Below are 72,089 nucleotides of genomic sequence, written 5' to 3'. Positions count from 1 at the left end.
TACTGATGCTGTTTGTTTCTACGGAAACTAGACTCAAAAAGCAATCTGTACATATATGGAATGACTTCTAATTATCTCTGGTAAATTTATAATGAATTTCTAAAATCGGAACAGGGACTCCAGAAACCGTTCTGGCCCTGTCTCACGAAAACTTAAATATCTCTTAACATACTGATCATATGATCGTTTCGTTACTTTCCTATGAAAATAGACTCGTCAAGGTTCGTTTAAATAATTTATTCACTATTTAATTAGATTCCTACTATTTTTAGTGATTTTTCACATCCACATCACTGCAGCTGTCAGCATCTGTCTTTAAGGTAGGCTTTACCTATTTCATAGTTTCCATGATTCAACTAGCCCTTTAACATAAATAGCACAAAATATGATCATGATTAACCATCCCAATGGCTAATCGTTTCCAAACATTTCCATACCTCTTAATGAACAACATACAATGATTATAATACCATGCCCAAAGCATACTTAAGCCATTTTCGCATGGCTATCCAAATTTACACAAAACCGAAAGGTACATGACCTACAACAAAAGGGTAGTCCTATACATGCCATTTCAAAGTTCAACCAAAAGTATACCAAAGGAGCTTTGATAGTGTGGGAGACTTCGACTTCAAAATCCCGAGTCCGATAGCTGAAGAACCAAAATCTATAAAGCAGAAAATCAAAGAAGCGGAGTAAGCATTTAATGCTTAGTAAGTTTGAGCCATGAATTTAAACACAACCAAAGTATAGCATTCATGTGGCTAAACAGATAATTTCATATGCACAAATTCTCAATATCATACTTACTTCACATTACCAACCCTATATTCATACACAAAGATCAACTTAGCTAAAGGCGGTAGCTCATTTATCAACCGAGCGAATACTTATTTGTAAGGGCTCAACTAATTCAAAGCACATCTGAAACATACCTCATTGTTGGGATTTCACAAGCTTATTAACTGAAATTTTACAGCAAGTTCAATCATTCCCGAATCACGTACCTTGGAGTTTAACCGGATATAGCTACTCGTTCAAATGTCTTGGGACATAGCCCGGTTATAGTAACTTCGCACAAATGCCTTGGGACTTAACCCGGATTTAGTAACTCGCACAAATGCCTTGGATCTTAGTCCGGATATAGTCACTTAGAACGAAGCCTTGGGACTTAGCCGGACATCATTGAATAACCAAGCACAATTATCAATAAATCATGACACATTCAGATTTCATTTTCATTAGCAAAACTCAAACACAAGACACTTATCACACTTGCAATTTCGGCTCAATAGCCACACACAAAGAGCATGATTTTGATTTGCTTAAAACATGATCTAATCAAATCATAATCCAAGTTCCATTACTCAAAACTTACCTCGGATGTTGTCGAACGGCTTCAACGGCTATTCGATCACTTTTTCTTTTCCCTTATCCAAGCTGCGGTCCCTAAGCTCTTGAGCTAATTCAAACAAATTTAACTTATTAAAGTCTCATTTTGCTAGCTTATGGCGAATATGACAAGGAGTTTGATAGGTCATATGGCCACCTTTTAGCTCAAATACACAATGATCATACACATTTTAATCACATCAAGCAATTTAATACAATTCATTCGAACATCAAAGAGAAGCTCAAGGTACTTAGCCCATATATACATTAGACATTAGAGTCACATATGTACGAAATCACGAATCGAATTCAACATACTAGCTAATATTTCCCTTAGCGAATTTTCTAAGTCAAGCTAAAGCCATCAATAGGCTACCAATGGCCGAACATACCCATCAACTCATGTACTCATTCATGTGGCGAACATACACATCTATGCTAAGGCCGATTGCAACACTTAATACATTCTACAAGTATGGTCACTTGTATTGACTAAACACCATTTGTTCCTAGTTCAAAACTTGGCTATTACACATATATACACTATTAAAGCATCCTCTCCCTTTACACTAATTCAACACATGCATTACCCATAATATACAAAATTATATTCAGCCTTAGCACACAACTTGCTAGCCGATTCTTCTCCATTTAGCAACTAATGCACATACGAGCTCATTTGTTAGACTCTACTTCATCTAAAACAACCTTATTTCTCTTCTATTTCCTACCATGGCGAATGCATCACAACACCTTACCATTTCGATTTTGGTCATGGTTGAACAAGAAATTTAATGTCTCACTCAAGGATGCTAAAAGGAGATTCAAGAGTTATCAATCCACCATCACATGCATCATTACAAGCTTCACTTTTAGCATGCAAATAACATCAACACAAATCCACCTTAGTCGAATATCATCTCCATGACATAGTAAAGATTTGAACCATGGGCTAGTTAGAACTCAAGCTAACAAAAAAACATGCATGAATCTCATGGCACAACATCAAACTTACCTTCACCTAGCTACAAGCATGGCGAATCTCTTCAACATTTCTTCCTTCTTTCTTTTGAATTTTCGGTCAAGAAGAATGGAAAAAGGATGGACACATTTTTTTCTTTCTTCCTTAGAACTTTCAGCCAAAAGAAGTGAAAATGATGGACACTTTTTTTCTTTTTCCCTCAACTCACGGCAATGGGGGAACAATCACACACATCCTTTCTTTTTTTTTTTTGTTTCTCATCCTACTAACACTAATATTTTATTGCCCATGCTTTTTATTCTATTACTCCTTACATAATGCACTACCCCAACATGTTTATGACATGTTTTTTAGCCATAACATTTTGTCCACCCATGCTCATGGCCGGCCACTACTAGATGGGGGGGAATTGACATGCAAGTCCCCCCCCTTTTTCATACATACACTAATAGGCCACTTTACATTTGCCTAGCACATTTCTAAATTTTCTCACATAAGTCCTATGTACTCCATTCACATACAATTAACTAAATCGAAGCTTAAAAATTTTCACACATTCATAATCACATATTTTAGACAATAAATATCATGTTGAAATAATTTGGTGACTCGGTTTAGCAGTCCCGAATCCGCTTCCCGACTAGGGTCACTTTAGGGCTGTCACAACTCTCCCCCACTTAAGAAATTTTTGTCCCGAAAATCTTACCCAGTAATGCAGTTTGGGTATCATTCTTTCATAGAGTTCTCGGTTTCCCAAGTAGCTTCTTCGATTCCGTGTTTGAGCCATAAAACTTTTACCAATGGAACCCTTTTGTTTCGCAACTCTTTCACTTCACGAGCTAGGATACGAATCGGTTCCTGTGACAGCCCAAAATAGACCCTAGCCGGAATGTGGTTTCGGGACCACAAAACCGAGGCATAGCAATAATTTAAAATTTATTTTGATGCCTATAATATGTGAGTATTCATGTATGACATTTTTTGATGATTGATTTAGTGTTATAAAGGTGAATTTCACTAGAAAGGACTTGTGTGAGAAAATTTAGAATTTGAGATAGGCAAATGTGGAAGTGGCCTATTGATGCACACTAGGAAATGTTGTCCTTGCATGTCAAATTCCCCAAATTTGACTATAGTGGCCGACCATGGTGATGAATATGGGCAAAAGAAAACATGTCTTAAACATGTTTTGCTAGTGGTGCATGTTTGAAATAATAAAATAAGAGTATGAAAAAAAAAAAGAAAAAAATGTTCATCCTTCTCCATAGGCTTGGCCGAATGTACTAAGGAAAGAAAAGAAAATTTGTTCATCCTTTCTCATCTTCTTGGCGAAATTACTAAGGGAAAAGGGGGAGGATTTTTGCTTCATGCTTGGGTTGGAAGAGACCTAGAAGGAGATTTGGCTAAGTTTACATCAAGATTAAGGTATGTATGAGGTTGTGTTAGGAGTTTCATGCATGACTTGGTTGCTAACTTGATGTGCATGTTAGCCATGGCTCAAATCTTTGTTATGCCATGGAAATGGTATTTGGGCAAAGTTGTTATGGTGATAAAGCCATTGCATGCTAAGTGTGAAGCTTGATGATGATGCATGCAATGATGGATTTTCTACTCATGAGTAAGATTTTGAGTTTTCTCTTTGTTTTATCATGATTGAAGTTGAAAAGGAACATGATTGTCATATTCGGCCATGATGCATTCTTGAGCATGATTCATGCTTCTTGCATGTTAGTTAAAATTTGTGTTTTGGATGGCTATGGACACCTTGAAAATTCGGCCATGCTCATATATGCATATATATATGATTTCACATTATGTTTTGGTTATGAACTAAGTGATGAATATATTGGTTTAAAGAAGAAGATGTGGAAGAATGCTTGTGAAATTGCAAGCACAATTGACCTAGCACACATGTAGGTGCTTGATGCTATATTATAAGTTTTGGGCCACAATGTGCAAAGCATTAATTAGTAAATTGCATGCTGTTTTGTGAGGTATTAGTGCAAAATTGACCTCAACATGTACATGAATATTCGGCCTTGGGTAACCTATTGAAGGCCTTAGCATTTCCTTGATGCTCAAATAAATTGTATTGAATTGCTTGATGTAGTATAAAATGTGCATGACCATTGTGTATTCAAGTTAAAGAGTGGCCATATGACCATTTAAAATCCTTGTCATATTCGGCCATAAGCAAGCACAATGAGGTTTTAATAAATTGAATTTGTTTGAATTAGCTCAAGAGCTAAGAGGGCCACAATTGGACAAAGGGAAGGAAAAGGTGATCGAATAGCCGAAAAAGCCGTTCGACAACATCCGAGGTAAGTCCTCAAGAAGTGACCTTACTTGAATTATGTGAGATGAAATATGGTTGTGTATGATTATTGATTATGTGTGTATGAGTATTTGAATTCTACCCGGGCTAAGTCCCGAAGGCGAATATGCTAATGATTATAATTGTGTTTGAGCCTTAGTAACGAAAATGAAATATGTATGTCCAATGATTATTGATGTATGTGCATGAGAAATTGAATGATATCCGGCTAAGCCAAGACAATTATGCTGGAAATTATATCCGGTTAAGACCGAAGGCAATTGTGCTAGTGGCTATATCCGGCTAAGGCCCAAGGCATTCGTGCAAGTTATTCTATCCGGGCTAAGACCCGAAGGCATTTGTGCACGTGATTATATCCGGTTATATTCCGAAGAATCTTGGGCTGGAGGTGAGTGTTGGTTGCTGAAATGAATTCAATTAGTACACTCGGTAAGCCCAAAGGATAAGGTACGTTATATGTGCATTGGAAAGTCGACGTGCTTGAGCAACATTCGCTCAATCGACTAATGAATTTCAGTTATTGAATTGATTGATGCTTTGCGAACTTATGTAATGATGAAGTGTGAAGTAAGAATGTGTATTAATGAAATGATGCATTTGGCTATGGTTTGGAAATGGGAATGTTGGTCATATGATCAGCCATTGGCATGGTTAAAATGATCATATATGAACCTATGTATGGCAAGACTAGTTGAATCATGGAGACTACCATATAGGTAAGTCCTACCTTAAAAACAGATGCTGCCAGCTGCAGTGGCGTGAATGTGAAAAATCACCAAAATTCATAGGAATGGAATTAAATAGTGAATAAGCTATGTAAATGAACCTTGATGAGTCTATTTTCATATGGAAGAAACGAAATGGTCATAAGAGTTACAGGTTAAGAGTTATTAAAGCTATTGTGAGACAGGGCCAGAATGGTTTCTGGGTTCCCTGTCGCAACTTTAAAAATTCACTATAAATTATCAAAAAAGAATTAGGAGACATATCTTATATGTACGGATTCAATTTTGAGTCTAGTTTCATTAGAAACAAACAACACCAGCATTAAATCCCTATACAGAGAGATATTCAAGTTATACCGCGCGAAGGTCAGAGCAGTCGATCCCTGTAACATGGGTAACTTTAACTAATAAAATGTACCAATTTGCCCGACCAAAAATCCTAGAAATAAATCCATGGATGGATATATGAGTCTAAATTCAGGGAAAATTTATGAAACCAGTTTCCGAGTTTTGAAACTCGAGATATGATTTTTAAGGCGACAGTGACGCAGTTTTCCAGCCTGACTGGAAATGTCAAATTGGTGGGCAAAAACATGTGAACTTGGCTTGTTAACCCCTCGGGTCCGACACCGGCGATGGTCTCGGGTTTGGGGTGTTACAGTTCCTCTTCATAACTCAAGTCAGATTGAATTTCAACTTCTGATGGATTAATTACGTGTGACGGATCGGATCTATAACATCGAAGCATCGAAACATGAAAGACGTCATGAATCTTTTCAAGTTCAGGGGGCAAAATCAATCTATACGAATCGACCAACTCGTTCGAGAGATTTCATGACGCCCAATGAATCTCGGGCTCAACTTGCCCTTACGGCCAAGTCGAGTATCTTTTTCAAGCGAGACCTTAAGAAACACTTTGTCTCCCACTTGATACTCAATATCTCTTCGCTTTAAATCCGCATATGACTTCGACGATCCGATGTCGCCTTCAGACTTTCACAAATTATTCTTACTTTCTGTTCAGCATCTTTAATCAAATCCACTCCGAAAATTTTACTCTCACCGAGCTCGGTCCAAAACATTGGCGTACGGCATTTTCGACCGTACAAAGCCTCGTAAGGTGCCATCTTAATACTTGATTGAAAACTATTGTTGTGGCGAATTCAATCAAAGGTAAATACCGTTCCCATGAACCACTAAACTCGAGGATGCAACATCTCAACATATCCTCAAGTATCTGAATTATCCGCTCGGATTGACCATCTGTTTGTGGATGAAAAGCGGTGCTAAAATGCAGCTTGGTACCCAAAGCTTCTTGCAATTTCTTCCAAAATCGTGAGGTGAATCTCGGATCTCTATTCGACACGATAGAAATAGGTACCCGTGTAATCTCACAATCGAGAAACATACAATTCAGCTAATTTATCCATTGAAAATTAGTGCCTCTGAGGATAAAGTGAGCCGACTTAGTCAATCTATCAACAACGACCCAAATCGCATCTTTCTTACTTGCCGAAACCGGCGGCCCGGATACAAAATCCATCGTTACTCGATCCCATTTCCATTCAGGTATCATGATCGGTTGGAGTAAACCCGTAGGCACTTGATGTTCCGCCTTCACTTGCTGACATACTAAACACTTCGAAACAAAATCGGAAATGTCTCGTTTCATACCATGCCACCAAAACTGACGTCTTAGGTCATGGTACATTTTCGTACTCCCCGGGTGAATTGACATTCGGCTACAATGAGCTTAGTTCAGAGTCATCGAAATGAGTTCTGAATTTCTTGGAACACACAACCGATTTCTGTACCTCAAACAATCGTCATCATCAATTTGAAACTCCGATTCCACATTCAGAACACATTCAGCCCGTTTTGCAACCAACACATCGTCGACTTTCTGAGCTTCATGAATTTGATGAATCAATAATGGTTTGGCCTTTAATTCGGCCACTAACACATTGTCGGGTAGAACAGACAAGTGTACATTCATTGCTCGAAAAGCAAACAGTGATTTTCGGCTTAAGGCGTCCGCAACCACATTAGCCTTTCCCGGGTGATAATCAATGACCAGCTCATAATCTTTCAACAACTCAAGCCAACGCCTTTGTCGCAGATTCAAGTCTCTTTGAGTCATCAAATATTTGAGACTTTTGTGATATGAAAATACATGGCACTTCTCACCAAATAAGTAATGTCGCCATATTTTCAAGGTGAATACGATGGCAGCTAATTCGAGATCATGGGTCGGATAATTTTTCTCATGTAGCTTTAATTGTCTCGACGATAGGCCACAACTCGACCTTCTTGCATCAATACGCAACCTAACCGAAGTAGGAGGCGTCACTATAGATGACAAACTCTTTGCACGATTCGGGCTGCACTAAAATTGAGCTTAGTCAAATAAGTTTTCAGTTGATCAAAACTTTTCGAAATTTTTCCGTCCATTCGAACTTAACATCTTTTGAAGTAGCCGTCATGGGTGTGGCTATCATCGAGAAACCTTTTACAAACCGTCGGTAAGTAACCGCAAGTCCCAAAAAGCTCGAACCTCGGTAATATTTCTGAGGCTTCCAGTTAAGTATGGCTGAAATTTTGCTCGGGTCAACTCGAATACCGATCGCGGATACCACGTGACCCAAGAAGCTAACCTCTCTTAACCGAACTCACACTTCTTGAACTTAGCATATAACCGCTTATCCCGTAAAATTTGCAACACTAATCTCGGTGCTCAACATGTTCGGTCTCATCTCTTGAATAGACCAAGATGTCGTCAATGAACACAACTACAAACCGGTCCAAATCATGTCAAGATCCGATTCATCAAATCCATAAATACCGCGAGGGCATTAGTGAGCCCTAACGGCATCACTAAGAACTCGTAGTGGCCGTATCTCGCTCGAAAGCGGTTTTGGGTATATCCGAATCTCGACCATGAATCGGTAATACCCGATCTCAAATCTATCTTTGAAAACACCGAGGCTCCCTTTAGTTGATCAAACAAGTCATCAATACGTGATAACGGATATTTATTCTTTATCGTCACTTTATTCGGTGACGATAGTCAATGCACAACCTCATGGTTCCGTCCTTCTTTTCACAAACAATCTTGGTGCACCCCAAGGTGAGAAACTTGGTCGGCGAAACCTCTATCCGTCAACTCTTGCAACCGAAGCTTTCAATTCTTTTAACTCGGTTGGTGCCATGCGACACGGAGCTATCGAAATTGGCGTAGTCCTGTGTACAAGCTCAATACCAAACTCTACTTCCCGAACAGTGGTAAACCCGTAATTCTTCGGAAAAACATCCGTATTCACAAACCACCAAGCACAGATTCGGGTTTCTTTTCCAATTCCTTGTCATCAAGTACATACGCAAGGTATGCTTCGCACCCTTCCTTACATATTTACGGGCCAACATTATCGATATTACGGTGGCAACCCTTTAAGCCCGTAGACTCAACTCGGATTATCTCGTTATTTGCGACCTCAAATCAATAATCTTGCTTTTGCAATTCACAACCGCATCATGCACGGTCAACCAATCCAAACCAAGAATAACATCAAATTCATCGAACGGCAAAAGCATCAAGTCCGTAGGAAAACAGAACCTCGAATTACTAGGGGCATTTCTTACACACTTTGTCAACAAGCACGTAACGACCCAAGGATTTGACACCGAATTACGAACTCAGTAGACTCAATAGGTAGAGTCTTACTGGATGCTAAGGTTTCGCATATATAAGAATGAGTAGAACCAAGGTCAATCAAAGCGATCACATTAGTATCAAAGAGAGTGAAAGTACCGATAATAACATCTGGCGAGGAAGCATCCTCGCGTGCGCGTATGGCATAAGCCCTAGTAGGAGCACGAGCCTCAGATCTGGTGGTAGCATCTCTAGATCCTCTCTGACCGCCGCTAGCATTGCCCGTATTCCTAGATGGTCTACCCCGAGTAGTGGTAGCACCCGATTTCCCACTCGATTTACATTTACATTCGGACAATCTCGGGCAATCTTTGATAAAGTGGTCGGCTGACCCGCACTTGTAACAGGAGCGGTCATGGAACCTACAACTCCCCGAATGCCATTTACCACAATACTGGCATTCCGCTCTGTCTTCACGGTCATTTCCGACACTAGCGATCGAAGTGACTTGTGTGCTCACAGGGGGTCGATCGCGATCTCGTCTAGAAAAGCCCGAAGTATCCCTAGATCGGCCCAAGCCATCTCTAAATTTCTTCGATGACTGTGGGAAGGGCTTCCCCGAAGACCTCTTACGAAACTCCCTTACTCCCACCTCAGCTTTTCTTTTCTCCATACTGACCTCCTCGGCCTTGCAAGCTCGCTCAACAAGTACAAAAATTCTCGGATTTCCAAGATGCCAACATACAGCTTTATATCATCATTTAGTCCATCCTCGAAACGTTTACACATTACGGCTTCTGAGGAAATGCATTCTCGTGCGTACCGGCTAAGCCTCACAAATTTTCGTTCATAGTTGGTAACCGCCATGGAACCTTGTTTAAGTTCAAGAAATTCCTTCCGTTTTTGATCCATAAATCTCTGACTGATATACTTTTTCCGAAACTCAGTTTGGAAAAAACTCCCAAGTTACTTGCTCTCTAGGCACAACAGAAGTCAACGTATTCTACCAATAGTAGGCAGAATCACGTAGCAAGGAGATAGTACACTTTAGGCACTCATCGGGTGTGCAAGATAGCTCATCGAGTACCCGGATAGTGTTGTCCAACCAAAATTCAGCTTGCTCGGCATCATCATTGTCCGTAGCTTTAAATTCATAGCCCGTGTTTTCGGATTACATCAGCTGGGGCTTATTTGACCTTATTTGGTCACTCTAGGAGGTATCGAGGTCTTGGGGTGGTATTTGTCGGGAATGGAGGTTGTGGAACAGTAGTATTAGTTCGAATGTATTGGTTGAACCAATTATTCATCACGCTATAAAAAGCTTGCCTAGCCTCATCATTCGGATTGCTAGCAATAGGTTGAGAGTCCGGCATTATTGTCCCTTGCGCGGAGCAAAGCGCTACACTCTCAAGATCATCAGCTACCATTCGGTCGGGATCGGGATCCATTACTATAAATAAACACATTTGCAAATGTCAGAAATCACCACACTATCAAATAATCACATAAAATGGCATTATAGCTAGACCCAAACGCATTACGGTAGTCCTAGAATCGACTAAACCGTAGCTCTGATACCAATTAAATTGTAACACCCTGTACCCGAGACCGTTGCCGGAGTCGGACACGAGGAGTTAACGGCTTAATCCACTCATTTTCACAGTCCATTTGAAAATTTTCCAGACAGTTGGCTAACTGCATCACTGTCACCTTAAAAATCATAACTTGAGTTCCACAACTCGAAAATCAGTTTCGTAATTTTTCCCTGAAACTAGACTCATATATCCATCCACAAATTTTTTTCTAGAATTTTTGGTCAAGCAAATTAGTACATTTTCTTAGTGAATGTCTCCCCTGTTACAGGGTGCGACTACACTGACCTTCCTGCATTACGATTTGGATATCTCCCTGTACAGGGCTTCAATACTGATTCTGTTTGTTTTTACAGAAACTAGACTCGAAAAGGAATCTGTAAATATATGGCATGACTTATAATTATCTCTGGTCAATTTATAATGAATTTCTAAAGTCGGAACAGGGACTCCAGAAACCGTTCTGGCCCTGTCTCACGAAAACTTAAATATCTCTTAACATACTGATCATATGATTGTTTCGTTACTTCTCTATGAAAATAGACTCGTCAAGGTTCATTTACATAATTTATTAACTATTTAATTCCATTCCTACTATTTTTAGTGATTTTTCACATCCACATCACTGCAGCTGTCAGCATCTGTCTTTAAGGTAGGCTTTACCTATTTCATAGTTTCCATGATTCAACTAGCCCTTTAACATAAATAGCACAAAATATGATCATGATTAACCATCCCAATGGCTAATTGTTTCCAAACATTTCCATACCTCTTAATGAACAACATACAATGATTATAATACCATGCCCAAAGTATACTTAAGCCATTTTCGCATGGCTATCCAAATTTACAAAAACCGAAAGGTACATGACCTACAACAAAAGGGTAGTCCTATACATGCCATTTCAAAGTTCAACCAAAAGTATACCAAAGGAGCTTTGATAGTGTGGGAGACTTCGACTTCAAAATCCGAGTCCGATAGTGAAGAACCAAAATTTATAAAATAGAAAATCAAAGAAAGCAGAGTAAGCATTTAATGCTTAGTAAGTTTGAGCCATGAATTTAAACACAACCAAAGTATAGCATTCATGTGGCTAAACAGATAATTTCATATGCACAAATTCTCAATATCATACTTACTTCACATTACCAACCCTTATATTCATACACAAAGATCAACTTAGCCAAAGGCGGTAGCTCATTTATCAAGCGGCGAATACTTATTTGTAAGGGCTCAACTAATTCAAAGCACATCTGAAACATACCTCATTGTTGGGATTTCAAGCGTATTAACTGAAATTTTACAGCAAGTTCAATCATTCCCGAATCACGTACCTTGAGTTTAACCGGATATAGCTACTCGTTCAAATGTCTTTGGGACATAGCCGGTTATAGTAACTTCGCACAAATGCCTTGGGACTTAACCCGGATTTAGTATCTCGCACAAATGCCTTCGGATCTTAGTCCGGATATAGTCACTTAGCACGAAGCTTTGGGACTTAGCAGGACATCATTTGAATAACCAAGCACAATTATCAAGAAATCATGACACATTCAGTATTTCATTTTCATTAGCAAAACTCAAACACAAGACACTTATCACACTTGCAATTTCGGCTCAATAGCCACACACAAAGAGCATGATTTTGATTTGCTTAAAACATGATCTAATCAAATCATAATCCAAGTTCCATTACTCGAAAACTTACCTCGGATGTTGTCGAGCGGCTTCAACTGACTATTCGATCACTTTTTCTTTTCCCTTATCCAACTGTGGTCCCTAAGCTCTTGAGCTAATTCAAACAAATTTAACTTATTAAAGTCTCATTTTGCTAGCTTATGGCGAATATGACAAGGAGTTTGATAGGTCATATGGCCACCTTTTAGCTCAAATACACAATGATCATACACATTTTAATCACATCAAGCAATTTAATACAATTCATTCTAACATCAAAGAGAAGCTCAAGGTACTTAGCCCATATATACATTAGACATTAGAGTCACATATGTACGAAATCACGAATCGAATTCAACATACTAGCTAATATTTCCCCTTAGCCGAATTTTCTAAGTCAAGCTAAAGCCATCAATAGGCTACCAATGGCCGAACATACCCATCAACTCATGTACTCATTCATGTGGCCGAACATACACATCTATGCTAAGGCCGATTGCAACACTTAATACATTCTACAAGTATGGTCACTTGTATTGACTAAACACCATTTGTTCCTAGTTCAAAACTTGGCTATTACACATATATACACTATTAAAGCATCCTCTCCCTTTACACTAATTCAACACATGCATTACCCATAATATACAAAATTATATTCGCCTTAGCACACAACTTGCTAGCTGATTCTTCTCCATTTAGCAACTAATGCACATCTGAGCTCATTTGTTAGACTCTACTTCATCTAAAACAACCTTATTTCTCTTCTATTTCCTACCATGGCGAATGCATCACAACACCTTACCATTTCGATTTTGGTCATGGTTGAACAAGGAATTTAATGTCTCACTCAAGGATGCTAAAAGGAGATTCAAGAGTTATCAATCCACCATCACATGCATCATTACAAGCTTCACTTTTAGCATGCAAATAACATTAACACAAATCCACCTTAGCGAATATCATCTCCATGACATAGTAAAGATTTGAACCATGGGCTAGTTAGAACTCAAGCTAACAAAAAAAAACATGCATGAATCTCATGGCACAACATCAAACTTACCTTCACCTAGCTACCAAGATGGCGAATCTCTTCAACATTTCTTCCTTCTTTCTTTTGAATTTTCGGTCAAGAAGAATGGAAAAGGATGGACACATTTTTTTCTTTCTTCCTTAGAACTTTCAGCCAAAAGAAGTGAAAATGATGGACACTTTTTTTTCTTCTTTCCCTCAACTCACGGCAATGGGGAACAATCACACACATCCTTTCTTTTTGTTTTTTTGTTTCTCATCCTACTAACACTAATATTTTATTGCCCATGCTTTTTATTCTATTACTCCTTACATAATGCACTACCCCAACATGTTTATGACATGTTTTTAGCTATAACATTTTGTCCACCCATGCTCATGGTAGGCCACTACTAGATGGGGGAAAATTGACATGCAAGTCCCCCTTTTCATACATACACTAATAGGCCACTTTACATTTGCCTAGCACATTTCTAAATTTTCTCACATAAGTCCTATGTACTCCATTCACATACAATTAACTAAATCAAAGCTTAAAAATTTTCACACATTCATAATCACATATTTTAGACAATAAATATCATGTTCAAATAATTTGGTGACTCGGTTTAGCGGTCCCGAATCCGCTTCCCGACTAGGGTCACTTTAGGGCTGTCACAAAGGTGATCCGATCACACCTGATAAAAGATTGGTGGCGACTCCCGTTTTAATTTTCACTTTCAAACAAAGTCGATCCCCGTTTTCAAAAGAATGGTTTCGACAGCTTGGCGACTCCGCTGGGGACCTCGAGAGTCGAGCCTTAAATTGATTATTTTTTGTCTTTTGTCAAAAATCGAAAATCGATTTTAAATTTACTACATTGCATGTTGTTTGTTATTTTCGCGACTCTCTTCATAATATGCTTGCTTTAAGTGGTTTAATTCTTTGAGGTATCTTTGCATATCGCATCGCATTATTGGTCAATTTCACCCTCTTAAGTGGAAGTGAAAAACTACTCCTTCGTGAGGTCTTCACCTCCATATAAGATAGTGGATCGCTTTCGGGATGCATCCGTACCTGCGTCTTCGTGAGGTTTTCACCTCCGTATAGCACTAGGGAAATGTATTCCCCTGAATCGAACTCGGTCTGTATGAACCTATAATGGGTGAGAATCGAGGAATTTGCTGGTTCAGGTACCTTTACTTTAGAACCAAACGACATGTAATGAGCCTTAGGAGCCTACCCTAGGTAGAACCACACCAAACCCTAGTGGTTACCTGATTAGGTGCTTATTTACTCACTATTTGCTTTGAATTCTATTCTTTGTATATAATACTAACTTGTTGTATTTTGATCATTTTCGCATGACATTTCATCATAAAAGGGTGTTGATTTACGTTTGGTTACTAATTAGAAGAGTTTAGCATGGAAAAAGGATTTCTTGATAGAATGGAGGATAATGCGGCCGTCTGAGTGTGGTCTGAGAGAACGCAATAGGAGAAAGGAGATAGTTTGACCGAGGGATATGAATCGGAGTTGTGGGATTTCACTCGCATCAGTGTGACTCAGAACGACCTGCAAGAGTTAAGGGATATATGGAATAATTGGAATGGCGAAGTCAAACAACTCTTTTACTGTAACTACGGCGACCTACCCTATTTGCTCAATGTAAAGGTGGACAAGTACTTGTTCCGGGCCCTCGCGCAATTTTGGAACCCCGCTTACAGTTGCTTCACTTTCGGAGGAGTTGATTTCGTACCTACGGTAGAGGAATACATGGCGTTACTTAATTGCCCGAAGATTCAGGCCGATAGGGCCTATTCAAAACCTGTTAATGTCCCTCCATTTTTGAATAAATTGATGAATATCATGGGGATGAGTGAGCAATGGGTTGCGGCCCGCATCAAGCAAAAAGGGGATAGTAAATGTATTCCTTGGAGGAATTTGAGGGATTTTATTCTTGCGCACCCAGATTCGAAGAAAAGGGTTGATGTTTTTACCTTAAGTCTCTACGGTTTGATCGTCTTTCCTAAAGCACTTGGACACATAGATGAAGCCGTCTCAGATTTATTTGATCGACTTGATAAAGGTACCACACCTGTCCCGGCAATCCTAGTAGAAACTTTTCGATCCTTGAATACATGCCGGAGAGCGGGCGAGGGAAGATTTATTGGTTGCACACAGCTTCTTTTGGCTTGGTTTCATTTTTGGAAGGTGGAGAAGGTCTCCTATCGGGTATTCTCTAAGGATTATTCCCCATTAAGAGAATTAGTGGCCACATCGAGGCTGGACGACATCTCCGAAGAGAGGTGGGTAACTATTCTCTAAAATTTACGGACTGAAGACGTTGAATGGAGGGCGCCGTGGTTGATTCCTGACGAGATCTTATATAGGTGCGGTGATTTTGACTAGGTCCCTCTGGCTAGAATATGGGGAGCCATTGGTTACGCTTCACTGATGGTGTTAAGGCAGTATCGATCAAGGCAGTTTATACCGGTGACACAAGGGTTGGCACAATGTGAGTTTCCCTACAAAGACAACAATTATAAAAAGAGGGTTCGCGAGATATCAGATGCATGGAACCAAACTCAAAGAATGAAAGGATTCACTGCAGGCCCGATAACGACCCCCGAGTATGAATGGTGGTGGGTAGGAGAGCCAATGACAACATCCCTAGGCAGAATCAAGGGAACACACAACCGATAGAGGAGCATTTACGGGTCATCCCATCCGAGTTAGAGATCATTAAGCAAGATTTTGAGAAAAGAAACTCGGAGTTAGGGAAGAAGATAGAGCAGCTAGAAGAAGATAAAATAAAGTTGGGGTTAGACGTCGATATCCACAAGCTAGAGGCTGAGAAGTTAAGGAAAGGAAAGAACAAGGCCGAGGAAGATTTAGATAGTCTGAAAACCGATTACAAGAAGCTTCGTATAATAATAAAAACTACCGGATTAGGTAAAACGTAGGAGTAATGGCGTCAAGAGATTAAAGAGGAAAAGACTAGAGCTGACCATTGGGAGAAAAGACTTTAAGATGCCTGAGTACGAGGGGACACTCTGAAGAAGAGTTTGTTAGAAACCCAAAACGAAAAGGAGAAGTTACGAGCTCGGGTGGCTGAATTGGAAAGATTACTTCAGCAACATCGTAGCCATAATTCGATAATTAAGCTAAAGGCTAGTCTGAGCAGGATCGAAGAGTTGAAAGGGAAAATAGAAGAACTCGAGACCGCACTACGAGATAGCAAAATTCGAGTGGAACTTCTTGAGACAAACAACGACCATTACAGAGAACAGCTTCACCACTCTCAAAACCAGATTAGAGATAGAGACTATGTCATGGGCGAAGCTATAGTTCAGGTTCGGGAGATAGCTGATCACTTGCAAACCTTAGCAGTTCAGGCTGATATATTGAGCTTAAAGTACGAGTCAGAATCAGACCGAGGTCGAAGCTTAGTTTGGCTTCTTAGGAAAGTTAAGACTTTGGGCATTAGGACGAAGTCGTATATGTAATCATCCGTTCTATGTAAAGAAAATTTTCTTCTAGTGAAGTTCTTCTAATGAAATTAAATTGGAATCAACGCCTCTTTTTGCATCCATTCATCAATTCATTGTATATACATATCCCATAATCATTCGCTAAGGTTAGAATCATATAATTCGCAGTTACAACACTTCAAATCTGGAACCACGACATTCGTATAAAACGCGTCGACAAGCTAGAGCAATGGAGGCTGAGTTCAATGAAAGAATCGAAAGGATGGAAAGAGTCCAGAAGGAATTACAAGAACAACTGGCTAAGTCACAGCAAGAAACGAGGGATTTGATAGTAAGATCTCGAGAGGAATCACTTGAATAAAAGGATCAAATGGCTAGAATGATGGAGATGATATCAGTTTTAGTCAAAGGAAAAGGACCCATGCAGAACCCCGACAGTATGGAACCTCAATTAAGAATTAATCATGACCAGGATCCACTCTATCCTCTAGGATTCACTCCACCACATGCCCACGTAGCACAAAGAGGGTATACTCAAGGGGAATCCATAGGCTTGGAACAACGACCTATGCCACTTGCTCATCTAGGGCAAGGAACATTTATGTCAAATCCCAGAGCAACCCCTGCCAATCCTGTAGTTTCAGATTTAGATGATCCAGTCGAAATAGCCAAGTTGAAAATAGATGATCACGAGGCTCAAGAGAACTATAGGAATTTGGAAGAAAGACTCAAGGTAATAGAAGGCACTGAAGTCTTCTCGGTACTAGGTGCTAAAGAACTCAGTTTGGTACCTGACCTAATCCTACCTCCGAAGTTCAAGGTGCCTAATTTCGAAAAGTACGATGGGACAAGATGTCCAAAAGCACATCTTGTCATGTTTTTTCGAAAAATGACCGGTTGCGTGAACGAAGATAAGCTACTTGTACATTGTTTTCAAGACAGTCTAGTAGGATCGGCTCTTCGGTGGTACAACCAGCTCAGTAAGGAAAGGATCCGATCTTGGAAAGACTTGGCGTCGGCATTCTGTGAGTAGTACAAGCATTTATCAGATATGGTGCCTGGTCGGATGACTTTAAAAATGATGGAGAAAAAGCCGTCAGAAACTTTTAGACAGTACGCGCAGAGATGGAGGGACGTTTCAGCCCAAGTGGAACCCTCACTAACGAAAACAAAGATAACCGTCCTTTTTATCAACACCTTAAAGACGCCGTTTTATGACAAACTAGTGGGAAGCGCCACGAAGGACTTCATGGATATTGTAATATCCAGTGAGCTTATAGAGAACGCCGTCAAGAGCAGTTGAATGGAAGATCAAGAAAGTTCAAGAAGGGTAGCACCCATGAAGAAGAAAGAACCAAAAGCCCACATGGTGGGAATGAGAATTCGTTAAGCCCCTAATCCATATCCAAACCAACCCCGACCTCGAAGTTATCCACCTCCAAATTTCTATTATCCCCCTCAAACCCCTTACTACCAAGCACCACCTCCTTCGTACCCCGTATATGCCACGAACAACCAAAGACCCGTCACCACATTCCTACAAAACACGGTACCCGCTCAAAGCCAGCCCAGAAACGAACCAAGACTAGCAAGGCCTAATCCTGAGAGACCGCAATTTACTCCTATCCCTGTGTCGTATGGGGAATTGTACCCAAAACTTCTGGAGAAATAGCTGATTTCTCCCCATTACATGGCACCCCTTAAACCTCCATACCCAAAGTGGTACGATCCAAACGCTAGTTGTACATACCACGCGGGGAACCAGGGGCATTCCACGGAGAATTTCCTATCCTTTAAGAGGAGAGTTCAAGGACTCATTGACGCGGGTATCCTACGGTTTGATAGTGCCAGTAACGCAACTGGGAACCCGTTCCCTAACCATGCTGAAGGGAATGTGAGCACAGTGGGGAAAGAGGACGAATGGAAAGTTAGAAGGTGTGCTTCAGAAATAAGGACGCCTCTGCAGAAAATCTGGGAGGTACTGGTTAAGAAAGGATTGCTTTGTCACCCCGATAGAATTCTCAGAGAAGAAGGTCAAAGTTTTTGCAATTTCCATGGAATTGTAGCACATGATATTCAGTTGTGTGAGGAATTTAAAAGGTTGCTTCAAGATCGGATGGATAATAAGGAGATTAAGGTCCTTAACAAGAGGGAAGAGACCAATGAAAGAGAAGTATGCACCTCTAACAACCAGTCATCAGGTCTCCCTTATAGCGCGGATCGACAGTTAATAATTTATTACGACGCGACGAAAGAGCCAGTGAAACCAAAAATGATAATTGAAGTACCGTCTCCTTTCCCGTACAAGGACGACAAAGCCGTACCATAGAAATATGACATCAATATCGTCACACCGGAAGATGAAAAGCTCAAAGCCATAACTGGAGATGTTGGAGAGGTAGGTCATTTTACCCGAAGTGGAAGATGTTATTTGAAAGAGGTCAAACCAGTGAAGAAGAACAGTGACTGGAAGCAAAAAGGGAAAGCAGTGATGCATGAGGTCGAAGTCGAGTAAGAAATTCCACACGTGCAAGAAACTAAAAAGCCTGTGGATGAGGAGGAAGCACAAGAGTTATTGAAATTTATCAAACACAGTGAATACAATGTGGTGGAACAATTGAATAAGCAACCAGCACGAATCTCGGTTTTATCTCTGCTGCTAAATTCGGAGCCACACCGGAACGCTTTGCTGAAGGTGTTGAATCAAGCTTACGTGGCAAACAATATATCCGTGGAGAAGCTGGACAGATGGGTGAACAACTTGAATGCGGATAATTTCATTTCTTTTAGTGATGACGAAATACCACCCAATGGTAGAGGCTCTGTGAAAGCACTACATGTTACGACGCGTTGCAAGGGCTACATAATACCAAATGTGCTTATCGATAATAGCTCAGCACTCAATGTCATGCCTTTGGCCACGCTTTCTAGAATTCCGATAGATCTGTCCTATTTAAGGCCCTGTCATTCCATGGTAAGGGCATTCAATGGGACAAGGCGTAAAGTTATGGGAAAGATTGATATCCCTTTAGAAGTGGGCCCTTACATTTACAATGCCGAGTTCCAAGTCATGGACATCATATGTGACAGCCCTAAATTGACCCTAGTCGGGAAGTGGTTTCGGGACCGCTAAACCGAGTCACTGAAGTATTTGAATGTGATATTTATTGTCTAGAATATGTGAATATGAATGTGTGAAAGTTTTAAGCTTCGATTTAGTCGATTGCATGTGAATTTAGTTAATAGGACTTATGTGAGAAAATTTAGAAATGTGCTAGGCAAATGTAAGTGGCCTATTAATGCATGCTATAAAGATGATGGGTTTGCATGTCAAATTACCCAAAATTTGAACTAGTGGCCGGCCATGCTATGGGTTAAAACCTGTTATAAACATGTTGTGTTAATGCTTTATGTTAGAAATAATAAAATAAAAAGGGTTAGTAATAAAATAATGGAAATTGGGGGGTGATGAAAAAAAAAGAGAAAAAAAGTTCTCATTTTGTTCTTCTTGACCGAAAAATCAAAGGAAAGAAAGGAAGAAAGGTTGAAGAGGTTCGGCCATGCTTGTAACTAGGCTAAGGTATGTTTGATGTTGTTCCATGAGATTCATGCAGATTTTTAGTTGTTAGCTTGAGTTCTACCTAGCCCATGGTTTAAATCTTTGCTATGTGATGGAGATGATACTCGGCCATGGGTGTTGTCTTCTTGATTGGTGTTTGATGTTATGGTGATGAGGCATGAAGATGATTGAATTTGAGTGCTTAATAAAAGGATTGAATGTGAGTGTGTGTGAGAATTTGAAAAGGATGGGTCTTAACAACTTCATGAAGTATTCTACCATGGTGCTAAAATGTTGTATTGTGTTTAAACTTAGAATTTTTAGTCATATGGATGTGTCTTGTTGTATGAGTGCTTGAACAAACTATGATTAAATGGATGCATAGATTCAAAGTGGGAAGAATTGGCTATTATGCTTGATACTAATGCCGAATATGAGAATGTTGTACTTGAAAAAAAAAAGAAAATGTAGGTGAACATGACAAGTATATTCGGCTTAGGGCATAAGGATATGAAAATTTTGGGTATTTATTTTTATTGTGTGTGCATGACTATGGATAGTTGGCTGCCAAAATATTATAAATACATGGTGTATGTTAAATTTATTAAGCTACAAAACATTATACATGTTCGCCAAAGTAAATTATTTGAGTAAAGTATATCTTGATGGTACATTTCGGCTAGTATAAAATGTATATGGATGTCGTATGACTATGTTTGATTTGGGAAGTAAATTGTTTGATTTAGCTTAAGAGCCTAGAGGATCAAAGTTGGATAAGGGGAAGGAAAAAGTGATCGAATAGCCGTCAAAATTGTTCGACAACATCCGAGGTAAGTCTTTGAGTAATAGAACTTAGTTTATGATTTGATTAAGTTATGACGTATAAGCATAACAAATAAACAGTGATATAATGATTTTACTTGAATTATATGTCGGGATAATTAGTTATACCTATGACGGGTAGTCGAATGTGCATAGAGATTATGTCATAAAGCAAATCAATTTATGCTCTTTGTATGTGGCTATTGAGCCAAAAATGGGAATGATTGATAAGTGTCTTGTGTTTGAGTTCTAGTGATGAAAATGAAATATAGATGTGATATGATTTATTGATATACGTGCATGAATATTCGGATGATAACCGGGCTAAGTCCCGAAGGCATTTGTGCGAGTTACTATATCCGGGCTAAGTCCCTAAGGCATTTGTGCGAGTTACTATATCCGGGCTAAGTCCCGAAGGCATTTGTGTGAGTTACTATATCCGAGCTAAGTCCCAAGGCGCTTGAGCGAGTAGCTATATCCGCTAAACTCAAGGTACTTGGTTTGGGAATGAGCGATCTTGCTGTAATAATTTCAATTAATACGCTCATAAAATCCCAACGATGAGGTATGTTTCGTATATGCATTGGAATAGTTGATTCCTTTTAAATAGTATTCGCTCAGTCGATTAATAAGCTTCCGGCCTTTGGTTAAGTTGATCCCTTATGTATGAATATAAGGGTTGGAAATGTGAAGTAGGTATGATTTTGAGAATATGTGTATATGAAATTATCCGTTTAGTCATATGAATGCTAAACTTCAGTTGTGCCTAATTTCATTGCTCAAAACTTACTAAGCATTAAATGCTTATTCCGTTTCTTTGATTCTCTGTTTTATAGATTTTGGTTCGCCAGCTATCGGACTCGGGAGTGTCAAAGTCGAAGTCGCCCACACTATCAAAGCCCTTTTGGTACTCTTTTAGTTGAACTCTGATAAAGGCATGTATAGGGCTGTCCTTTTGTTGTTAGTCAAGTACTTTGGTATTGTATATATTGGGATAGCATGCGAAAATGGCTTAAATATTTTGAGCATAGCATTATAATCATTTTGTATATATATGGTTATTGAGAGGTGTGGAAATGCTTGGAAATGATTAGCCATTGGAATGGTTAATCACGATCATATTTTCGTGCTATGTATGTTAAAGGGCTAGTTGAATCATGGAAATTATGAAATAGGTAAAGTCTACCTTAAAAATAGATGCCGACAGCAGCAGTGATGTGAATTTGAAAAATCACTAAAAATAATAGAAATGGAATAAATATTGAATAAATTATGTAATCGAACCTTGATGAGTCTATTTTCATATGAAAGTAACGAAACAATCGTATGAGCCATATTTTATGAGATGTTTAAGTTTTCGTGAAATAGGGCCAGAGCGATTTTTGGATCCCCTATTCCAACTTTTGAAATTCATTATAAATTAACCAGAGATAATTAGAAGTCATGCTATATATTTATAGATTTATTTTCGAGTATAGTTTCTTTAGAAACAAACGACATAAGTATTGAAGCCCTGTACAGGGAGATATCCAAGTCGTAATGCACGAAGGTCAGAATGGTCGAACCCTGTAATAGGGGAGACTTTAACTAATAAACTGTACTACTTGGCCAGACCAAAAATTCTAGAAACAAATTTGTGGATGGATATATGAGTCTAGTTTCAGGGAAAATTTACGGAATCAGTTTTCGAGTTTTGGAACTCGAGATATGATTTTTAAAGTGACTGTGATGCAGTTAACCAGCTTGTCTGGAATTTTAAAATGAACTGTGTTAATAAATGAAATAAGTCTGTTAACACCTCGTGCTCGACTCCGGCAACGGTCTTGGGTACGGGGTGTTACATCACACCCTCGTATAACTGCCTTCTGGGAAGGCCCTGGATCCATTTTGCTGGAGCAGTTCCATCCTCTCTCCATCAAAAAGTAAAGTTCATCATGGATGGTTGTTTGGTCACTGTCGAGGGAGAAGAAGACATTATCGCATCTATCTCTGCTGATGCGCCATATTTTGAAGTAAGCAAAGACGCAGTGGAATGTTCCTTCCGATCCCTTGAATTTGTCAATGCCACTTTTTTCACTGAGGGAAATAGAATTTAGATGCCAAAACTGTCGAGAAATACCAGAATGGGTGCAAGTTGACTATAGGAAGGGGAGCTCGAGCGAGAAGAGGTTTAGGGAGATATTTGCAAGGAATAGTCAGGGCTCTAAAGCCAGTACACCACAAGGCTTGATATGGTTTAGGGTTCCAGCCGGACATGAGTCAAAGAAGAAAGCAGTGGAAGAAAGATCAGGAAAGAAGGATCGCGAGAACATTAGGCCGAGAACCAGAATGGGAGCCCATGGAATTCCCTCATTTGTCAAGAACATTTACGTCTACGGGAATGATATACCCAGGGCAGTATAGTGCACAAAGCACAATGTTAATGATTGAAGAGGGTTTTCAGAATATCAGTATAAATGTCATTGACAAAGGAGCTGACGCGAATAAAGACATCTCAAAGATACGCCCTTGTCCCCCGGGTTTCATGTTGAACAATTGGACTGCCGAGGATCTTCTTGTAGTTTATAAGTCTTCAGAGTAATGCTCAAACGTTAACATTCTGTTATATCCTTAGATATAATAGAATTCTTTTGTAAGAGCTTGCATTCGCTTTTTATCATTTAAATGAATATTAATGAAGATGCATTTTGTCACGATTTTTCGCATTATCACTAATTCCATAATCATTTCATAGCCTATCTTTACATTTGCCTCATGCCATACCATAACATTCAGTTTGTTGGTTTCAATACTTGGATGCCCCTCTATAGTTTCCTTTTCCATTCAACTTTCAGGTGCTCAGATATCAATTGCATGAACAAACCCGTTACGAGTCCCGAAATCGATTTTGAGACAAATTGTTTGTTTAGGAGAATTCAAGTCAAGAAAATGTCAAGACTATGTCTCGCCTCTCGACTTGCTAAGAATGGTGGAACAAGAGGATAAACAGATTTTGCCTCATCAAGAATTTATTGAAACAATAAACTTGGGAGTTGAAGAAAGGAAGCAAGAAGTGAAGATTGGGACCTCTATTTCAGGGGGCACCAGGCATAATTTGATTACTTTGCTCCGTGAGTACAAAGATGTATTCGCATGGTCATATCAGGATATGCCAGGATTGGATGAAGATGTAGTGGTCCATAAGCTCCCATTGAAGCCAGAATGCAAACCCATTCAACAAAAGCTAAGACGGATGAGATCTGAGATGTTGTTGAAAATAAAAGAGGAAGTCAAGAAGCAATTTGATGCTGGCTTCCTACAAACCTCCAAATATCCAGAGTGGGTGGCCAACATAGTTCCGGTACCAAAGAAAGACGGCAAAGTACGAATGTGCATGGATTATCGTGACCTGAATCGAGCAAGTCCCAAAGATAATTTTCCCTTACCACATATTGATACGTTGGTGGATAACACAGCAAAACATTCATTGTTTTCTTTCATGGATGGATTCTCGGGGTATAATCAGATCAAGATGGCCCCTGAGGATATGGAGAAAACTACCTTCGTAACAATGTGGGGAACATTCTGCTACAAGGTGATGCCATTTGGGTTAAAGAATGCTGGGGCAACATATCAGAGGGCTATGGTGACGTTATTCCATGACATGATGCATAAAGAAATAGAGGTCTATGTCGACGATATGATTGCTAAATCCCAAGGGAAAGAAGAGCATGTAGTGAACCTGAAGAAGTTGTTCGATAGACTGAGAAAGTTCCAGCTAAAGCTCAATCCGGCCAAATGTACGTTTGGGACTACCTCAGGAAAATTGCTTGGCTTCATTGTCAGCGAGAGAGGCATTGAAGTTGATCTAGATAAAATAAAATCCATTCAAGAGTTACCACCTCCGCGCATGCAAAAGGAAGTCAGAGGATTTTTAGGGAGATTAAACTACATCGCCCGATTTATCGCTCAACTTACCAACCAATGCGACCCAATCTTTCGACTCCTTCGAAAACATAATCCCGGAGAATGGAACGAGGAGTGCCAAGTGGATTTTAACAAGATAAAACAGTATTTGTCTAGTCCTCCAGTGCTAGTACCACCAATGCCGGGAAGATCATTGATATTGTATTTGACTAAGTTCGAGAATTCAATGGGTTGCGTACTGGGGCAACATGATGAGTCCGGAAAGAAAGAAAAGGCGATCTACTACCTCAGCAAAAAGTTCATTGAATATGAGGCAAAGTATTCATCCATAGAAAAATACTATTGCGCTCTGGTTTGGGTAGCTCAAAGACTCAGGCAATATATGATGTATCATACGACATGGCTAATTTCAAAGTTGGACCCAATAAAGTACATGATGGAATCACCTGCACTCTCAGGAAGAATGACACAACGACAGATCTTACTATTAGAATATGATATCGTCTATGTGAGCCAAAAGTCGATAAAAGGGAGCGCAATAGCTGACTTCTTAGCAACTCGAACAACGGAGGAATACGAGCCATTGAGATTTGATTTCCCAGATGAAGACTTGATGTGCATTACAGAAAAAGAATATGAGTCATCAAAAGAAAAGTCATGGAAGATGGGCTTTGATGGTGCATCGAATGCATTGGGGCATGGGATTGGAGCAGTCTTAGTATCACTAGAAGGAAACCATTACCCACTCACTGCCAGGCTGAACTTTTTCTGTACCAATAACATAGCAGAATATGAGGCTTGTGTCATGGGACTTCGTGCAGCAATTGGACGAAACATCAAAACTTTAGAGGTATACGGAGACTCAGCCTTGGTGATATACCAAATCCGTGGAGATTGGGAAGTGAGAGATTCAAAACTGGTCAAATACAGTGATCTAGTGGCAGAGCTGATTAAAGAATTCGAAGAAATAACTTTAATTACCTCCCACGAAAAGAAAACCAATTGGATGATGCCCTGGCCACTTTGGCTTCAATGTTCAAAGCAAACAGAGAAACAGAAATAATGCCTCTTCAAATGAGCATATATGAAGTCCCCGCACATTGTTTCAAAGATTGAAAAGAGCGGATGGATGACCATGGTTCCATGATATCTTAGAATATGTCAAGAACCAAAAGTATCCTGAACAAGCAAATGAGAATGACAAACGAACAATCGGAAGAATGGCAATGGATTTGTTCTTGATGGGAACATCCTGCATAAAAGAGGAAAAGATCAAGTGCTCTTGAGATGCGTAGATCTTTGTTGAAGCTTAAAAATACTTGAAGATGTCCACGAGGGAATTTGTGGGACACATGCCAATGGTTTCACTATGGCCGGAAGATTATGAGACTCGGTTACTCTTGGTCGACGATGGAAAGCGGCGCATTAGTTTTGCAAGAAAATGCCATAAATGTCAAATTTATGGCGATAAGATTCATGTAGCCCCTTCGCCCCTTCATGTTATGACTTCTCCGTGGCCCTTTTCTATGTGGGGCATGGATGTTATAAGGCCAATTTCCCCAAAAGCTTCTAATGGACACCGGTTCATTTTTGTGGTTATTGATTACTTCACAAAATGGATAGAAGCTGGTTCATTTGCCAATGTGACAAAGACTGCAGTTTGCAGATTTTTGAAAAAGGAAATCATTTGTCGATATAGTTTGCCTGAGAGAATCATTTCAGATAACGCCTTGAATCTGAACAACAAAATGATGAAGGAAGTGTGTGAGCAGTTTCAAATAAAGCATCATAACTCGTCACCCTATCACCCGAAAATGAACAGAGCTGTTGAAGCAGCCAACAAGAATATTAAGAAGATTATTGGGAAAATGACTGAGACATATAAAGATTGGCACGAGAAGCTACCATTTGCTTTGTATGCATATCGCACATCTGTACGGACATCTACGGGGGCAACTCCTTTCTCTCTGGTCTATGGAATAGAAGCTATGCTACCTATCGAAGTTGAGATCCCCTCTTTATGAGTCTTAATGGATTCAAAACTAGAGGAGGCAGAATGGGTTCGAGCTCGATATGACCAGTTAAACCTCATCGAAGAAAAACGTTTAAAGGCAATTTGTCACTGACAGATGTACCAGAAGAGAATGATCGTGGCCCATGACAACAAAATATGGCCAAGAGAATTCTACGAAGGAGAACTCGTCTGAGAAAGATTCTTCCAATACAGAAGGACTTACGACGAAAATGGGCACCAAATTGGGAAGGACCATATGTCGTAAAGAAGGCATTCTCGGACGGAGCTTTGATTCTCACTGAGATGGATGGGAAGGAGTTACCGAATCCAGTGAATTCAGATGCTGTGAAGAAATATTATGCTTAAAAAAAGGAAAATCAAGATGAAAACCCAAAAAAGGGCATCTTAAAAAAAAAGAGAAAAGAAAAGAAAAAAGAAAAAGAGAGAGGGATCAAGGTGAAAACCAGAAAAGGGCGTCTTGATTAACACAAAAGATTAGGATGAAAACCCTACAGGGCGTTCTAATGAAGCAAGCACTGGCTTAAAAGCAAGGCGTTTTGAACGGTGGGTCAAACAGAGAGACTACAGTATTTGAAGCATTTCTGAAAACTCGAAATCTCTTACGCAAGAAAGCCATGCTCGAAAAGATTCTTGATTGAGGAACGTGGAAGAGTTCATGCGTTGAATATCTAGAGCATTTGTATTTGTTGAAATGCGATCGCCTTTCTCTTTATGGTACTTTTTTTTACTATCATTGATTAACTTTCTTTGTTTGCTACATTTGAAATGAATAAATGTGAGGTATCCTTTTGTCCCTACCTGACCATTTTCATGCATCTCATTATGTGGTTCATTTACATGATAAATAGTGAAATGGCATACTCTAAACAAAAGAAGTTCTAAGCATTACCCAGACAAGAATTTGATAAGTACAAGAGCCTCAGAGCAAGGACAAAGTTCAACCAGGGGCAAAAGAGCGATATCTGAGAAACGCAGATTAGTTGTGAAGCTAGAGGATGGGTACAGGCCTGAAGAGAAAGTCAAGAGTCAAAGCAATGAACGCAGATCATCAAAAATTATGACGGAAAGGGACATATGACAAGCAAGCCCAAGGCACATAGCATGATCATGTAGGCATAAAGGCATTTAAGGCAAACATGTGCATTTCATGATAACATCATGCATGACATATACATGTATTTCAGCAGAACAAGAGATTTCGATGATAGCTGTATTGAATCAAAGGAAAGGACACCTGAGTTCCACCAGATGACATCTTTTGGTATTTTGATGTTTTTATTTCTATCTTTCAAAAAAAATCAACTCATATTATGAGAGGTGAGTTGGGCCTCAGGTCACACGTTGAGGTATTTTCAATTCTGTTTTTCAATTTATGCTTTTCAAAATCAACTCATATTATGAGAGGTGAGCTGAGCCTCGGCACGCCGAGGTATTTTAATTTTTTTCAATTTACGCTTTTAATTTCTTTTTCAAAAATCAACTCATATTCCGAGAGGTGAGTTGAGCCTCGAGCACCTTGAGGTATTTTCAATTTCGCTTTTCAATTTTTGCCTTACAAATTCTTCTTTTCAAATCAACTCATATTGAGAGGTGAGTTGAGCCTCGAGACACGTTGAGGTATTTTCAATTTTCATTTTTTAATTTATGTTTCTAAAAAATCAACTCATATTAAGTAGAAGTGAGTTGAGCCTCGTGACACTTGAGGTAATTTTAATTTTGTTTGTCAAAACTCAACTCATATTGCAAGAGGTGAGTTGAGCCTCAAGACACGTTGAGGTATTTTTTCAATTTCTGTTTTTCAAAAAAATCAACTCATATTGCGATAAGGGAATTGAGCCTCAGGACACGCTGAGGTAATTTCAATTTTTGTTTGTCAAAAAGCAACTCATATTGCGAGAGGTGAGTTGAGCCTCAAGACACGTTGAGGTATTTTCAATTTCTGTCTTTAAAAAAAATCAGCTCATATTGCGAGAGGTGAGTTGAACCTCAAGACACGTTTAGGTATTTTCAATTTCTGTTTTTCAAAAAAATCAACTCATATTGCGATAGGTGAGTTGAACCTCAAGACGCTGAGGTAATTTCAATTTTTGTTTGTCAAAAATCAACTCATATTGCGAGAGGTGAGTTGAGCCTCAAGACACGTTGAGGTATTTTCAATTTCTGTCTTTCAAAAAAATCAGCTCATATTGCGAGAGGTGAGTTGAACCTCAAGACGCTGAGGTGTTTTCCATTTCTGTTCTTCAATTTCTGTGTTTCAAAAAAATCAGCTCATATTGCGAGTGGTGAGTTGAGCCTTGACTCACACGCTGAGGTATTTTCAAATTCTGTTTTTCAAATTTTGTTTTTCCAAAAATCAACTCATATTGCGAGAGGTAAGTTCAGCCTCAGAACACGCTGAGATATTTTCAATTTCTTTTTTTTTTCAATTTATGTTTGTCAAAAAAATCAACTCATATTGCGAGAGGTGAGTTGAGCCTTAGATCACACGCCGAGGTATTTTCAATTGATTTTTATTTTTTTATTTTCAATTTATGCTTTGCAGAAATCAACTCATATTACGAGAGGTGAGTTGAGCCTCGGGTCACATACCGAGGTATTTTCAAAATCTGTTTTACAAATTTTGTTTTAAAAATCAACTCATATTGCGAGAAGTGAGTTGAGCCTTGGCTCACGTGCTGAGCTATTTTCAATTTCTGTTTTTAATGTTTAGTTTTAAAGAGTCAATTCATATTGCGAGAAATGAGTTAAGCTCAGGATCACATGCCGAGTAAAGAATAAAGACTGGAATTAATCGAAGACACAGATTTTATATCCCTGAAGTTACAGTGAAGCTAATTGAAGTTGCAGTGGAGCTGATCGATGATATCAGATCTTACCTTTCTAAAAGTTTCAGAAGAGAAGACCACAAATTTTATCTGACTAAAGCGATGGAAGAGCAGATTGAAGCTGTAGATCTTATCTTTTTGAAGTCACCTTGGAGTAAATCGAAGCTACAAGGCATATATCAAAAGATGCAGTGGATTTGATCAAGACAACAAGATACAGTGGTTTGGAAAGAGACTACCTAGATGACAAGAGCACCAAAGAAGTCCATACTTAGTAAGACCGGGTATAATTGGCCTTTCTTTGTGTCTTTGCTTTATTCCCGTTACACGATAATAAGCAAAGAGGGGCAGCTGTTGTAGGCCAATTTTAACCCATTTACATCAAAACCCAATTTAACCTTACCTAACCCACCAAAATTAAATCCAAAACCCAAAATCTTAACTACCCAAAGCCCAATTTACATCAAAACCCCAATGGCCCAAACCTTAAGCCCAATCAAAATAAAAAACCCTAGCCCACAACCTAAACTTTTCTCAACTAAATCCTAGCCTTTGCCACCACCAACTCCACTAGCCACACTTGCTCCACCACCAACTCCACTAGCCACACTTGCTCCACCACCAACTCCACTAGCCACACTTGCTCCACCACCTACTCCACTAGCCACACTTGCTCCACCACCTACTCCATTAGCCACACTTGCTCCACCACCACTTGTACCTACAAATGAAGACATAAACAATAAAAAATATTTGGTAAATGGCTATATAAGCCTCCTCATATTTTGTATTTAGGGGAGGAAGAAGTTTTGGGGGAGAAAGTTATTGTAAAAGATTTTTGAGAGGTTTTTTAAGAGTAATCAAGGAGAAAAGTTATTGTAAAGGCTAGTTTTTGGAGAGGCTAGTTTTTTTTTTTTTTTGGAGATTAATCAAATATCAAAGCAAAAGAGGTTTCTTGGTCTATTCTCTTTTTAAGTTCTTTGTTTGCTTATTATTTTCCTTTCAGTTTTATTTTGTTTCTTTTATACGAAAGTAAAAATAAAAGGAGGAAGCTTTCCCATTTTTACCGAATTTTTTTTTGAGGTCCGGCTGCCATGTACGGTGGCACCGACGGTGGTCGGCGACGGTTCGGTGACCGGACGGTGGCTGGCCTTGTGGCCGGAAATCACCCACTCTCTCCCTCTCTTTTTTTTTGTTATTATTATATTTTTTATATTATATTATATATATTCTTTTAATATATTAGGTATATTCTAAATTCTATATTACGTATATATATATTATACTATTTTATGTATATATCTTTAATACTATATTATTTATATATTTTTTTCTACATGTTATCTTATGAATATATTTTAATTATATTATGTATGTACTTTTTACACTATATTATGTACATATTTTTTTTTATATCTATTTCATACATATGTATATATTATATATATCTTAACATTACTAGTTATATTTTCACTATTTTATGTATATACTTCAAACACTATATATAGTATATTTCTAACACTATTACTATTTATAAATATATATATTTTACGTACATACTCTTAATATCTTTATTATGTATATATTCGTTGTTTTTATTTCACATTGGATACTATTATTACGTTTAATATATCGCATGCATTGTTATTGTTTTAATATTGTTGTCATATTTATTATTTGTTTCAATGTATTTCCAACTCGTTTATTTTTGTCTCCGCCTATTTTATATCATTCGTTGTTCATAACTTTAAAGATTTTTATTCATGTTTTTACTAATTTCAATAAATAAGGCAATGTTTCGCATTTTGGAACATCGAAGAATTGTGCCCTAACTTACGGGTTTCGGTTCTCTTGTTGGTTCTAAATAGCTAAATATCCTTTGAGTTTTGAAATGCACGGATTTCAATTTAAATTAAAAGACGACCTTGTGCTCGGGAATTCATGGTATTGTGTCCTAACTTACGGGATGTGATACTCCGATATCTTGAGATAAGGAAATCTTTAAACAAATCGATTTAAGCTAATTCAAGAATTTTAAAATAGTATTAATAGAAAAGATCGTATTTCAAGTCCCTTCCCGATTTTTAATTTTCGACATTAAGACACTAACTAATCAATTCGGTACCAATTTTTTAGGCGTGTCGAGTGTGCTAATCCTTCCTCGCACGTAACCGACTCCCGAACTCATTCTCTCAAGTTTCGTAGACCAAAGGCCCTGTTTTAGTAAACTAAAATTGATTTACTAAAACAAAGGTGATCCGATCACACCTGATAAAAGATTGGTGGCGACTCCCGTTTTAATTTTCACTTTCAAACAAAGTCGATCCCCGTTTTCAAAAGAATGGTTTCGACACATGCCATTATACCAAAATGATTTCTACTAAGTATACCCAAAATGACTAGTTGATAGTGTGACGATGCTTTAGTGATCTCCAACCCTCGCGAGCTTCCGAGCACTATAAAACAAGGGAAAAATAAAATGGAGTAAGCATTACATGCTTAGTAAGTTTGTATAACAGAAACTAAACTTACCAATCCCGTTTATTAAATATAAGCATACAATAATAAGTTTTCCATCCATCGGGCTAAATTGCCTAAACACATGTATCCAATCAAACATGTTAGTTACCAAAATCTTCATATCAATCAAATAACATAGATGAGCTCATCAAGTAATATTCTTTCAAGTCATTATCATTTCATTTCAAAATTTCCATGCCATGTCAAGAATTTCATGCCCATTGAATCATTGAATTCCGATGGATGCACAAGTAGTACACTCGAAGTGTACGATTCAATAATCCATCAATTTCTTATTCAAGGGTACCCATTAGGGCACTTGACCAAGAAACACTCTCTCGAGCCACATATCGTATAACACGATTACTAGTCTAGGCTAAATCCTTTATATAACATAAGCTCAGAGGAGTACGATTAGGATTACCAGTCCAAGCTAAACCCTAATCATAACGTGTGCTCGAGAGGTATTATATCAAGATTACCTGCCCGGGCTAAATCCTTTCTATAACAAGGTCAATGGGATTACTCGTTCAAGCTAAATCCCGTCTGCAACAAATGCAAGAACTTATTAGTTTCGAGAAAGCGCATATAATCATCGGAATTCAACATTCAATTACGACTTAACCCTTTCTCACCTTTTTCGAGCATGTATTAAATTTCTCATGACAGCATTCAAGTAATGTACATCAATATATATCACATTCCAATTAGCACATCATTCAATTAAACATATTTACATGCCGGATTAAGTTACATGAACTTACCTCAACACTTGTTTGCGTAAAAGTCTACTAATCCGAAATCTTTTCTTTTCCTTGATCTAACCTCGAATTAGTGTTGTCTGGATCTATATAAATGAGTTTAACCATCAATTTCAAACATTTCATATTTAAATGGACTCAATTTACTTCATAGGCAAAATTACCATTTTGCCCTTAACTTTTCTATAAATTATGATTTTGTTCGTAGGCCCGGAAAATGAAACTTGGCAAATTACTCCCTATTCCAAGCCTAACCAAAGCCCATTACAAATTTTCCAGCACATGTATTCATAAAATTTCAAAATTTTTCATCAAATTTTACAAATTTTCATTTTAGTCCTTAAATTATGTTTTCATCAAAAATCACTTTGTAAAAGTTATTTATCTATCAATAATCTTTCATTTTCTACCATAAATTTCTAATTTCTAGCATATGCATCCATGACCCATTTTCATACCTTGATAACTTTTCAAATTCATCCCTTAAATAGAGAGATTAAGCTATCCCGGTTTCAAAAATACCAAAATTACTAAAAACGGGACAAGAGAACTTACTCAATTAGGCCTTGAAAGTTTATTTTCTCTCTCCTAAGGTTTCCATGTGTTTTAGGTTGAAGATGACATAAAATAAGATGATTTCTTTTATCATCTTTTTAATTAATTAAGTATTTTGCTATTTCCAATTTAGTCCTTACCCTTTTCTATATTTCCATGGATGAGTCATCAAGAAAAATCTACATACTTTTCGTAATGGTCTAATTACCACATAAGGACCTCTAGTTTTGAATTCCATAGCTATTTGATCCTTATGGCTATTAGAATTCAACTTTCACATTTTATGCAATTTAGTCCTTCTCGTAATTAAACACTTAATCGATGAAATTTTCATATCAACATTTTCACACGACATCCCTACTATAACACGGACCATATAATGAAATAAAAATAAATCATATTTTCGGATCAGACTTGTGGTCTCGAAACTACTATTTCGATTTCACTGAAAAATGGGTTGTTACAGCTCCCCCTTTAGGGATTTTCGTCCTCGAAAATCTTACTAGTAAAAAGATTCGGGTATTTCTTGCTCATAGTATCCTCAGATTTCCAAAAAGCTTCTTCTATATAGTGTCGTTGTAACACCCCTTACTCGTGTCACACGGCCAAGTCACACGCCCGTGTGCTTAGGCCGTGTGGCAAATTAAGTTCCAAAATCAAGTGTAGACTTCACACAGCTTGGGCACATGTCCATGTTCTAAGGCCGTGCCCTTCACACGGCAGAGACACACGCCCGTGTCTTTGCCCGTGTGTTTACTATTGGGCATTCTGTTTTGCATTAATTAGAGTGCAGGGGACACACGGCTAGAGCATAGGCCCATAGGGCAGACCTTGTGTCTCACACGGCCTAGACACATATCCGTGTGTCTACCCTTGTGGACAACTTTGAGGCTATTTCCCAAGCCTTTTATAACCCTTAATGATACATGCACACTTACACATCTCAATGACATCCCACAAGGCATAAATGAGTACTTACACCTTCACAAACTAAGCTCATGCATATTAACTTCTTATCAATTTATACTTGTTAAGACTCCATATTTTATTTAAACTAGGCTTACCAAATCACATGCAATATACAACATCAATTTACTTCCATTTTACACATTTATGCCTTAGTTGTTATTATGCCATTTGCTCACAATCCATCGTCAAACATTGATGATCATATCCACAATTCATCCATGCCAAAAGGAATTTAACTATATCATGAATGACCTTAGCATAAACATGCATATATGAATAGGATTACATCCCCATAATTAATATGAGCCATATCTCATGTCCATATACAAAATGAATCATCAAATCATTATAAGCCAGCACATTTGACTAACCCAATATGACATATAATAAAAAGACCAAGTCCCTATACATGCCATACTCAAATGTTGAGACTAACTATACCCAAATGTCCAATTGATAGTGCGATCGAGTCTCCGACGTCCTTCGATCCCTGAGCTAGCTTGGTGATACTATAAGAAAATGGAAAAGAGAGGGGAGTAAGCATAAAGCTTAGTAAGTTCACATGCAAATAAATAGCAACATAATCATTAATATATATATACCATTGACAAAATATAGTTTACATATGTGTCATCATAAATTCATAGGCATAACTTACACATTTTCAACCTTACCGAAAGATCATCACATACGGAGTTCATTCATAAGAGTTTTTCTTACATACCTATACTAACTCGTAATACATTCTCATATTTCCTCATCAATGACTTACTTGTCGAATAACTCACTGATTTACCCATTGAACACTCGGAATACTATCGGATACATGGAAGACTTGGACATAGTGCTTCAAACTTAGCCACATGCTACCTCATATCACAATCACACATTGCCCACTCTTGAGCTAATCACGAGCCTGCTCACTCAAGTTGACAGTCAGGATGTAACTACTTGGGCTACTCACACAAGCTGACAGGTACCCGCAACACATGCCGGGCTACCCAGCCACCGGTAGAACGTACAAGACTAGCACCCGGATTCATATAGTCACATATACACATAATCTCATGAGCTCATAATCACATAGTTCCTTGTGACATGCCACATTGAATCCTAAATTATTCATAAGGTTCAAATGGGATTTTCTCGATACCACATATTTGTCAAACTCGTTCATAATGTCATGCTCATAGATTATAACGTTGTTCATACCCTCGTCATAACAATTAAACATAGAGACTCACATTAATAAAATATTAAAACATGACATATCATTTCATTATTTACACATGAACTTATCTCGGTACAAAATATGGACAATTAATTCGATTTAGTCCAAATTCTTGTTCTTTCCTCGGTCTAGGTCCGAACTCCTTTTTTCTTGATCTATAATAGAAAATTCAGCTCATTTAATCACCATAATATTCAAATCAGTCCAAAAAGTATATTTAGGCAAAATTACAGTTTTACCCCTAAACTTTCACATTTTTGCAAATTAGTCCTTAGGCTCAGAAAATGAAATCTGTTCACTTTCTTTGTTACCAAGCCCACATTTCTCATTAAATCATACATCTTACTACCAATTTTACAATTTTTACAAATAAGTCTTTTTTAGCCATTTTCACTAGAAATCGCTTGATAAAAGATGTTTATCACACATCAAACATTCATATTCCTCCATTAAACATCAAAACACATGCATGTCATACATGGGTCAAATTTCAAACATGAACCCTACTAAAAAATATGCCTAGAAATAGGTAAATCTGGTTACGAGGGTTTCAAAAATATAAAAAGCACTAAAATGGGGCTAGGATGCACTTACTATTGAGCTTGAAAGTTGAAGAAACCCTAGCTATGGAACCCTTGAGATTTTCAGCCAAGGTAGGAGAAGATGGACACAATTTTGACTTATTTTCCCTTTTTTTTCTTTTATTAACCAAATGACAAAAATGTCCTTAAGGCCTTTCTTTCAAATTTTTCCTATTCATACCCATTTTTGTCCATAAAAATAGAAATTGGGAAAATTGCTATTTAAGGACCTCTAATTAATAATCCATGGCAATTTCATGCTTAAGGCTTCTAGAACTCACATTTTGTAACTTTTGCAATTTAGTCCTAAATGTCAAATTAGACACTTTATCAATGAAATTTCTTCATGAAATTTTCACACAAGTATGCAATCATATCATAGACCTCCTAATAATTATAAAATAATTATTTCTACTTCGGGTTTGTGGACTCAAATCCACTGTTTCAACTAGGCCTTAATTCGGGATGTTACAATTCTCCTCCTTAGGGATTTTCGTCCCCGAAAATCTCACCATTGAAAAGGTTTGGGTATTGGTTTCTAATGTTTTCATCGGTCTCTCATGTAGCCTCTTCAACCCCACATCTTTTCCATAAAACTTTCACAAGGGAAATACTTTTGTTTCTCAATTGTTTGACTTGCCGGGCCAAAATATTAACAGGCTCTTCGCCATAAGTCATATCCGGTCAGATCTTGACCTCTGTGTAACACCCCGTACCCGAGACCATTGCCGGAGTCGAACACAAGGTGTTAACGGACTTAATTCATTAATTAAACAGCTCATACAATTCATTTTAAAATTTCCAGACAAGCTGGCTAACTGCATCACAGTCGCTTTAAAATCATATCTCGAGTTACGAAACTCGAAATCAAATTCGTAAATTTTTCTGAAACTAGACTCATATATATATCTACTAATTTTTTCTAGAATTTTGGTTGGGCCAATTAGTACAGTTTATTAGTTAAAGTCTCCCCTGTTTCAGGGTTCAACTACTCTGACCTCTGTGTATTACGAATCAGATATCTCCTGTACAGAGCTTCAATGACTATGCCGTTTGTCTCTAATAAAACTAGACTCAATAAGGAATCTGTACATATAAAGCGTGACTTCTAATTATCTTTGTAAAATTTATGGTGAATTTCCAAAGTCAGAACAGGGATCCAGAAATCGCTCTGGCCCTGTTTCACAAAAATTTAAACATCTCATAAAATATAGCTCATATACCTGTTTCGCTTATTCCATATGAAAATAGACTCATCAAGCTTCGATTCCATAACTTATTCATTATTTAATTCCATTTCTAATATTTTTAGTGATTTTTCAAACTCACGTCACTGCTGTTGTCTGAATCTATTTTATGGTAAATTTTACCTATTTCATGGTTTCCATGGATTAGCTAGCAATTTGACATACATAATACCAAATATGATCATGATTAGCCATTCCAATGGCTAATCATTACCAAGCATTTCTATTTCCATACCACTCAATAACCATATCATAAGACCATATATATAAAATGATTATAATGCTATACATGCCATACTCAAAATATACAAGCCATTATGCCAAGATGGTATACGGATAGTGTGAGCGTGCCTCCGACCGTTTCCGATTTCCGAGCTGGCTTGTCAACACTACAAGGAATGAAAAGGAGGGAGTAAGCATAAATGCTTAGTAAGCTCACATGCAAATAGCAAGTAACATAACCATATAAGCAAACATAAAACATCATTTGCATAATCATCACCAAGATATTCATATCACCTTTTCATTTATCATCTTACCATATTGTTGTTATATCGAGTTTTCAACCATAGGGTTAAGTACATACCTGTTCAAAGTATCCATTTCACAACACTTACCAATACGTCCCTTTCATCTTGAGTATTCCTCCATTTGAGTAGAACTTTACCCGTTGAACACATCGGAATATAATTCGGATACATGGATAACTTGCACATAAGTGCCACATATGTAGCCAAGCTACCATGTAACCCGCCCATAAGTGAACTCGGACTCAACTCAACGAGCTCGGGCGTTCGCATCCATAAGTGAACTCGGACTCAACTCAACGAGTTCGGATGCCTAGTTACATCTCACGAACTCGGACTCAACTCAACGAGTTCGGACGCTCGCATCCATAAGTGAACTCGGACTCAACTCAACGAGTTCGGATGCCCAAATATCCCAGTGACATGTCACTTGTATCCTAATCCATTCCTAAGGTTCAACGGGACCTTTTTCCCAATCATGTGTGTAACACCCCTAACTCGTGACCGTCGCCGGTGTCGGACACGAGAGGTTAACGGCCAAATCCTCTCAAGGTACCAACCAATTTGTCATTTCCAGTCAGGCTGGAAAACTGCGTCACCGTCGCCTTAAAAATCATATCTCGAGTTTCAAAACTCGGAAACTGGTTTCGTAAATTTTACCTGAATTTAGACTCACATACCCATCCATGGATTTATTTCTAGAATTTTTAGTCGGGCCAATTGGTACAGTTTATTAGTTAAAGTCACCCATGTTACAGGGATCGACTGCTCTGACCTTTGCGCGTTACAACTTGAATATCTCTCTGTACAGGGCTTTAATACTGGTGTCGTTTGTTTCTAATGAAACTAGACTCAAAATGGAATCTGTACATATAAGGCATGACTCCTAATTCTTTCTGGATAATTTATGGTAAATTTTCAAAGTTTCGTCAGGGGACCCAGAAACCGTTCTGGCCCTGTCTCACGAGAACTTTAATATTTCTCAGTATACTGCTCATATGGTCGTTTCGTTTCATCCATATGAAAATAGATTCATCAAGGTTCAATTTCATAATTTACCCACTATTTAATTCTACTTCTACTATTTTTAGTGATTTTTCAATCTCATCTCACTGCTGCTGTCCGCAACAGTTACTGCAGTAGACTATGCCGATTTCATGAATCTTTCCTTGGCCTTAATCATCCATCATACATGACACAAATTGTGGCCACCTTATCAAAATTAGAGTTTCTAAGACTCGTGGCTATAGGTTCTAGCATCCCACTCGACGACCACATAGGCCATTTTCACATGGCTTAAAGTTTACAACCCACAATTCGACAAAATATAATAGCCTATACATGCCAAATGTTCTTCAACAACGAAAACAATACCACAAGATTTCAGCCGGTGTGATGACTTCAACGACGGTCCCGATCACGCAAGCAATACGAATCCGAGAGACCTAAAATGGGTGACAAGAAAAAAACACCGAGTGAGTTTACAACTCAGTAAGTCATAAGCATTCATCAATCCACTGATACAGTCACTACAACATGTACAGCAAACGAGGCTAGGTACTCATCCATATCGAATCTATACCATAATACCTCGGACCTTTCGGTCCAATCTCGTACCAAGTCATACATCCACATTTCATATTCTACACAACAAGATAATCAAGCATTTTACACATTAACTCATTTTCCAGCACAACCATACAATTTCAGTCATCACATAGATTTAAGGCTTACCAATTCAACCCCAAGCATGAACGTATTCTCTATTCATCATGAGCTCGAGGTACTTACCCGATCCGCTGTCCGGGATTATCTCGATAATGTCGCACACTCAGTGCCAATTGTAATACAAGAGCATATAGTGAATCCGCACACTTAGTGCTATATATTTTCAGCTCGCACACTTAGTGCTATATAATCAAACTCGCACACTTAGTGCTGTACAATTTTAAACCCGCACACTTAGTGCCAATCTTGTCACCGTGTCCATTTATACCCGCACACTTAGTGCCGAGACCAATACCTTATGCATTTTGCTGCCTTTATACATTCAACAATGGCATCATTCCATACACATACATTTCCATTTACACATCAATTCATTTAAACACAATTGTGTATATATTATGGTCATTTACATCAACACCAAATATATGCTTAATGACTTACCTTATATTGATGAAACAATTTCCAATCGACTACTCGATTATCTTTCCTTTGCCTTTGCTTGATTCTCCACCTCTAGCTTCTTGAGCTAAATTTAACAAATAAATTGGTTTTATCAATTGAGCATCGGAAGAGGAATTCAAGATGCCTAGCCAATATATAAATATCTACTCATTAGGCATCAAAGTCGCATATGTACAAAATCATGAATCGAACTCAACACCTTAGTTAGTATTCCTCTTAGCGAATTTTCTAAGCCAAGAATAGGCATCAATATGCTTGCCTCTAACCGAATGCATGCACACCAATTTCCCTCATGTGGCCGAATATGCATGTCCATGTTGAGGCCGATTATGCACTTAATACCACACAAAACAGCATGCATTTTACTAACTAACGCATTACATATTGTAGCTCAATACACATCTCTCATGTACTACATAACCGAAAACATCATCCCAAGCAAATATATACCTTGAAATAGTATATATGTCATACCAATTCATCATGTGCAAACACATATTCAAAGCTCAAATCTTACCTACCATGCAACATGCATGAATCATACTTGTGGATATACCATGACCGAATACATCACAACACCATCATTTTGGTCATGATTAAGCAAAGAACTTAATGTCTCACTCAAAAATACTAAAAGAAAGTCCAAGAGCCATCAATCCCCATCACGTACACCATTAACAAGCTTCATATTTAACATGCAATGGCATTAACACAAAATCCACCTTGGCCAAATACCATTTCCATGGCATAACAAGGATTTGAACCATGGCTAACATGCACATCAAGTTAGCAACCAAAACAAGCATGAATCTCATGACACAACCTCAAACATACCTTAATCTTGATGCAAGTATAGCCAAATCCTTCTAGTTCTCTTCTAAACCAAGCATGAAGCAAAAATCCTCCCTTTTTCCTTAGTATTTTCGGCCAAAGAAGAGAAAATGGATGAACAAAATTTTTCTTTTTCTCTTCCACAATGCACTGCAAGGGGGGTTTCACTCACACACACACATTTTTTTTCTTTCTTTATTACCCATACTCATTTGTTTATTGTTTCTCCCTAGTGCACCAACAAAACATGTTTCATGACATGTTTAGCCCATGATTCCTTGTCATGGCCGGCCACTTCATGTTAGGGGAAATTTGACATGCAAATCCTTATTTTTGCATGTATTATCAACTAGTCATCCCACATTTCCCCATCATACTTTCAATGTTTACTACTAGGCCCTTTCTAGTGAAATTCACATTTATAACTCTAAATCGAAAAATCAAAATGTCACACATGAATTAACACATATTATAGGCATCAAAATAAATTATAAATTATTTTTATGCCTCAGTTTTAATGGTCCCGAAACCACATCCCGACTAGGGTCAATTTTGGGATGTCACAACTCTCCCCACTTAGAAATTTTCGTCCCGAAAATCTTACCCAGTAAATAGGCTCGGTATCGCTCTCTCATAGAGTCCTCAAGTTCCCAAGTGGCTTCTTCAATTCCGTGTTTATGCCACAACACCTTCACTAATGGGATTTTCTTGTTTCGTAGCTCTTTTACTTCACGCATCGTAATGCGAACGGCTCTTCTTCATAACTCAAATTAGGTGAACCTCGACCTCGGATGGAGTAATTACGTGCGTCGGGTCGACCTATATCGTCAAGCATCGAAACATGGAAAACGCTGTGAATCTTTTCGAGCTCGGGGTAAAATTAATCGGACGCCATCGCCCAACTCGTTCAGATACTTCATACGGACCGATGAACCTCGGACTCAATTTGCCCTTATGGCCAAATCTAAGCACCTTCTTCCGTGGTGAGACTTTGAGAAATACCTTGTCTCCAACCCGATATTCAATGTCTTTCCTTTTTCAAATCCAAGATACGACTTTTGGCGATCCGTAGCGACCTTCAAACTTTCACGAATCACTCGAACTTTTGCTCGGCATCCTTAACCAAATCAACCTCAAGAATTTACCTTCACTAAGTTCACCCGAATAATGGGTACGGCATTTACGTTGATAAAGCCTCGTAAGGCGCCATCTTAATACTTGATTGAAAGCTATTGTTGTGGCGAATTCAATCAAAGGCGAATACCGTTCCATGAACCACTAAACTCAAGGATACAACATCTCAACATATCCTCGAGTATTTGAATTATCCGTTCGGATTGACCATCGGTTTGGGGTGAAAGGCGGTCTGAAATGCAACTTGGTACCCAAAGCTTCTTGAAATTTCTTCCAAAATCGCGAGGTAAATCTCGGATCTCTATCCGACACAATAGAAATCAAGACCGTGTAATCTCACAACTGAGAAACGTACAATTCGGCTAGTTTATCCAATGAAAAATCCGACGACGGGGATAAAGTGAGCCGACTTAGTCGGTCTATCAACAACAACCCAAATCGCATCCTTCTTATTAGTCGACAATGGCGGCCGGACACAAAGTCCATTGTGACTCGATCCCATTTCCACTCGGGTATCGTGATCGGTGAAACAATCTGAAGGCACTTGATGTTCCGCTTTCACTTGTTGACATATTAAACATCTCGAAACAAAGTCGGAGATGTCCCGTTTCATACCATGCCACCAAAACCGGCGTTTCAAATCGTTGTACATCTTCGTACTCCCCGGGTGGATTGCCATTCGGCTACAAAGGAGCTTCGTTCAAAATTATTGGAATAAGTTCCGAATTCTTTGGGACACACAGACGACTTCTGAACCTCAAACAATCGTCATTATCGATTTGAAATTCCGAGTCCTTGTTCGGAACACACTCATCCCGTTTTGCAACCAACTCATCGTCGACTTTCTGAGCTTCATGAATTTGACGTATCAATAATGGTTTGGCTTTCAATTCAGCTACTAACACATTGTCGGGTAGGATAGACAAGTGTACATTCATCGTCATAAAGCAAATAGTGATTTCGCTTAAGGCATCCGCAACCACATTAGCCCTTCCCGGTGATAATCAATGACGAGCTCATAATCTTTTAACAACTCGAGCCATCGCCTTTGTCGCAGATTTAAGTCTCTTTGGGTCATCAAATATTTGAGACTTTTGTGATCCGAATACACATGGCACTTCTCACCAAATAAGTAATGTCGCCATATCTTTAAGGCGAATACGATGGTAGCCAATTCGAGATCATGGGTCGGATAATTTTTCTCATGTGGCTTTAATTGCCTCGACGCATAGGCCACAACTCGCCCTTCTTGCATCAATACGCAACCCAACCCAAGTAGGGATGCGTCACTATAAATGACAAACTCTTTGCCCGATTCGGTTGCACTAGAATTGGGGCTTCGATCGAATAAGCTTTCAGTTGATCGAAACTTTTCTGACATTTCTCCGTCCATTCGAACTTAACATCCTTTTGGAGTAGCTTCGTCATTGGCGTGGCTATCGTCGAGAAACCTTTTACAAATCGTCGGTAATAACCGGCAAGCCCCAAAAGCTCCTAACTTCGGTAACATTCCTTGGTGGTTTCCAATCGACTATGGCCAGAATTTTGTTCGGGTCCACCCCGAGACCCGCGATGCGGACACCACGTGCCCCAAAAAGCTAACCTCTTTCAACCAAAATTCACATTTCTTGAACTTTATGATAATCGCTTATCTCGTAAGATTTGCAACACTAGCCTCAAGTGTTCAAAGATGCTCGTTTCATCTCTCGAATAGACCAAAATGTCATCGATAAATACAACTACGAACCGATCCAAGTATGGCCTGAAAATTCTATTCATTAAATCCATAAACACCGAGGGCATTAGTGAGCCCAAACGGCATCACCAAGAATTCGTAGTGACCGTACCTCGTTCTAAAAGCGGTTTTGGGTATGTCCGATTCTCGGACCCTCAACCGATAGTACCCGACCTCAAATCTATCTTTGAAAACACCGAGGCTCCTTTAATTGATCAAACAAATCGTCAATTCGTGGCAATGGATATTTATTCTTTATCGTCACTTTATTGAGTTGACGATAGTCGATGCACAACCTCATGGTTCCGTCCTTCTTCTTCACAAACAATACAAAGTGCGCCCATGGAGAAAAACTTCGTCGAGCGAAACCTCTATCCGTCAATTCTTGCAATTGAACCTTCAATTCCTTTAATTCCGTTAATGCCATACGACACGGGGCTATTGAAATCGGCGTAGTACCGGTACAACTTCGATGTCAATTCCATTTCTCGAACCGTGGCAATCCGGTAACTCCTCGGAAAAACATCCGAATACTCACAAACCACTGGTACCGATTCGAGTTTCCTTTCCGTCTCTTTATTTCCAAACACATACGCAAGGTATGTTTCACACCCCTTTTTCACATACCTCCGAGCGGTCATAGAAGATATTATCGCTGGCGCTCCTTTTAAATCAGTAGACTCGACTCGGACTACCTCATTATTTGCACTCCTCAAATCAATGGTTTTCCTTTTGCAGTCCACCACTGCATCATGTACGGTCAGCCAATCCATACCAAGAATAACATCGAATTCATTAAATGGTAGAAGCATCGGATCGGCGGAAAGCAGATTCTCAATTATTAGGGGCATCTCTTGCACACTTTATCAACAATGCGTGATCGACCCAAAGGGTTTGACACTCGAATTATGAACTCGAGAGACTCAACGGTAGAGTCTTCTTGGATGCTAAGGTTTCACATACATATGAATGAGTAGAGCGGGGTCAATCAATGCAATCACACTAGTATCAAAGAGAGTAAAAGTACCGGTGATAACGTCGGGGAGGATGCCTCCTCTCGTGCGCGGATGGCATATGCTCTAGCAGAGTACGGGTCTCGGATCGGACAGCCAGATTAGAGGCTCCTCTCGATTACCACCCCTACCTCCAGAGATTCTCGGGGCCTACCTCCACCGTCGTTCCACTAGGTCTTGCACCTTGCGTCTTATTCCTCTCATCTAGCTCCGTGCAATCTCTAATGAAGTGGTCCTTGAACCGCATCCATAACAGCCCTATTAATGACTTACCCCAACATTCACCTAGGTGTCGTCTTCCACATTGGGGGCATTCAGGTGTCTCTTGACGATTATTGCCCACACTAGCTCTGAAGTAGCTGGAGTCCGTCAATGGTCGGGCTCTAATGGAAATTCCCTGATCGTCCTCGACTTCTTGGTGTCCTCCACGAACCTCTTTACAGCCGAGAACGGAGCTTTACTCGTCGATCTTTTACGGTAATCTCTTGCTTCAAATTCAGCCTTCTTCTTCTCCTTCCCAAGTTCTTCCGCCTTGCAGGCTCGTTCGACTAGTGTCACGAACTCCTTTATCTCCAAAATTCCCACTAGTAACTTTAACTCTTCATTCAATCCTTCTTCAAATCTTTTGCACATCGCAACCTCATCAGCCACACACTCCCGAGCATACCGACTAAGTCTTACGAACTCATGTTCAGATTCGAGATCTGATCATACGGCCTTGCTTGAGTTCCAAGAACTCCTTACGCTTCGATCAATGAACCGTTGACTAATATATTTCTTCCGAAATTCCGTTTGAAAGAAATCCCAAGTAACTTGTTCCTTTGGGACTATGGAAATCAAGGTCCTCCACCAATAGTAGGCTGAGTCTCGCAACAAAGATATAGCACACTTAAGACATTCATCGGGTGTGCATGACAATTCATCAAACACTCTAATGGTGTTATCAAGCCAGAACTCGGCCCTTTCGGCATAAATCGGTAACTATGGCCTTAAACTCCTCGGCCCCACGCTTCCTAATCAAGTCCACGGTGGTTTACTCAGCCTCACGGGATCGAATCGATGGCATTACGGGCTCTTGGGGTGGAGTATTTAAATTCGGAATGGTTGGACAATAGGGTCGGTTCGCAGCATATTGCGCGACCCACTCATTCATCATGGTGAAGAAGGCTTGTTTCGCCTTCATTTTGATTATTCGCGGATGACTAAGGCTCAACAGCGGTGTCCTTGTGCGGAGCAGCCGCTACACCTTCAACGTCATCCGCCAAGGGTCTCTCTATCCCGGGTTCCATTGCTATTTAAAACAAAAATTTCAACCGTCAGAAGTCATCACATTATTCAGCACTAACAATTTGGCATGTATAGCTAGACTCACACGCGCTATGGTAGTCCTAGAACCGACTAAACCATAGCTCTGATACCAATAAAATTGTAACACCCCTAACTCGTGACCGTCGCCGGTGTCGGACACGAGAGGTTAACGGCCAAATCCTCTCAAGGTACCAACCAATTTGTCATTTCCAGTCAGGCTGGAAAACTGCGTCACCGTCGCCTTAAAAATCATATCTCGAGTTTCAAAACTCGGAAACTGGTTTCGTAAATTTTACCTGAATTTAGACTCACATACCCATCCATGGATTTATTTCTAGAATTTTTGGTCGGGTCAATTGGTACAGTTTATTAGTTAAAGTCACCCATGTTACAGGGATCGACTGCTCTGACCTTTGCGCGTTGCAACTTGAATATCTCTCTGTACAGGGCTTTAATACTGGTGTCGTTTGTTTCTAATGAAACTAGACTCAAAATGGAATCTGTACATATAAGGCATGACTCCTAATTCTTTCTGGATAATTTATGGTAAATTTTCAAAGTTTCGTCAGGGGACCCAGAAACCGTTCTGGCCCTGTCTCACGAGAACTTTAATATTTCTCAGTATACTGCTCATATGGTCGTTTCGTTTCATCCATATGAAAATAGATTCATCAAGGTTCAATTTCATAATTTACCCACTATTTAATTCTACTTCTACTATTTTTAGTGATTTTTCAATCTCATCTCACTGCTGCTGTCCACAACAGTTACTGCAGTAGACTATGCCGATTTCATGAATCTTTCCTTGGCCTTAATCATCCATCATACATGACACAAATTGTGGCCACCTTATCAAAATTAGAGTTTCTAAGACTCGTGGCTATAGGTTCTAGCATCCCACTCGGCGACCACATAGGCCATTTTCACATGGCTTAAAGTTTACAACCCACAATTCGACAAAATATAATAGCCTATACATGCCAAATGTTCTTCAACAACGAAAACAATACCACAAGATTTCAGCCGGTGTGATGACTTCAACGACGGTCCCGATCACGCAAGCAATACGAATCCGAGAGACCTAAAATGGGTGACAAGAAAAAAACACCGAGTGAGTTTACAACTCTGTAAGTCATAAGCATTCATCAATCCATCGACATATCACTACAACATGTACAAAAACGAGGCTAGGTACTCATCCATATCGAATCTATACCATAATACCTCGGACCTTTCGGTCCAATCTCGTACCAAGTCATACATCCACATTTCATATTCTACACAACAAGATAATCAAGCATTTTTACACATTAACTCATTTTCCAGCACAACCATACAATTTCAGTCATCACATAGATTTAAGGCTTACCAATTCAACCCCAAGCATGAACGTATTCTCTATTCATCATGAGCTCGAGGTACTTACCCGATCCGCTGTCCCGGATTATCTCGATAATGTCGCACACTCAGTGCCAATTGTAATACAAGAGCATATAGTGAATCCGCACACTTAGTGCTATATATTTTCAGCTCGCACACTTAGTGCTATATAATCAAACTCGCACACTTAGTGCTGTACAATTTTAAACCCGCACACTTAGTGCCAATCTTGTCACCGTGTCCATTTATACCCGCACACTTAGTGCCGAGACCAATACCTTATGCATTTTGCTGCCTTTATACATTCAACAATGGCATCATTCCATACACATACATTTCCATTTACACATCAATTCATTTAAACACAATTGTGTATATATTATGGTCATTTACATCAACACCAAATATATGCTTAATGACTTACCTTATATTGGATGAAACGATTTCCAATCGACTACTCGATTATCTTTCCTTTGCCTTTGCTTGATTCTCCACCTCTAGCTTCTTGAGCTAAATTTAACAAATAAATTGGTTTTATCAATTGAGCATCGGAAGAGGAATTCAAGATGCCTAGCCAATATATAAATATCTACTCATTAGGCATCAAAGTCGCATATGTACAAAATCATGAATCGAACTCAACACCTTAGTTAGTATTCCTCTTAGCCGAATTTTCTAAGCCAAGAATAGGCATCAATATGCTTGCCTCTAACCGAATGCATGCACACCAATTTCCCTCATGTGGCCGAATATGCATGTCCATGTTGAGGCCGATTATGCACTTAATACCACACAAAACAGCATGCATTTTACTAACTAACGATTACATATTGTAGCTCAATACACATCTCTCATGTACTACATAACCGAAAACATCATCCCAAGCAAATATATACCTTGAAATAGTATATATGTCATACCAATTCATCATGTGCAAACACATATTCAAAGCTCAAATCTTACCTACCATGCAACATGCATGAATCATACTTGTGGATATACCATGACCGAATACATCACAACACCATCATTTTGGTCATGATTAAGCAAAGAACTTAATGTCTCACTCAAAAATACTAAAAAGAAAGTCCAAGAGCCATCAATCCCCCATCACGTACACCATTAACAAGCTTCATATTTAACATGCAATGGCATTAACACAAAATCCACCTTGGCCAAATACCATTTCCATGGCATAACAAGGATTTGAACCATGGCTAACATGCACATCAAGTTAGCAACCAAAACAAGCATGAATCTCATGACACAACCTCAAACATACCTTAATCTTGATGCAAGTATAGCCAAATCCCCTTCTAGTTCTCTTCTAAACCAAGCATGAAGCAAAAATCCTCCCTTTTTCCTTAGTATTTTTACCAAAGAAGAGAAAATGGATGAACAAAATTTTTCTTTTTCTCTTCCACAATGCACGGCAAGGGGGGGGTTTCACTCACACACACACATTTTTTTTCTTTCTTTATTACCCATACTCATTTGTTTATTGTTTCTCCCTAGTGCACCAACAAAACATGTTTCATGACATGTTTAGCCCATGATTCCTTGTCATGGCGGCCACTTCATGTTAGGGGAAATTTGACATGCAAATCCTTATTTTTGCATGTATTATCAACTAGTCATCCCACATTTCCCCATCATACTTTCAATGTTTACTACTAGGCCCTTTCTAGTGAAATTCACATTTATAACTCTAAATCGAAAAATCAAAAATGTCACACATGAATTAACACATATTATAGGCATCAAAATAAATTATAAATTATTTTTATGCCTCAGTTTTGTGGTCCCGAAACCACATCCCGACTAGGGTCAATTTTGGGATGTCACAATGTGTCTCAACCATCTTCTACGGAATGCCGATACCGATACTCGGTAGTGTTTCATATTTTCCAAGTATATCACATAATTTGACATATTATCAAACAATTATCACAAGTATAATATTTCATAATAATTATCATATCATTTAAAAAACATTAAAACATTTAAAATAATAACTATGTTACCAACATTTACATATGAACTTACCTCGTATGCGAAAATGGCTATTTTTACCATTTCGTCCACCACTTGGTATTTTCCCCATTTTAGCCTGAATTTCAGTTTTCCTTGCTCTATCATTTAAAATATAGTCTAATTAGGACTCACATTATTCAAATTGACCCAAAATCATATTTTGGAAAAATTACAATTTTGCCCCTAAACTTTTGCATATTTACACTTTTGCCCCAAAGCTCGTAAATTAAAAATTCAGCCTATTTTCTTATGTTTTATGACATGCTGATCATTTTTCCCTTCTACGGCAACATCAAATTCTCACTCTAACATGTACTTATGACTATTAGGTATTTTTACCGATTAAGCCCTTTTGCTCGTTTTCACTTAAAACCGAGTAGCACAAGTTGTCTAACATAATTTAAAACTTCATATTCTATCATAAAACACCAAAATACACAAATTTCACCTATGGGTATTTTTCCAAATATAAACCCTAGGTTAAATTATTGCTAGCATAAGCTAAATCGAGCTACGGACTCCAAAACGTAAAAATCATTAAAAGCGAGGCTAGAACGAACTTACAATCGAGCTTGGAAGCTTGAAAACCCTAGCCATGGTTTCTCCTTGCTATATTCGGCCATGGGGTTGAAGATGAGCAAAATTGGCTTTTAATTTTGTATTTTAATTCATTTTACCCTAAATGACCAAAATGCCCTTACTACTAAACTTTCCAAAATTCCATCCATGTCCAATTTTTGTCCATAGACTTAGAAATTGGTAAAATTACTCTTTAAGGACCTCTAATTAATAATCTAATTCAATTTTATGCAAAATACTTCTAGAACACAAGTTTTGCAATTTATTCAATTTAGTCCCAAATTTCAAATTAAGCACTTTATGCATAAAATTTCTTCACGAAATTTTCACAAAATCATGCAATCATATCATAGACCTTAAAATAATCATAAAATAATTATTTCTATCTCGGATTTTGTGGTCACGAAACCACTATTCCGACTAGGCCCAAAATCAGGATATTAAAACTCTCCCCCTTGAGGATTTTCGCCCCGAAAATCTTACCGAAAAAGTGGTCTTCACTTTTAATCTCATATTTGGTGTCAAGAACTTGCACTTAGACTGCACCTCCAATACATCTCTTCAATTTCTCATATGATCTAAAAGCTTACAGTCTCAACTCTCAATTGTTCTTAAATTTTCAACCCTTCTTAATTTCCCATGATATCATGACATAAAACACGGATCTCAACTTGATTTAATGGAGACCGAATTCCAAGAAATCCGACAATTAAAGAGACACGAAATTCCATGAATCGATGAGTAGGAATTCATTCAATACAGATGTGATTTATAGATCTCGCCAAACATTTAACAATAAGATACATCACATTTTCCTCTTCCGCCATAGAAATAATTCGATATGGCCTCAAGAATAATCCTTCTCATTTCCATCCCAATATCAACATTGACAAGGATAATTTTGATAGATCCCAATGCTCGGCTTTAACCCCTTTAACAACTCCGATTTTATGTAACATCGGATGCTCTAAACTATCACATTACCTCACTGTCTTGAAACACATCACAATTCATACAACAATACATTACTGAAAGTCAGGAAGTCTTTGCTCAATGTAGACTAGTCTAGTTCAGACGCTTCGATTACCAATATTCTCATCTATCCGAACTCTGTCAACATGTAATAAACTTTTCAGCTTTCACAAGATGGAAACCTTATCATTCGTAGTGACTTAAACTAATATTCAACTCTTTCTATTAAATATACACTTCTCATTCAAACTATTTACTCTTTTATCCGTACAAAATGAAATTCTATTATCGACTTGGGAAAATAATCGACATAATTGTCACATGAAATCTTTCAAATAAATAATTTACCATACCGACTAAAACTCGCTTTTATCACCTATGCCTTTCTTGATGTCAAATCCTTACATAGAAATTAGAAAAATCCCAATACTAAAATCACCACATTACCAAGATCAAATTAGAAGTATAGTCATATTTGACATGATTATCACGAATGAAGAACGATTACTTGAACATGAGTCGTAATTGACAAATTATGGAACAAAGATAACAAGAAAACCGAATAAAGAAATCCAAGATAGAGAAACCGAATAAAGAAATCCGAATAAAGAGATCCGGGATAAAGAAACTCAAGATACGATACTATGGGAGAATCGAAAACCAAATTCATAGAGAAAATACAGAATACCTCGATAATTCTTCAAAGAAAGAAAGTCCAAAAGAAAACATTATTTAATCCCACTGAAATCAAATATAACAAGATCAATATATCTTCCCATACATATATATATCAGATGAAGCATCAAGTAGAAGAAAGCAGAATCATAATATCATATGAATTCTCTCATCAATTCTTATCGACGAAATGAAATAGAATACCCGATGAAATAGAGCAATATAAATTATAAACCAATCAGACTACCAATGCTTTCATCCAACACCAAATTAGAAGACATTCCCATATAACAAGAATTTCTTGAGAAGATCAATAGCCATAGAAATATTTACGAGAACGGTGAACACATAGAACATCTCAAAAGAGATCTAAATCTGTCGGTCATAACTGTCACACTCGGATAATTCACATTTGAAATATCATTTCCCCAACTAGTTCTGCCGTCACAAGTTTCATATTAAATCATTCACTAAAGAATGTCATTCGAATAAATTTCGATTTACCAAAGAGAATTCCTTCTCTAACTGGGACAAGGCATAATTCCAATAATCTTTATATCAATCGAGATACTTTCGCTCGACTTTACTTATCAGCTCATTTTCAATCTCGGATCATACTTATAATTATTCTATCTTTGAACTCTTTGGGTTTTCAACAGAAACTTATTCAATACAAATCTCATGAAATTCCATTATAAGTACCACTTTGGTAAGGGGAGGGTTGTAGGACCTCGACTCGACTTTCTTATACATACACATATGACACAACTTCCATCATCATAGTAACATCATCAAAATCATGTCATTCATTCATGTTGGCTTACACCAATTTTCCTATTGTCCCATTTAGACAATATACTTATGCATACATTCTATGTTTTCTAGATAGCTTTACTTATCCATTCATTTAATTAAATTAATTCATGCTCATGACATTATATAAGGCCAAACAAACATAAATATTTGCATCACAATCACAACTTTCATTTCGTGCATCATCATGTACATATCATTACAATCATACAATTCGGTCCAACAATTTAACATAGATAAGTTCATTTCATTATAATCCTTTATCTCATAAAAATTGTATATCATTAACATTCATCAACATTCAACGTCCAATCAAGACAAGGACATTTTCATCCGTATTATGATATTATGACCTTTATTCATACCTCTACTACTTTCTATTTATTCCGTTCATCTTATCAAGTAAGCCACATACACTACATCGTATGAGCATTAAGCAAATATGGATATTTATCACAACATGAACTTTCATCTCACATATTATCACATATGTATCATAAACTTTTATTCATATTTTTCTGAACCGAGACTTATCATAATCATAACTTTACTCAAATACCTTCACATAACCGTGAACATGGTCGGCACAACTCGGTTGGAGAGTACCCTGTCTAAATAAGACGGTACTCATACGCGTCGGAAGACATCACACTATCACAGATCAGTGGCATGTATAGCTAAACTTTTACACATGCTAGGTTAGTCCGAGAACCGACTAAACCTGCTCTGATACCACTAAATGTAACACCCCGTACCCAAGACCGTTGCCGGAGTCGAACACAAGGTGTTAACGGACTTAATTCATTAATTAAACAGCTCATACAATTCATTTTAAAATTTCCAGACAAGCTGGCTAACTGCATCACAGTCGCTTTAAAAATCATATCTCGAGTTACGAAACTCGAAATCAAATTCCGTAAATTTTTTCTGAAACTAGACTCATATATATATCTACTAATTTTTTTCTAGAATTTTTGGTTGGGCCAATTAGTACAGTTTATTAGTTAAAGTCTCCCCTGTTTCAGGGTTCAACTACTCTGACCTCTGTGTATTACGAATCAGATATCTCCCTGTACAGAGCTTCAATGACTATGCCGTTTGTCTCTAATAAAACTAGACTCAATAAGAAATCTGTACATATAAAGCGTGACTTCTAATTATCTTTGTAAAATTTATGGTGAATTTCTAAAGTCAGAACAAGGGATCCAGAAATCGCTCTAGCCCTGTTTCACAAAAATTTAAACATCTCATAAAATATAGCTCATATACCTGTTTCGCTTATTCCATATGAAAATAGACTCATCAAGCTTCGATTCCATAACTTATTCATTATTTAATTCCATTTCTAATATTTTTAGTGATTTTTCAAACTCACGTCACTGCTGTTGTCTGAATCTATTTTATGGTAAATTTTACCTATTTCATGGTTTCCATGGATTAGCTAGCAATTTGACATACATAATACCAAATATGATCATGATTAGCCATTCCAATGGCTAATCATTACCAAGCATTTCTATTTCCATACCACTCAATAACCATATCATAAGACCATACATATAAAATGATTATAATGCTATACATGCCATACTCAAAATATACAAGCCATTATGCCAAGATGGTATATGGATAGTGTGGCGTGCCTCCGACCGCTTCCGATTTCGAGCTGGCTTGTCAACACTACAAGGAATGAAAAGGAGGAGTAAGCATAAATGCTTAGTAAGCTCACATGCAAATAGCAAGTAACATAACCATATAAGCAAACATAAAACATCATTTGCATAATCATCACCAAGATATTCATATCACCTTTTCATTTATCATCTTACCATATTGTTGTTATATCGAGTTTTCAACCATAGGGTTAAGTACATACCTGTTCAAAGTATCCATTTCACAACACTTACCAATACGTCCCTTTCATCTTGAGTATTCCTCCATTTGAGTAGAACTTTACCCGTTGAACACATGGAATATAATTGGATACATGGATAACTTGCACATAAGTGCCACATATGTAGCCAAGCTACCATGTAACCCGCCCATAAGTGAACTCGGACTCAACTCAACGAGCTCGGGCGTTCGCATCCATAAGTGAACTCGGACTCAACTCAACGAGTTCGGATGCCTAGTTACATCTCACGAACTCGGACTCAACTCAACGAGTTGGACGTCGCATCCATAAGTGAACTCGGACTCAACTCAACGAGTTCGGATGCCCAAATATCCCAGTGACATGTCACTTGTATCCTAATCCATTCCTAAGGTTCAACGGGACCTTTTTCCCAATCATGTGTCTCAACCATCTTCTACGGAATGCCGATACCGATACTCGGTAGTGTTTCATATTTTCCAAGTATATCACATAATTTGACATATTATCAAACAATTATCACAAGTATAATATTTCATAATAATTATCATATCATTTAAAAACATTAAAACATTTAAAATAATAACTATGTTACCAACATTTACATATGAACTTACCTCATATGAAAATGGCTATTTTACCATTTCGTCCACCACTTGGTATTTTCCCCATTTTAGCTTTGAATTTCAGTTTTCCTTGCTCTATCATTTAAAATATAGTCTAATTAGGACTCACATTATTCAAATTGACCCAAAATCATATTTTGGAAAAATTACAATTTTGTCCCTAAACTTTTGCATATTTACACTTTTGCCCCAAAGCTCGTAAATTAAAAATTCAGCCTATTTTCTTATGTTTTATGACATGCTGATCATTTTTCCCTTCTACGGCAACATCAAATTCTCACTCTAACATGTACTTATGACTATTAGGTATTTTTACCGATTAAGCCCTTTTGCTCGTTTTCACTTAAAACCGAGTAGCACAAGTTGTCTAACATAATTTAAAACTTCATATTCTATCATAAAACACCAAAATACACAAATTTCACCTATGGGTATTTTTCCAAATATAAACCCTAGGTTAAATTATTGCTAGCATAAGCTAAATCGAGCTAGGGACTCCAAAAACGTAAAAATCATTAAAACGAGGCTAGAACGAACTTACAATCGAGCTTGGAAGCTTGAAAAACCCTAGCCATGGTTTCTCCTTGCTATATTCGGCCATGGGGTTGAAGATGAGCAAAATTGGCTTTTAATTTTGTATTTTAATTCATTTTACCCTAAATGACCAAAATGCCCTTACTACTAAACTTTCCAAAATTCCATCCATGTCCAATTTTTGTCCATAGACTTAGAAATTGGTAAAATTACTCTTTAAGGACCTCTAATTAATAATCTAATTCAATTTTATGCAAAATACTTCTAGAACACAAGTTTTGCAATTTATTCAATTTAGTCCCAAATTTCAAATTAAGCACTTTATGCATAAAATTTCTTCACGAAATTTTCACAAAATCATGCAATCATATCATAGACCTTAAAATAATCATAAAATAATTATTTCTATCTCGGATTTTGTGGTCACGAAACCACTATTCCGACTAGGCCCAAAATCAGGATATTACACTCTGTCGGTGAAATCACAAGTGAATAATCATATTGGTATCGGTGCAACATAAACACATGAACACATCATGAATCTTTTCCAATTCAGATGGTAAGGCTTACCGATAGGCAACTAGCCCTACTCTCTAGGTGATCTCATACGGTCCAATAAAGCATGGACTTAATTTGCCTTTTCTACCAAATCACAAAACCTTTTTCCATGGAGACACTTTCAAAAATACCTTATCACTGACCTGAAACTCAATCTCTTTCCGTTTCAAATCCGCGTAGGATTTCTCTCTATCCGAAGCGGCTTTCAAACAGTCACGTATTATCTTTACCTTTTCTTTTGTTTCTTTGACTAAATCAACTTCGTGAATCTGATTCTCTCTTAGTTCGGTCAACTACAAAGGCGTTTGGCACTTACGCCTATACAATGCCTCATAAGGTGCCATTTTCAAACTCGACTAAAAACTGTTGTTGTAGGCAAATTCTACCAACAGTAAATATTTTTCCCAATTACCTTGGAACTCAAGAACATGACACCACAACATATCTTCAAGAATTTGAATTACTCGCTCAGACTGATCATCGATCTACGGATGGAAAGCGGTACTAAAATTCAACTTTGTACCTAAAGCCTTCTGCAACTTCTTCCAAAATCACAAAGTGAACCTCGGATCTCTATCCGTTATAATCGATAAAGGCATTCTATGCAACCTCACTATTTCAAAAATATACAACTCGGGTAGCTTATCAGGTGAATAGTAGGTGCGTACCGGGATAAAATGAGTCAACTTTGTCAATCGATCTACAATAACCCATACAACATCTTTCTTTTTTAGTGTCAAAGGCAAACCCATCACGAAATCCATAGTAATACAGTCCCATTTCCATTCGGGAATCGTCATAGGCTAAAAGAAGCCTGAAGTTACTTGGTGTTTAGCCTTCACTTGTTGAAAAATCAGACATCTCGAAACGAACTCGAAAATATCTCTTTTCATACTCGGCCTCCAATACAATTTCTTCAAGTCATTGTACATTTTCGTACTACCCGGATGCATAGACAAATAAAATCTTCTGAATTAACTCAGTATTCTTAGGAATACAAATCCTATCTCGAAACATCAAGCAACCATTGGGACTGGTCCAAAAATCTGATTCCATACCCGATTCACATTGGACTCTTTTGGCTTGCAAATCACCATAACTTTTCTAAGCTTCATAAATCTCTTGGAAAAAAATTGGTCTAGCTCTTAAATCAGTTAGAATTGAACCATCATCTGATAAGGCAAACTGAGTGTTCATAGCCCTCAATGCAAATAAGGATTTCCTACTCAAGGCATCAGCAGCGACGTTCGCCTTTCTCGGGTGATAATCAATCACTAGCTCATCATCTTTTATCAACTCTAGCCATCTCCATTGCCATAGGTTCAAATCCTTTTGAGTCATCAAGTACTTTAGAATTTTATGGTCAGTATACACATGACATTTCTCACCATACAAAAGATGTCTCTAAATTTTCAACACAAACACAATGGCAGCCAATTCCAAATCCTGTGTCAGATAATTCTTTTCACGTAATTTCAGCTGCCTCGAGACATAAGCTATCACCTTTCGTTCTTGCATAAGTACACAACCAAATCCATTCAAGGATGCATCACTATAAACCATAAATTCTTTTCCTGGTTCAGGTTGTACTAAAATTGGAGCCTCAGTCAACAATGCCTTTAGTTTCCCAACACTCTGTTGGCATTTTTCTGTCTATTCGAACTTGACATCTTTCTGTAACAATCTTGTCATCGGAGTAGCAATCATGGAAAATCCTTTAACAAACCGTCTGTAATAATCGACTAAGCCTAGGAAGCTTCTAACCTTTGACACATTCCTCAGTGGTTTCCATTCAACAATAGTCGAAATCTTACTCGAATATACTCAAATGCCATCACCCGAAACAGTATGCCCCAAGAATCCAACTTCTCAAAGCCAAAACTCACTTTTACTAAACTTAGCATACAACTGTATGTCTCTCAAGGTTTGCAAAACCATTCTCAAGTGCTCGGTATGCTCGGTCTCATCATGAGAATAAATTATTATATCGTCAATACAAACAACCACAAATTTATCTAAGTATGGTTAGAAAATACAGTTAATTAAATTCATAAATACTATGAGAGCATTCGTTAAACCAAAAGGCATAGCCAAAAATTCATAGTGACCATACCTCGTCCGAAATGTAGTCTTTAGTACGTCTGAATCTTTAACTCTCAACTGGTAGTAATCGAGCCTCAAGTCTATCTTTGAGAAAACTGTGGCTCCCTTCAATTGGTCAAACAAGTCATCAATTCTGGGTAAGGGGTACTTGTTCTTTATGGTTACCTTATTAAGCTGTTGGTAGTCAATTCACAATCCCATTGAACCATCTTTTTTTTTTTACAAATAGCACTAGTGCGCCCCACGGAGAATAACTAGGTCTCACAAAACTTTTATCCGTTAACTCTTGTAACTGGACTTTTAACTCCTTTAACTCCATCGGAGCCATCCTATATAGAGTAATCGAAATAGGTTCAATACCAAGAATTAATTCAATGCCAAACTCAACTTCCCTAATTGGAGGCAATCTGGGCAACTCTTTCGAAAACACATCTAGATATTCGCATACTACCGGCATTGACTCAATTTTCAACTCAGACTCCTTCCTATTCAACACAAAGGCAAGATAAACTTCATAACCCTTTCTCATACATCTCTGAATAGTCATAGAAGAAATCACTACAGGCAAGCTATCCGATTCATCTGATTCAACCCGAAGAATATCACCACTTTCACATTTCAATTCAATGATTTTCCTTCTACAGTTTACTACTACATTATGCATGGTTAACCAATCTATACCAAGTATTATATCAAGTTCATCAAATGGAAAAAGCATGAGATTAGCCAGAAAACAATGACCTCTAATCATTAAAGGGAAATTCTTACATACTTTGTCAACTATCACACACTTGCCTAGAGGGTTTGACACTTTTATCACAAATTTTGTAGACTCAAAGTAGATATTCATGCTAGACACCAATTTCACACATACATATTAATGGGTAGATCCCGGATCAATCAAAGGAACAACAGAAGTATCATAGAGAGAAAAAAGTACCTGCAATCACATTAGAGGATAAAGCCTCTTCGCGAGCACGACTGGCATAAGTCCTCATAGGTGCTCTACCCTCGGGTCTCACAGCTAGATCCCTAGGTGCAGTTTTACTACTCGCTCCATTTCCCGGATTCTTCCCTGATCTCCCTCTAGAAGTAGCATTGCCCGATCTTGTATTCTGAAATTTTTCCGTTTTACTCATCTCAGGACAATCCTTGATAAAATGATCATGTGAACCACATTTGAAACATGCCCGGCTATTCATTAACCATTCACCAAGGTGATGTCTACCACAATTTTGACACTCAGGTCTATTAGGCTGAGCGTTACCCACACTCGCTATCGAAGTAGTTTGATCCTTGTGACCCGAATACTATTTTCCATGGTTTTTATTCGAAAACCCAGTTGAAACACTCAATCAAGTACTAAACTTTCTCGATTTCTTAGTTGAGGACTGAAACAATTTACACATTTGTCTCTTCTTTGAATCTCAAGAGTCTGACTTAGCTTTTCTCCTCTCTTTTGCCAATTTCTCGGCCTTACAAGCTCTCTCTACGAGCACAACAAATTCTCTCAGTTCAAGGGCACCCACCAACAATCAGATGTCTTCGTTTAATCTATCTTCAAATCTTTTGCATATGATGACCTCAGTCAATACACATTCTTGAGTGTATTAATCAGTCTCACAAACTCACACTCATATTCTGTTACCGTCATTCAGCCCTATTTTAACTCAAGGAATTCCTTCCTTTTTCTGATCAATAAATCTCTGGCTAATGCACTTCTTACGGAATTCTTCTTGGAAAAATTCTCAGCTAATTCTCTCCTTTGGTACCACCGACACAAGGTTGTTCCACCACTGATAAGTCGAGTCTCTCAGGAGGAACTCAACACACTTCATGCATGTAACAGCTCAGTTTAGACCTTAGTTAGAATAGTGGTTTTGAGATCACAAATTCAAGTTAAAAAAATATTTTAATATTATTTTCTGTGTTTACAGTATGTGGTTAAGTATGTGTAAAAGTTTCGTATGAAAATTTGATCGTTTGCATGCTCAATTTGATAAAAGGACTAAATCACAAAAAATATAAAAGTTGTGTGCTACATAAATAAGTGTAAAATTGACATGGTTTATTAATTTTGAGGTCCTTATGTTGATATTACCATTGAATTTATGAATGGACATATATGTCAAGGGTTAGTGGATTTTAAATGTATATAATAAGGTTATTTTGGTAAATGATGAATTAATGGTTATTAATTAAACAAAACATGATTTTTTCTTCATCTTTTCATCATTTTGCCAAAAATACAAAGAAAATAAGAAAGGAATGAAATCTTTTAAGGTTCAGCTCCTTTTTTATTGTGATTAAGGTATGTTCTTTGATCGATTTTCGATAATTTTTACGTTTTTGTGATTGTTGCTTTGTGTTCTATTAAGCCCATGCCTCAATTTATGAAATTGTTGATGATTTCATGAGATGCCATTGTTGATTTTGTGAGCTTTGTGATGTTAATTGATGAAAAATGAAAGACATGTGTTAGATTAATATGTTTTGTATTTGAATTTTTGATGAATTTGAGTAATTTGGGCTAAATTGTGAAAATGAGATTTTGAGGGACTAAAATGTGAAATAAATGAAATATGAAAACAAAATTAGATTGGGGAAAGTCAAAAGTAGTTGAATAGCCGTTTGTTTCCATTCATTCCTCTATAAGGTAAGTCTATATACAAATAAATGTGTTAGAATTGATTTATTCATGCTTATATGATATTTTATTGTGATGAATGGTTATAGAAGCTGAATATGTAAAATTGAGAAATTTTCAACAATGTGACGATGTTCGAAAGCCCCGTACAAACCATAGGAATAGTTAGGATACATATGTCATGACATAGGATTCCAATATGTGATTTCGTATAAGACCATGTCTGGGAAGTTGGCATCGATTTGAGATTTACATGTAATACCATGTCTGGGACATCAGCATCGTATTTGATTTCATGTATAACTTTGTCTAGGACAGAGGTAGCGATATTTGATTACATGTAAGACCACGTTTGGGACGTTGGAATTGTACGAGCTTTCTAAGCTATCCGCGTATCCTCTTTGATTTCGTATGGTTCAACGGGCATTCTGAGAAATGAATAACTATGTGAATGTAATCTGAATCATGTATGTACGAACTGTATCTGGAATTTGGCAATGAAAGGTGAGTATGAATATGATCTTTTGATATGTGAGTTACATGGAAATGTGATGTACTTATAAGTAAGTGATTATGAACGATTGAGCTAAATGAGAAATATGAACTTACTATTGTGTTATGCCATGATTCATATGATTGAATTTGGTTTATAATTGTGTTATGTGATAAGTTTATTTGTATATGGCTTACTAAGCTTTTGAAAGCTTCCTTTGTGTGTGTTTTCAATTGTTTTATAGATTATCGAAGCTACCGGAAGCTCGGAGATCGTCGAGGATCATCACTACACTATCAAATCTTATTTTGGTACCTTTTGAAAATGTATATATCAAAGTATGGCATGTGTAGGCTAGGATTAATGTGGTATGTTTTGATATGGGTATAGCATGCCATGAGATATGGCTTGGTTATGGTTGAACTTATGGTTTGATTTTGGTATATGATGTGTGATGCAAAAATGGTAAATTTGGTATATATGTATGGCCTAGTGAAATGGTCTTTTTGCTAAGTTAGTTTTGTGATTGAAATGGTTATAAATGTGATATGAACCATGTGTTCATGGTATGCATTAGTTACATGGAATTAGTATGTTTGAGTTGGAATTATGTATGGAAATGATTAATGATATTGAAGTATGAGTGATGCTTGTTTTGGAAATGTTTTGGTTCCATATTAGGTTATGAAATGTGGTCTTAAAAGCTTATGTATATAGGGTGGAAAAATGGCTTTTCAAGTAGCCTATTTTGTCCACATAGGTTGAGACACGGGCGTGTGTCTCAGTCGTGTGTGACACACGATCATGTAACTTTTTTTGATTGATCTGATGCTATTACCTTTTGACGAATTTAATATAATTTTGGGTATGGATTGGCTAACTGTCATGATGCTATTGTGAACTGCAAGTGAAAAACTATTGATTTGAGATGCAAGAATGATGAGATAATCCGAATTGATTCCAGTGATTTGAATGGGCTACCAGCTGTGATATCTACAACGAAAGCTCTGAAATATGTGAAAAAGGGTTGTGAAACCTACTTTGCTTATGTGATTGATACGAAAGTGACAGAAAGGAAAATAGAATCAGTGCCTGTTGTTTGTGAGTTTCCTGACGTGTTTCCTGAAGAATTACCTGGATTACCTCCGATACGAGAAGTTGAGTTTGGCATAGAATTAGTGTCAGGAACTACTCCGATTTTGATAGCTCCATATAGAATGGCTCTGAAAAAATTGAAACAATTGAAATCTCAGTTGCAAGAGTTGACTACTAGAGGATTTGCACAATTGAGTTTTCTCCTTTGGGGTGCTCCTGTTCTATTTGTGAAAAAGAAAGACGAAACGATGAGAATGTGTATTGATTATCGTCGTTGAATAAAGTGACTATTAAGAACAAATATCCTCTACCCTGAATTGACGGTTTGTTTGATCAGTTGAAAGGATCTACTGTGTTTTCAAAGATAAATCTGAGATTGGGATACTATTAGTTGCGAGTAAAAGATTCAGGCATTCCAAAAACTACTTTTCAAATGAGGTACGGTATTATGAGTTTTTAGTTATGCCTTTCAGATTAACGAATGCTCTTGTTATTTTTATGGACTTAATAAACAGAATTTTTAGACCGTATTTAGATCGATTTGTTTTTATATTCATTGATAACATATTGATTTATTCGCATGATGAAAATGAGCATGCCGAGCATTTGAGAGTGGTGCTACAGACTCTGCGTGATAACCAACTATTCACAAAGTTCAGTAAATGTGAGTTCTGGTTACGTGAAGTTGGTTTTCTAGGCCATATTGTGTCAGCATCTGGTATACGAGTTGATCAAAGCAAGATTTCAGTAATTTTAGATTGAAAGCCTCCGAGAAATGTTTTTGAAATCTATAGTTTTCTGGGACTTGCTGGTTATTACTGACGGTTCATAAAAGGATTTTCGATGATTGCAAATCCGTTGACAAAATTGCTTCAGAAAGTTGTTAAGTTAGAGTGGTCAGATAAATGTTAGAAAAGTTTTAATCAGTTGAAAGCCCTTTTGACTGAAGCTCCAATGTTAGTACAACTAGAATCGGGTAAAAATTTGTGATATATAGTGATGCTTCGTTGAACGGTCTCGGATGAATTTTGATGCAGGAAGTGTGACAACCCGAATTAGGGCCTAATCGGATAGTGGTTTCGTGACCAAAAATTCGAGATAGAAATAATTGTTTTATAATTATTTTGGGGTTTATGATATGATTGCATGATTGTGTGAAAATTTCGTGATGAAATTCTATGCCTAAAGTGCTTAAATTGAAAGTAGGGACTAAATCGAATAAGTTGCAAAATTTGCATCCCGGAAGTTTTTAGTATGAAATTGTTTTGGAATATTAATTAGGAGGTCTTAAATAGCAATTTGACCAATTTTAAGTTCATGGACAAAATTAGGACATGGAAGGAATTTTGAAAGTTTAGTAAGGAGGGCATTTTGGTCATTTGGATATTAAATGAAATAAAATGGGAAAAATAACACAAAATTGATCATCATCCTCCTTAGTTGCTGCGAATTCTCCCTCTCTCCATAGCTAGGGTTTCTTCAATTTTCAAGCTCCATAGTAAGTGATTCCAAGCCCGCTTTTAATGTTCTTTACGTTTTGGAATCCGGAAGCTCGATTAAGCTTATGCTAGTAATAATTTAACCTAGGGTTCATATTTGGAAAAATACCCATAGGTGAAATTTGTGTATTTTGATGTTTTATGATAGAATATGAGGTTTTAAATTATGTTAAATAACTTGTGCTACTCGGTTTTAAGTGAAAACGAGTAAAACAAAGATAATCAGTAAAAATACCTATTGTTCATAACTATATGATAGAGTGAGAATTTGATGTTGTTGTAGAAGAGAAAATGTTCATCATATCATAAAACATAAGAATAAGTGCTGAAATTAAATTCCGAGCCTAGGGGCAAAATTGTAATTTTGTAAAGTTAGGGAAAAATGTAATTTTTCCATGATGTGATTTTTGGATTGAAATAAATAGTATGAGTATTAAATGAGCTAAATGTGTTATTATAGATCAAGAAAGACGCGAATTGATCTCGAGCGGGGAAGGAAAAGTTTTGGACTAAATTGCAAAATTTCCACATTTTGCACCAAGGTAAGTTTGTATGTAAATATTACAATAATTTCATGTACATTCTTATATTTCAGCCTATTATATAAATATACTAGCTGATGTTAAAATATAAATCGACTATTGGAAGAATGGAAATAAATATAGAGAGAGATCCGGTTGAACATTGAGAGATCGAATGAAATAGAGGGGCGTAGCTAGGTCACATGTATGATCTGAGTGCACATCATGTGTACAAGAAAGCTACGAGACACCCTATAGTAGCTAGGTCACATGCGTGATTCCAAGTGAAGGACACCATGTAGACAAGAGAGCTACGTGAAAGATAAATGTAGCTAGGTCGCATGCGTGATTCCCGATGAAGGACACCGTGTAGACAAGAGAGCTACGAGACAAATCGGTTAGGTCGCATGAGTGGTACTAAGTGTTCACCATGTGTACAAGAGAGCCGAACTAAACGAAGTATGATGGTGGGGCGTGTCTTTGAAACCATTAAATATCGAGGATTGATCCGAATCGCTCAACGGGATGGTTTTGTGGTGATATTGTGGTTTGGACCTACACTTATGGTGAATGAAATGTGGTGAAAATGATTTGTGGTATATACATATATAAGATAAAATGAGGTTAGCATAAAGAATGTGTGAAAGGGTGAAATTAGCATTAAAAGCTGTTTTTAGATGGTAGCGATGGCGTGATTTTGAAAAAATCACCAAAAATAGGAGGAATATAATTAGAGGTTGAATGAGATGTGAAATTAAAGTTTAATGAGTCTACTTTCATATAAAAGAAACAGAGCAAGCAAAGGAATTCTATATTTTGAGATATTTAAAATTGTATGTGACTTGCTCAGGATGAATATGTGATCCCCTGTTCCAACTTTGAAAAATCATTAAAAGTTGTACAAAGCAAATTAAGAAATATAGTTTACATGCCTAAATTCCTTATTGAGACTAGTGTAATATGGATTCTGATTCTGAATATTGAATTGATAATGATGATTGTCTGAGATTCTGAGATCGAATTTTTGTTCCGAGAAATCCAGAGTTAATTCAAATGATTTTGAACGAATCTCACAACAGTCTTTTATCTGTTCATTTGGGAAGTACGAAAATGTATAATGACTTGAAAATCTATATTGGTGGCCTGGAATGAAAAGAGATATTTCTAACTTTGCTTCGAAATGTTTGATCTATCAACAAGTTAAAGCTGAACATCAGGTGCCATCTGGTTTGTTACAACCGATTATGATTCTCGAGTGGAAATGGGATAGAGTAACGACAGATTTTGTTTCGGGTTTTCCCTTATCTCTGAGAAAGAAAGATACAGTTTGGGTTGTGGTTGACCAATTGACGAAATCAACTCATTTTATTCTGGTACGATCTAATGACTCACTTGATAAATTAGCTGAGTTATACATTTTCGATATTGTGACATTGCATAGGGTGCTATTATCTATTGTGTCGGATAGAGATCCGAGATTCACTTCGCAGTTTTGGAAGAAACTACAAGATGCTTTAGGTACGAAATTGCTCTTCAGTACTGATTTTCACCAGGAGAGAGAAGGTCAATCCGAGTGGATTGTTCAGATTCTCAAGGATATGTTGAGATGTTGCATTCTTGAGTTTGAAGGTACGCAGGAATAGTATTTACCATTGATTGAATTTGCTTATAATAATAGTTTTTAATCGAGCATTAAAATGGCACCGTACGAAGCCTTATATGGTAGAAAATGATGTACACCTTTGTATTAGACTGAGCTCAATGAGAATAAGATTCACGGGGTTGATTTGATGAAAGAGACTAAACAGAAAGTAAAAACAATCTTAAATAGTCTGAAAGTAGCTTCTGATCGTTAGAAATCATATGCAGATTTGAAACGAAAAGATATTGAATTTTAGATTGGCAACAAAGTGTTTCTAAAAGTATCTCCGTGGAAGAAAGTATTTCGGTTTGGTAGAAAAGGTAAATTGAGTCCGAGGTTCATTGGACCGTATGAAATCATAGAGCGTGTTGGGCTAGTTGCGTATAGATTGCTATTGCCACCTGAGCTAGAAAAGATCCACAATGTATTTCAAGTATCGATGCTTCGACGATACAGATCCAATCCTTGGCATGTAATTACTTCGTCCAAAATAGAAATTCAGTTTGATATGACTTATGAAGAGGAACCGATTCATATCTTAGCTCGCGAGGTTAAAGAACTATGAAATAAGAAAATTCTATTAGTAAAAGTAATGTGGCATCGACACAGTTTTATGAAGAGGCTACGTGGGAGCTTGAAGATGCTATGAGACAGGAATATTCGAACCTATTTGATGGTAAGATTTTCGGGGACAAAAATCCCTAAGGGGGGAGAGTTGTAATAGCCCGGTTTAGACCCTAGCCGAAATAGTGGTTTCGGGACCACAAATCCGAGTAAAAATATCTTAATATTATTTTCCATGTTTACAGTATGTGGTTAAGTATGTGTGAAAGTTTCGTATGAAAATTTGATCATTTGTGTGCTCAATTTGATAAACGGACTCACAAAAAATATAAAAGTTGTATGCTTCATAAATAAGTGCCGAATTGACATGGTTTATTAATTTTGAGGTCTTTATGTTGATATTAGACCATTGAATTTATGTATGGACATATATGTCAAGGGTCAGTGGATTTTAAATGTATATAATAAGGTTATTTTAGTAAATGATGAATTAATGTTTATTAATTAAACAAAACATGACTTTTTTCTTCATCTTTTCATCATTTTGTCAAAAATACAAAGAAAATAAGAAAGGAATAAAAGCTGTTAGGGTTCGACTACTTTTGATTGTGATTAAGCTATGTTCTTTGATCAATTTTTGATAATTTTTACGTTTTTGTGATTGTTGCTTTGTGTTCTATTGAGCCTGTGCCTCAATTTCTAAAATTGTTGATGATTTCATGAGATGCCATTGTTGATTTTGTGAGCTTTGTGATGTTAATTGATGAAAAATGAAAGACATGTATTAGATTAATATGTTTTGTATTTGAATTTTTGATGAATTTTAGTAATTTGGGCTAAATTGTGAAAATGAGATTTTGAGGGACTAAAATGTGAAATAAATGAAATATGTGGGTTTATATAAGCTAAGGGAATATTCAACCAAGCATGTGCAATATGAAATTATGTGTATTTTGTGATTTTATGAATTAGGGACTAAAGTGTTAAAATGTGAAAATGTGAAGGCTAATTTATAAAATGCCCTAAATATGTGTTTATGGATTGATTTGAATGAATGTGAGATTGAATAAGTCAAATTTGAATGTATTTAGATCAAGAACCAAAGAAAACAGAATTAGATCGTGGAAAGTCAAAAGTAGTAACAAAATTAGATCATGGAAAGTCAAAAGTAGTTGAATAGCCATTTGTTTCTATTCATTCCCGTATGAGGTAAGTCTATATACAAATAAATGTGTTTGAATTGATTTATTCATGCTTATATGATATTGAGTTGTGATGAATGGTTGTAGAAGCTGAATATGTGAAATTGAGAAAGTTTCAATAATGTGACGATATCCGAAAGCCCCGTACGAACCATAGGAATAGTTAGGATACATATTTCATGACATAGGATTCTGATATGTGATTTCGTGGAAGACCACGTCTGGGACTTTAGCATCAATTTGAGATTTACATACATGTCTGGGACATCGGCATCGTATTTGATTTCGCGTAAGACCCTATCTGGGATAGAGGGATCGATATTTGATTACATGTAAGACCACGTCTGGAATGTTGGCATTGTACGAGCTTTTCGAGCTATCCGCGTATCCTATTTGATTCCATACGATTCAACGGGCACTCCGAGAAATGAATAACTATGTGAATGTACCTCTGATTTAGGTACGCATGAACTGTATCTAGAATTTGGAAATGAAAGGTGAGTATGAATATGATCTTTTGATATGTGAGTTACATGGAAATGTGATGTACTTATAAGTAAGTGATTATGTAATATCCCGAATTAGGGCCAAATCGAAATAGTGGTTTTGTGACCACAAATTTGAGATAGAAATAATTATTTCATAGTTATTTTGAGGTTTATGATATGATTGCATGATTGTGTGAAAATTTCGTGATGAAATTCTATGCATAAAGTGCTTAAGTTGAGATTAGGGACTAAATCGAATAATTTGTAAAAATTGTATTCTAGAAGTTTTTAGTATGAAATTGCTTTGGAATATTAATGAGGAGGTCTTAAATAGCAATTTGACCAATTTCTAAAATTTTGGACAAAAAATGAGCTTGTACATAAAAATTTTCAAAGAAAGGTATTAAGGGTATTTTAGTAATTTTGTAATTAAAATTAATTAAAAGGGAGAATAAGGCCAAAATGTGTTCATCTTCTCCATGCCTTGGCCAAATCTTACCTCTCTCCATAGCTAGGGTTTCTTCAACTTCCAAGCTTCATAGTAAGTGATTTCAAGCTCCGTTTTTAATGATTTTTATGTTTTTGAAATCCGGGTAGCTCGAATTAACTTATGCTAGCAATAATTCAACCTAGGGTTCATATTTGGAAAAATGCCCATAGGTTAAATTTGTGTATTTTGGTGTTTTATGATAGAATATGAGGTTTTAAATTATGTTAGACAACTTGTGCTACTCGGTTTTTTGGTGTTTTATGATAGAATATGAGGTTTTAAATTATGTTAGACAACTTGTGCTACTCAGTTTTAAGTGAAAACGAGAAAAAAGGGCTTAATTGGTAAAAATACCCAATAGTCGTAAGTACATGTTAGAGTGTGAATTTGATCTTGCCATAGAAGGGAAAAATGATCAACATGTCATAAAACATAAGAAAATAGGATGAGGTTTAATTTACGAGCCTTGAGGAAAAAGTGCAAATATGTGAAAGTTTGGGGGCAAAATGATAATTTTGCCAAAGTTCGTACCAAGGGCTGTTTTGATGAATGTATGTATTAAATAAAATTAATTTGGCATTATAGATTAGGAGAAATGAGATTCAAATCGCGATCGAGGGAAAAACAAAGTTTACGAGGAATAGGCTCGATCGCTAATATTTTGTATCGAGGTAAGTTCATGTGTAAATAAGGTAACATAATTTTTATTTTAAGTGATTTAATGATATTTGTATGATATGATATTTATTATCATGAAATATTGTGATTTGTGAATTATTATTTGGTAATACGCAAATTATGTGAATAATTTAATAAGTATGAGATGTTAGCAAATATCGATTTCTATATTCCGAAGAAGGCGATCGAAATGTGTAATTGAAAAGAATCCCGTTTGAACCTTGGGAATAGATTAGGGTACAAGTGACATGTCACTAGAATGGTTGAGTTCTGAACTCGTTGAGTTGAGTCCGAGTTCGTGAGATGTAACTAGGCATCCGAGCTCGTTGAGTTGAGTCCGAGTTCATTTATAGATGCGAACGCCTGAGCTCGTTGAGTTGAGCTCGAGTTCGTTTATGGGTGGGTTATATGGTAGCTTGGCTACATAGATTTCAAAAGCTATTGAGCTTGTTTAGCTATGAGTATAGCACTTATGTGCACATTATCCGTGTATCCGAAATCATATTCCGATGTGTTCAACGGGAGATCTCTAATAGAATAAGGAGAATGCCTAATACGAAGGTGACATGTTGGTAAGTGTGATGAATAAGAAATTTTGACAGGTATGTGTTTAAACCCTCGGGTTGAGAACTTAGTATGATGAAATTGTAGTAAGATTTTAAATGCAAATGTAACATGAATGTCTTGGTGTTGTTTATGCAAATAATGTTTATGTTGAATGGCATGATTATATTACTTGTTATTTGCATGTGAACTTACTAAGCATTTATGCTTACTCCCTCATTTTTCCTTTATTGTAGTTTTGACAAGCCGGCTTGAGAATCGGGATAGGTCGAAGGCTTGTTCACACTATCCGAAGACCTAAATTGGTAAAATGGCTTGTATGTTATGAGTGTGGCATGTATAGCAATATGCTCACTTTGTATAAATGATCATATGATATGGTTATGGTTTGGTAAGAAAAGGGTTTGTAAATGATTAGCTATTGGAATGGCTAATCAAGTTTATTTATGATAACATGTATGCTTTATGTCTTAACTAAACCATGAAAATCCTTGGAATGGTAAAATTGGCCATAAAATAGAGTCATACAACAGCAGTGATGTGAATTTGAAAAATCACTAAAAATAGTATAAATGGAATTAAATGATGAATAAGTTATTAAATTAAATATTGATGAGTCTATTTTCATATGGATGGAACAAAACAGGTAAATGAGTTATATTTTATGAGATATTTAAGTTTTGGTGGAACAGGGTCATAGTGGTCTCTGAATCCCCTGTTCTGAATTTAAAAATTCACCAAAAATTGTAAAAAAATAATTAGGAATTTTACTTTACATGTATGAAATCTTATTGAGTCTAGCTTTATGAGAAAGAAACGGCATAATCATTGAAGCTCTGTACAGGGAGATATCGGATTCGTAATACACAGGGGTCAGAGTAGTCGAACCCTGAAATAGGGGAGACTTTAACTAATAGAATGTACTAATTAGATGGACCAAAAATTCTATAATAAATTTAGTAAATATATATATGAGTCTAGTTTCAAGTAAAATTTAAGGATCTTAATTTTGAGTTTTGAAACTCGAGATATGAATTTTTAAGTGATTGTGATGCAGTTGGCCAGCTTGTCTGGAAATTTTAAAAATAAATTGTTTGAGCTGTTTAATTAATGAATTAAGTTTAGTAACACCTCAAGCTTGACTCTGGCGACAGTCTCGGGTGTGAGGGTGTTGCAGATTATGAACGATTGCACTAAATGAGAAATATGAACTTACTATTGTGTTATGCCATGATTCATGTGATTGAATTTGGTTTATAATTGTATTATGTGATAAGTTTATTTGTATATGGCTTACTAAGCTTTTGAAAGCTTACTTTGTGTGTGTTTCCAATTGTTTTATAGATTATCAAAGCTACTGGAAGCTCAGGGATCGTCGAGGATCATCACCACACTATCAAATATTATTTTGGTACCTTTTGAAAATGTATATATCAAAGTATGGCATGTATA

The 72,089-nt window shown here is 37.3% G+C and overlaps 1 long non-coding RNA gene across 1 annotated transcript; it reads right to left on the bottom strand.

Annotated features, from left to right (window-relative positions):
* Positions 1-38,111: 38,111 nt before the first annotated feature.
* LOC128293923 (uncharacterized) lies at positions 38,112-50,098 on the bottom strand. The gene is made up of 2 exons (XR_008284075.1): positions 50,034-50,098; positions 38,112-38,258 (listed from the first exon to the last, which is right to left on the bottom strand). It is a non-coding gene; the product is annotated as an uncharacterized LOC128293923 (long non-coding RNA).
* Between the last annotated feature and the right edge of the window lie 21,991 nt (positions 50,099-72,089).

This window comes from Gossypium arboreum, chromosome 6 (genome assembly GCF_025698485.1).
Source record: "Gossypium arboreum isolate Shixiya-1 chromosome 6, ASM2569848v2, whole genome shotgun sequence".
NCBI classification, from domain to species: Eukaryota; Viridiplantae; Streptophyta; class Magnoliopsida; order Malvales; family Malvaceae; genus Gossypium; species Gossypium arboreum.
This window is presented reverse-complemented; position numbering and strand designations above follow the sequence as displayed.